This window comes from Cololabis saira, chromosome 13 (genome assembly GCF_033807715.1).
Source record: "Cololabis saira isolate AMF1-May2022 chromosome 13, fColSai1.1, whole genome shotgun sequence".
NCBI classification, from domain to species: domain Eukaryota; kingdom Metazoa; phylum Chordata; class Actinopteri; order Beloniformes; family Belonidae; genus Cololabis; species Cololabis saira.
Genome location: NC_084599.1, coordinates 31,930,359 through 31,995,525, shown reverse-complemented (window position 1 = coordinate 31,995,525; position 65,167 = coordinate 31,930,359). Strand labels below are relative to the sequence as shown.

At 38.4% G+C, this 65,167-nt stretch overlaps 3 protein-coding genes across 6 annotated transcripts; 1 reads left to right on the top strand and 2 right to left on the bottom strand.

Annotated features, from left to right (window-relative positions):
- Positions 1-4,739: 4,739 nt before the first annotated feature.
- Positions 4,740-17,402, top strand: mcoln3b (mucolipin TRP cation channel 3b). Its single transcript, XM_061738667.1, has 14 exons — positions 4,740-4,923; positions 5,557-5,771; positions 5,856-6,023; positions 7,747-7,900; positions 9,991-10,066; positions 10,153-10,249; positions 11,792-11,891; positions 11,993-12,105; positions 14,455-14,604; positions 14,685-14,786; positions 15,586-15,708; positions 15,834-16,040; positions 16,673-16,803; positions 16,983-17,402. The coding sequence occupies exons 2-14, from the start codon at positions 5,559-5,561 to the stop codon at positions 17,020-17,022; spliced, it is 1,674 nt and encodes a 557-aa protein (XP_061594651.1). The 5' UTR covers positions 4,740-4,923; positions 5,557-5,558; the 3' UTR covers positions 17,023-17,402.
- LOC133458599 (G-protein-signaling modulator 2-like) lies at positions 17,387-47,049 on the bottom strand. Of its 3 annotated transcripts, none has more exons than XM_061738665.1 (15): positions 46,892-47,049; positions 32,659-32,883; positions 32,342-32,477; positions 30,315-30,454; positions 26,072-26,195; positions 25,226-25,341; positions 24,725-24,880; positions 24,024-24,132; positions 23,627-23,783; positions 23,280-23,371; positions 22,775-22,957; positions 21,356-21,515; positions 19,987-20,172; positions 19,516-19,631; positions 17,387-18,228 (listed from the first exon to the last, which is right to left on the bottom strand). In XM_061738665.1, exons 2-15 carry the CDS (start codon positions 32,877-32,879, stop codon positions 18,061-18,063), a joined length of 2,064 nt encoding a protein of 687 aa, XP_061594649.1. In that variant the 5' UTR covers positions 32,880-32,883; positions 46,892-47,049; the 3' UTR covers positions 17,387-18,060. The 3 variants fall into 3 exon arrangements, with proteins under 3 accessions (XP_061594649.1, XP_061594650.1, XP_061594648.1); XM_061738666.1 differs by having other exon boundaries at positions 32,659-32,880; positions 46,892-47,048; XM_061738664.1 differs by lacking the exon at positions 46,892-47,049 and adding an exon at positions 38,234-38,452.
- A 3,435-nt stretch (positions 47,050-50,484) lies between these two features.
- si:ch211-262h13.5 (uncharacterized protein LOC571127 homolog) lies at positions 50,485-57,492 on the bottom strand. Of its 2 annotated transcripts, XM_061738663.1 has the most exons (8): positions 57,232-57,492; positions 56,502-56,612; positions 55,097-55,184; positions 54,339-54,505; positions 53,764-53,871; positions 53,033-53,119; positions 50,916-51,079; positions 50,485-50,831 (listed from the first exon to the last, which is right to left on the bottom strand). In XM_061738663.1, exons 1-8 carry the CDS (start codon positions 57,457-57,459, stop codon positions 50,573-50,575), a joined length of 1,212 nt encoding a protein of 403 aa, XP_061594647.1. In that variant the 5' UTR covers positions 57,460-57,492; the 3' UTR covers positions 50,485-50,572. The 2 variants fall into 2 exon arrangements, with proteins under 2 accessions (XP_061594647.1, XP_061594645.1); XM_061738661.1 differs by having other exon boundaries at positions 50,485-51,079.
- Between the last annotated feature and the right edge of the window lie 7,675 nt (positions 57,493-65,167).

The following is a 65,167-nucleotide window of genomic DNA, read 5'->3' as shown; positions in this document are numbered from 1 at the left end:
AACATTGCATTTTTCTTTTTAATTGAAGAACAAAAGGGAACCAACATTTACACATATTAAGCAATGTAGTGATATGACTGAACTTAAAATCTATACTGACCCAAAATAAGTAATTTTGCCTCAATATTTGTATTTCCAACACCACAAAACATCAAACATCAGTAGTGCCTTAACATTGACACAATGTTGCATCTTTTTTCACTAAAAATCTGTGGTTTATGCAGCATTAGAACATGGCGGCCAGTGGTTGGAGTTCACAGCTTTCAGTATCGCGTACGGCCTCTAAGTGCATCACGAAGAGCAACCCACCGCCGAGCATCGAGGTCACCAGGTTGTCAGTTGTGGCCTGTGGAATATTGTCCCATTCTTCCTGGAGCGCCACACGGAGATGGGGTACGCTTTCTGCAGTCAGAACGTCCCAAAGGTGTTGAATCGGCTGCCGGTCTCTCACACATTCAGTCATTCTGACACAGCTGTGACAGACATCCCTCCGCCGAGCATGCCGATAGCACGCTCTCTCATCACTTCTGTGGCATTGTGACTTGTGACACATTTTGGGTTGTCCTTTTATTGGCGGCATTGGTATACTCCTCACACCGACCTCCCACGATGCGGACTTGTGTATGCAGCATCTCACTGGAAGTAGTCATTTGGTGTCAACACTCAAATTTGAGAAAAACAGAGTTTTCAGAACACTACCAATTTCTATTTCTGGGTATATGTCATTCAGAGTAATTCTACGTTTATCTACGCGGTACGTGCGTTTGAATTTTCAGTCAGTCACCTAAAAGACATATATAAACAATTTTGGATTACAGTTTGACAAACATTAGAGGTCATGTACGGTATAAGAAGTGATAAAGAAAATATACAACTACAAATATATCAATAAGATATAAATAAAGGAATGAAGCAGATATGCAAGCAGGATAATTAGGATATGGAAAAGACTTAGAGAGGAGCTAAACTTGAGTCTATGACACTGATTCTTGGCCCTGCTTTTCTGATCAAACGTGCAACAAGCCCTCTGATCCTTCAGACGCCCCTCCCTACAGACGGACCGTCCTACAACATCACAGGATGAAACACAATATTAATGAAACACCATCCACAAAGTCCAGTGGTCCTTTAGGTAATACTGTAGCTTTTTACACGACTGCTGCAATATAAAAGCACACTATGAAGTTTTTTCTGTAAACACCTAAACAGCTTACATACACTCCACCAAATCTTTGTCCAGAACACACTACAGTAAACAAGGCTCCGGATAATGACAGATTTCATGCTCCTTGCGGCCTCTCGCTTCAAAGTCTTTCCACAAGGTTGCTGAGGGGACGCTTGGAATGCTCAAGTGCAGCTTAAGTAACCACTTCCCAGCTGGGTGTGTCAGCCTTATCCACTCACACCACTTACTGCTCACGCCAAATCATTGTAGTGGAAACTCACACCCTTCATTTCACAGAGTTATGTGTAAACTATGGCATTTGTATTCATGGGAAATATTTGCTTTGGAGACAGAGGAAGAATGATGCCCAGTGCTCCACATCCCTCAAGAATGCAATGAAATTGCAGTTGTCAGCAGCTCTGAGAAAATTCATTTTAATTTGTCAAAAGTCTTCCTTTGTGTTTATACTCAAAGGAGATTTTACTATACCACAGAAGATTTGTTTGCTGACTCTTTTGTCTTATATTTTGATGAATTTAAGCTTAAATACTTGGCCTTTGTTTGGTTATTCTCAATTTCTTAAAGCTATCTCTTAATGAGAGAACAAATCTACTTTTTCCTTAATGCAAGCAGGCCATCGTGTTATTGTTATGAAAGGGGCACCATCTTCCTTTTCAGGAACAAAAAATTGCTGCAAGGTTACCCGTTAGGTTTTAGGGTTCAGACATGACATGGGGGGTAGGAGCAGTATTAAAACTGAGCTAAGGTCAGGGTTAGTCCACGAGGAATGTCTGCAAGCCCAAAAAACAAATCTGTTTTGGATCATTTCTTGACTTAAACTTGCTGGAAGAGCATGAAGTCAACGAATAAATAAACAAGAAAGAGGAAATTTGAATGTTGAAACAATTACTTTTAAGTCCTAGAAGGACCCACTGCCAAATGCATAAAGAGATTAAGGACAAAAAGCAGAGCTGGTGCCCTCCATATTTGGTCAAAATTATGTTTTCAGGCTTGAATGTAAAGCCAATTTTGACCATGTGTGCAGATTATATAATAATGCACTCAAGAACACAGCAGGACAATGCTTTTTTTGTTCTGAATCTTGAAAGATATCACTGATTGTATGTTTTGGCAATTCTAGTAATCTCACTATTTCAAACAGTTGTTGATTATATCTGATCAAACATTGAAGTTAATTTGAAATAATTCCAACTAAATACATTAGTTTATCGATAGTTTATCATGCAAAAAAAATCCCATTGTATTCAGGAGCATTAATCATCGCTGTAAAATGCCACTATACCGCCATGCTAAAGATGCTATCCCCTTGGTAAGATTCAATAAAAGCCACTATCTTTACAACATATTTATCTACCACGTTGACATTTTCTGGAAAGGCTAAAATAAGACATTTTTAGGGAGTGCATTATGGGAATGAGACATATTTTAGCTGTAAAAATAAATGTTTGTGCTAATGATTAAAGGTTACTTTTCTGAAGTTTCAATCAACTCTTCTTGTCTGATTAGGAAATTCAGTTTGCTGTTATATGCTGTCTAACTTTATTGAACAATTTTTAAAAGACAAACAAGAATGAATCAAAATATATAAGTAATATATAAGCCCATATAAGTAATAAGACACTTACCTTTCCTCTTATGGCCTGCATAGGTGTCATCTGTGGTGTTTGGATGGAAAAAATCTCTTCAAACAATGGATATTTACATTTCTATATTAAACAAAGCAAAAATGACTTTCTTTTCATGTTTATTTTTCACAGACCAGAGTATTCAAACACAACTGAAATGTAGTTGTGTTGTAATAGTGCTGTTAACTTTATGAGCAGTGCATATGGCAACATCTTGTGGAGACTACGAGAACAGACGCTCATTTTTGCATGACAACAGAGAGATCAGTGGTTTCCAGAAGTGGTTCTCATGTCTTTATTTATGTATCGAAACCTCTGTGGAGATTAATCTGCAGGTTTGCCTGCACATACATGTTTATTATGGGAAAATCATGAATTGACGTGAGATTGGGGAGATGCCTCTTTATTAGCTTAACTATATTCCCTATGTATTATCTGTTACCTTATTTTGGTAGAAATTGCTTCCCATCGATATTGTGCAATCTAAGATGTATTAAAGACCATAAAAAAACATAGTTATAAAAAACCATAAAAAATCTTAGTTCGTGAGCAAATTTAATGAGCTTAAACAAATAAATAAATAGGAAAAAAAGTGAAATGAATATCAGGCGCAACCGAGTTTGGTGTAGTGGGCTTGTTGGATTTTTTATTGATTCATTTTAAACATAACAATAATTTTTATTTATTTACATAATTGTTTTCATCTATACAGCTTGTATTATCGCTCCTGCAGGAGGTTTATTAACGCTCAACACATTCATAACATCATTCACTTGTTACACACAATTAACTTCTTTTTTTGTTTGTTTGTTTCTTTATCTTGTTTTGTCTTTTTCCAAATTTGCAATTATTGCAAGTTATTAAAAAAAGGAAAAGAAGAATTATAATCGTACACGATTATAATTCTTCTTTTCCTTTTTTTGATAACTTGCACATTGATAATGTAAGTAAAGATTTACAACAATAGCAACTAAATTAGTTAAGTTATTACAGTCAGGGTAACTTATTGAATGAATGAATGAATGAATGAATGAATGAATGAATGAATGAATGAATGAATGAATGAATGAATTAATTAATTAATTAATTAATTAATTCATGAATTAATTAATTAATTCATGAAATGTATTCAATCATGACAACACAAAAACAACAACACCAAAAAACATTGTGCACAGCATTGACATTTCACACAAAACCAATAATCATGTGTTGAACAATGACAGAAAATGCATAGGCAGAAGTAAACTGCTTATAAAAGCATATCCTATATTATAAACTTTCTTTTTTTTGGCTACCAACCTCCAGAAAACCAAAGAGACAACAGAAAAGCAAAGAAACAACAAAAGGCAAAGAAACAACAGAAAAGCAAAGAAACTTAAGAAAATTAACAGATAGTCAATCACACTTATAAGCTTCAAAAAAAGCTTTACAAACCATTTTCTTAAAAACCAAAAGAGAATGACATGTTTTTAAATGTATGTTGGCATCATTCCAGAATTTAACTCCAGTAATGGAGACACATCTCTTTTTCATACCTTTTTTAGCTTTTTGTACAGTAAAATTGCAGACACCTCTAAGATACGGAGTCTCCTGAATTGAAAAAAAACCTCTGTATTGAGTCAGGGAGCATTTTTGATTTTGCTCTGAACATAATTTGCATGATTTTATAATAAAAAAAATCATAAAATGTAATAACATGAGAATTTAGAAAAAGTGGCTCTTTGTGTTATTAAAGACAAAGCTTGTTTTGAAAAATGAACTACAACCAAATATACACACTTTACTGTAAATGTTAAATTCTTGACTTTTCATTCAAATGAGTTTGAGTTCATTGTTACCTGAGTTGATTGAGTGGCGTTGCTGACAGCCAATCAAATGGCACTTACGCAGTGACGTACGGTGATAGTTAAAAAGTACCTAACAGTTCAGTGCGAGCTGGAATGTGTTGCTGCTCAGGTGTTTCGGAAGTAAAGTCGACTTTATCCTCGCAGTCACGTCCCTCGGAGCGAACAGCAACACTCGATGTCACCATGTTTTACTGAGACGAAGGCATTTTCATTTCACATGATAAACGACAGTAGAAGCGAAACCAGCTGCCTCGGGACTTTGGTGAGTAGACTTTCAGTCCAGCGAGTTTATGTTGACTTTCTACAGTGAAAGGAAATAAATCAAATAATTGATTGCTGAAACAGCGGTGAGGGCTATTCAGGTTTAAGAACGTGACTTTATGTAATATTTATCAGTGCTCAGAAACACCTGACACCTGTTTCCTGTTTCGGTTTTAGTTCATTTATTAATCCTTTTAAATGTATGTGAAAGTAGAAGTGCAGCATTCTCGAGCCTCCTGACAATCTTGTGACAACTATTGCTTTTATTTCCTTATTCTTGAAACTAAGTAAACCAATGAAGAATAACATTATAAGATATGCATGTATTCATTTTTGACCAAAACAAATTAAATCAATTAAAAAAAGCTGAGGTTAGACTATTATTTCTTATTTTTTATTATAAGATTTAGTATCTAAACATATTTGCTCTATTACATTGTACATGTGTCCCAAAAAAACAGGCTGACTTGTTTCCTTGTTTGTTTTCCACTGCCTTTATTTTTATGTCCAAACATAATCATGTAAAAATTTAAAAAAATAAAAGCGTGTTTGTTCATCTATTTCCTTTTTAAAAAGTAATACTAATTTTTCCCCAGTGTTGCTATGTAAATCACATCTTCCGTTATGATTGCAGAGATGGAGGAGTCCAGTGACGTGGTTGACACAGACCACCTGCCCTGCTGTGAAGACGACCAGGCCCACCGTCTGGACGATGCAGATGAGGTTGAATGTCTCAGAAGAAAGATCAAGTTCTACTTCATGAACCCCTGTGAGAAATACCACGCACGGGGACGAAAGCCGTGGAAGCTCATCCTGCAGCTCGTCAAAGTTGCCATTATTACCATCCAGGTAAAGCAAACTCGGGACACGACCAGAACACCTGCAACTCTTTGTCTCTTCACCTCCCTTACTTGAAATGTTCTCCCATCGCAGCTGGTGAGTTTTGGGCTCAGCAACCAAATGGTTGTCACGTTCAAGGAGGAAAATCTGATGACATTCAAACACCTCTTTTTGAAAGATTACACTGACGCAGGCATGGACAACTATGCTGTTTACAGACAGGCAGATGTTTACGACCACATCGAATACGTTATTGCACAGGTGAGAGGATTTTACAGTTTGTAAAGACATGATGACCCATTTTCTGACTTGCTTTTGTCACGTGCCATTGTGCATCTTTTGCCTCTGCGTTACTGTAAATTATTTTTACAGTTTAGCAGCTTGGTATGGCCAGACAGCCTGAGAGACTCTTGTCACGGGCTCGGACTTTGTTCGTATCCCATGAGTTAGCCGTTATTTATGGCTCTGTGGATCCGTCATAAAGCGGCTGTTGGGTTACCTCTGGACAATGTTCAAGTTTTTCACACGTGCCCATGTGACGAAGGCCCCAGAGGTGTCAAGTAACGAAGTACAAATACTTCATTACCTTACTTAAGTAGAAATTTTGGTTATCTATACTTCACTGGAGTAATTATTTTTCAGACGACTTTTTACTTTTACTCCTTACATTTTCACGCAATTATCTGTACTTTTTACTCCTTACATTTTAAAAACAGCCTCGTTACTCATTTCATTTCGGCCTTAAAAAAAAACTATCCAGTTAAATTGCTCCATCCGGATAGAGTGAATTTGGTTGTGGTTGTTTCAGATGTTCTTGTCCAGTTTTGTTCTTACATCCGTTCCCTCAGATTCCTGCAACTAAACTTGGATGTACATTCCAATAAAGGTTAGGATAAATGATAACATGCCTCTGAAGTTTGACTTTTTGCACCATTACAATACTTATAGGCAACTAGTCATCATATCTCCTGCTCTCTGAAACACATGTTAATGCTCAATAGTACACATATATGATTCTTTAATATATTTGCATTATACTAAGATGCATTCATTTTCAATGGCTTTTGTCCTTAATGGCTTTTTTCCCCCTTACATTACTTGTATACTTTAAGTAGTTTTGAAACCAGTACTTTCATACTTTCACTTGAGTAAAAAACTTGAGTTGATATTTCAACTTCTACAGGAGTATTTTTAAACTCTAGTATCTATACTTCTACCTGAGTAATGAATGTGAATACTTCAACACCTGGAAGGCCTGTCACGTAGGGCAGGCAGCAAATGGCATACTCAGTAACACACACTAAAAATGGTCCCTCATATTCTTTATTTCCCTTACATGCACGCATCACAATAAAACAACAATTGATCACCTACGGTCATATATATATGTATATATGTATATATGTATGTATACATACATACATATATATATATATATATATATATATATATATATATATATATATATATATATATATATATATATATATATATATATATATATATATAAGTTGTGGTATAATTTGGGGATTTATTTGATAGGAGGTAGTGGTATTGTTTTGTGGTTTGTAGAGAGCCTTTAATGTTTTTGATGTTTGCCTGTTGCCTTTGGTTTGTTACTTTTATTTTGATTTCCAACTAATTATGGTTTGGTCCTCAGGGAGGGGCTTGGCAGTTAAAGGCCTTTTTTGGGGGGGGTTGTTCAGTTCGGAGGTTGCTGCTGAACAGAGAGGACGTACATCAGTGTAGATATTTTTTTCCCTCCGTTTTTTTTTTCTTAGTTTCATTTGTTGGATGTCCACGTTTCTTGTTTTTCTTTTGTTTTTTTTTTTCATTATTTTTGTAAATAAAACACCTCAATTTGCTTTGGCGACTCCAGCCATTTTTCCTTGGACAGGTAACCCACAGTTTTTGTAGCAGCCAGAGTTGTTGCCAAACATATTTTTTACTGTATTATATCCGCTTTCTCACATTCATCCTCTAGTACGGCCTCCTACACAACAACACGGTGGGAAATCATGAATACGACAAGGATGGTGGCGTCTACACCCCACTGAGGCTGTGTCAGGAGTTCTACAGGAATGGGACCATCTTCCCTGGAAATGAAACCTTTGAGATCGATGCTCACGTGGAGACCGGTGAGCTTTATTATTCCCATATGTTTTATATGATAATCATCTAATTCAGGGTGATCCTGAGGTAGCAGTCGAAGGCTACAATACAGTTCACCTCCGTTTTCTTTCCTTTTCATTTTGTTTAACAGACCAAATTTGATGAAATTGCTTATGGCATTGTGGATTAAACAACACTGTCAGCCTTGACGAGAGCCTAATTAATATCTAAAGTCCCTATTAAATGCGTTTTTTGTTTGTTTTTAATGTCTTTAGAGCAGTTTTGCAACTTTGCCAGCTCCATGAAGTATTCAGCCTTGTTGTGTCTCCTGCTGTCAGTTGTAATGATATACAACAATGTTGTTACTGTACTTAGATACTACCCCTGATTAGTAGTATTAAATAGCATGTAAGCTAAAGAGAGAGTGGATTTAATATTACCGGAGACACTGATGCTGACAATTAAAAAACTCTCAGGAGCTGGTTGTCACAGGGACCCTTCTAGGAGAGGGAGTGGCCTCAAAGGTCACCGGGATCAGGATCTTATCTAGGTCCACACGGCTTTCTGCTGATTATTTGTCCACCTGACCAAGGTGTTGAGCCTGGTGGTGAAGAACCACCTTGGTGCAGTGTAGGGCTGGGCGATATGGACCAAAAGTCATATCTCGATATTTTCTAGCTGAATGGCGATACTCGATATATATCGATATTTTTTCTGTGCCTTAATTGGGTTTTCCCCCAAAGCATTATAGCATAGCATCTCTTTTAGCTTCATTTTTTTCTGAGACAAACCCTTAAAAAAACAGTCAGTTTTTATACAAAGCCTCGTGCCAAATGTCACACAGGTTCCTTTATTAACAGAGGTCTGCACAATATCAAAATGTATGAAATAAAAATAAACTGCCTGCATATAAAAATGTTTCTTGAATAAAATAAAACAAATATCCCTTTCCTGCATAACAATTCAATTAAAATACACTGTGCAATTAATACAATGTAGACAGTAACAGGCAGACTTTTCCACTGAGGTTGACATTTGTGCAAATAACAAAACATTTGTGCAAGTCTCAAATAAAACATTCAAGTCAATTTGTCACAAAATAAGCTATATCAAAATCATAAAAAAAATAAATAATAATTTTAATCGATATAAACGATATTGTCTGGTACCCTATCGCGTTTGAAAATATATCGATATATATTAAAATCTCGATATATCGCCCAGCCCTAGTGCAGTGCAATCGAGGGTAGCAGCCCTAGCAGCCCTAGTTCAGCGTTTTCTTTTCTTCTTTTTATCCAACATTTTCACTAGTTTTCAGTTTTAATCTCACCTTAGATACCTGCCTTTTAATTTTAACTCCTTGTTCTTTGTTTTGTGCTATATTTAGCCTTTTAAAGCTTTAGTCATTGGAATATAACACAGTTAATATCACATTAAATGTGCAGAGCTCATTCACCACACCGAGCAGCCAATCAGAGGGCTGGCTCTCTCTCACTGACAGACCTGACACCGATTCAACAAGCTCATCAGATGAATGAGTTTGGCGTACCGTGGCACTCAGACACATTTCAAAGCAACTGCTTGAGAGAGACTGTGTAAATCAGGCTCTCATAGATGAATCATAGTTTACCTCAGGAGACGCCGCCAAAACACACAGAACGCACAGAATGCAAGTAAAGCCGCAAACAGGAAAGTTCTTTCATTATGTTAATTTATGTGGCACCTTTCTGAGAAAGAGATCATTTAAAAGGGACAACATTTATGGACAAAAGAAGCATATAATAGATTGAAAGGAAATATTCATAGCATCATATATGTTGCCTGTAGCTTGTCTGAGTTAAAAAGATACGTTTTAAACTGATACTCTCTGACTAGAAGAAAGACTATGTGTTGGAAAAAGCTCCAGATTAATCTTGATTGTTGAATGAAGAGCTTTCAAAGCTGTTTTCAGTGCAAAAAGAGACTTGTCAGGAATTTAAAGTTATCTTCAAATTGAAGACAGAACCTGCGCTGATGTACAATGTAGCACACGGTGATCATGAAGAAAACTCCCTGAATGATTGATCGAGGTGGGTGGATATCTTATGTTTCTGTGTAATCTCTTGTTTCCTAACAGAATGCCTTGATGTTTATCCAATGTCTCACTTTTCACCGCACCAAGTCGTTCAAAACTTCAAAATTCATTTTAAAAGGTTTGTAAGTGACGTCCGGTAAGAGCTGCTGTATTATATAAATGTAAAGAAGCCTCGCCAGGTCATGCATCCGTTCTGTCTTGCAGGTTGCTCTCTGTCCAGATCACGTTTGTTCTCAAGGCCATAAATTTACAAACAGTGAGACATCGAGAGCTGCCGGACTGCTATGACTTCACCGTCATCGTACGTCATTTAACTTACCTTCACGGCTCAGGAAACTAAAGCGGATCACGTTAGACTTCCTTTATTACCAGGAAGGAGACGCAGCTGATCATTTCATTCCTAGTTGGGACTAATTTTTTTTGCACAACACACCAGTGTGGCGTTGGCTAGGAATGGGCGATATTTTACTGTTCACGATAAACCGTCAAAAAAATTCCCCACGGTAAGAATTTGTAATCTCGTGGTAAAAACGATAAATTCCCGTTGATGACGTTTTTGTGTAAAGCTGATTTATGGTTCTGCGTTAAATCCACGCAGAAGGAAGGAAGGAAGGAAGGAAGGAAGGAAGGAAGGAAGGAAGGAAGGAAGGAAGGAAGGAAGGAAGGAAGGAAGGAAGGAAGGAAGGAAGGAAGGAAGGAAGGAAGGAAGGAAGGAAGGAAGGAAGGAAGTAAATGAGCGAGAGAGAAAGAAAGAAAGAAAGAAATGAGCCTAAAAGAAAAGAAGGAAAGAAAGAAAGAAATGAGCCTAAAAGAAAAGAAGGAAAGAAAGAAAGAAATGAGCCTAAAAGAAGGAAAGAAAGAAAGAAATGAGCCTAAAAGAAAAGAAGGAAAGAAAGAAAGAAATGAGCCGAAAAGAAAAGAAGGAAAGAAAGAAAGAAATGAGCCTAAAAGGAAAGAAAGAAGGAAAGAAAGAAAGAAATGAGCCTAAAAGGAAAGAAAGAAAGAAAGAAAGAAAGAAAGAAAGAAAGAAAGAAAGAAAGAAAGAAAGAAAGAAAGAAAGAAAGAAAGAAAGAAAGAAAGAAAGAAAGAAAGAAATGAGCCTAAAAGAAAAGAAGGAAAGAAATAAAGAAATGAGCCTGAAAGAAAGAAAGAAAGAAAGAAAGAAAGAAAGAAAGAAAGAAAGAAAGAAAGAAAGAAAGAAAGAAAGAAAGAAAGAAAGAAAGAAAGAAAGAAAGAAAGAAAGAAAGAAAGAAAGAAAGAAAAGAGCCTAGAATTCCCGTTGATGACGTTTTTGTATTGGTATTTTTTTATCGTTATCGGGATAAATGCCAGAAATTATCGTGATACATTTTTTAGTCCATACCACCCATCCCTAGCGTTGGCTATATGTTCATTATTGAATGAAGTAAAACTATATATGCTCCACTTAAATATGTTTTCTTCCAAATGAAGAAGTCCCAGAAGTAGATCTGATCAGGATATTGAGCTCAGCAGCAAACAAAACTCATTAGTTCACACACAAAACATTTAGATTAGCAATTTAAGTTTGTTTTACTTGTAAACATTTTCACTCTATGGTAGCAAGAGTTTTATTTTCCAAGTCTAGGTTTCCTAGATGCAGTCATGTCTGTGGATATTTGCAGTCAAACATTAATAAGACAACTCTCCCAAACCTCCCACATTTCACGGATCTCACTAAATTTGACTAAAAGTGTTCTGGTGTTTGAAATTGAGTAGAATTGCTTACCCTACCTTTAAGGATTGGCAGGTGAGCCTTTGTTTAAGCTTGTGGTGCTTTTTATAGATGATCTGTGTTCCTGAACTACGGCTGTCTGGTTAACAGATCACGTTCAACAACCAAGCTCATAGCGGCAGGATAAAGGTGGAGCTGGAAAACGACGTGTTCATCAGCGAATGCAGAGACTGGAAAGTAACTGGAGCCTGTACGTTTGCCGAGGTGGTTCATCTGCATACGGACGATGATCGGCACGCTCTTTACACCCATGTTCAAGATGTTCTCATTTTCCCTTTTCTTTTCTCTCAGCTCCTAGAAACATATACCTGACCGTGCTGTTCGACTGCCTCATCATTGTAACCTGCGTCACCTCCTTCAGCCTCTGCACACGCTCAGTTTTCAAAGGGATCCTGCTGATGTTTGTGAGTAACATAGATTGACGTTGTATTTTGGCAGAGGTGGGTAGAGTAGCCAAAAATTGTACTCAAGTAAAAGTACTGTTACTTCAGAATAATATGACTCAAGTAGAAGTAAAAAGTAGTCATCCAAATAATTACTTGAGTAAAAGTAAAAAAGTACTTGGTGAAAAAACTACTCAAGTACTGAGTAACTGTTGACTGATGTCTGATTTATTTTTTAACACAACCATTCAAACAGAAAAAAAGTACAAAATAATCATCTTCAGGCAAATTAAATGAATAAAATAAAATTAATAAAAAATAGCTTAAATTAAAATAATCTTAAAGTAAATTCAAGTACTTTATAATACTAAAAATTATTACTAAAAATAATAAAAATAAAATAACAGAATAAATAAAAAAATAAATTAAGGCAAACAATGAAGACACTGCATACTGTTGCTGGTGTTTCCCACCGTTTTTAAAGTGAACATGCTTTTAATGTGAGGCCAAGGTTGTCCCTTTTCTTCTGTGTCTGCATTGTCTGCATTGCTGATGAGTGCCATTTTCGATTAATTTTATCTGTAGACAATCCTGTCCCGCCGACTGAGGTTCAATATGGTCACGTGACGAGACTACACGGCACAGCTACGTTTGATTGGTGAAACATAGTCACATGTGAGAGCCTGGCAGACCCCTCTCTCTCTCTGACTAAAGCCGGATTTATGGTTCCGCGTTAAATCGACGGCGTAGCCGCCGACATAGGGTACGCGGCAACGTGCAACGTACGGTGTGTGTCGCCGCGTACCCTACGCCGTAGGCTCTGCGTTGGTGTAACGCGGAAACATAAATCAGCCTTCAATAAATGCGCCCCTCTCTCTCTGAGAGAGAGAGATTGACGCGTACGCGGAGGGGATAAAAGAAAAGTAACAGCTCAATGTAGCTTAATGTAGCGGAGTAAGAGTAACAGTTTCTTCTTCACAAATCTACTCAAGTAAAAGTAAAATGTATAGTGATTCAAAACTACTCCTAAAAGTACAAAATTTCCCAAAACTTACTCAAGTAAATGTAACGGAGTAAATGTAACTCGTTACTACCCACCTCTGTATTTTGGTCATTCCATCTGGTGTATGTTTGTGTGTCTACAACACAAGCCCAAATAATCACTCCTCCATCGCTGTACCTGACAGTTGGTCTGGGTCTGTGCTGTCCATTACAATCAAACATCTCAATGTTTGTACTACCTGTCCAAAGGAGATGTTCCATAAATTTGGTGTTTTGCAGTCTGGACTTGGCACTAAGTTGCTGGGACATCCACTCCTGGGGAAACTGGCAACTGTCTTGAATGTTTTCCTGTGTGTGAATCAGCCTTGTCATTGTGGAGTGACGGAATTAAAATAGTTTAGATGTCATCTTTTCATCAAATCCTCATTTTAGAGACACCAACAATGTACACTCTTAGATCAGTGCTGATGTCTTTTCTTCTCAGTGTTGTGTTTACACACATCTGAATACTCCAGATGCTCAAACTGACAGAACATCTGTTACAAAACCTGTAAAGCCTGTTTCTTTTTTTTTTTTTTACAATAACTCATCCTCACCACCAGGTGACGATGAGTTATTCAGGCAGCAGCGTCTGGCTGCGACTTCACCTCTGAAGTCTCGTGGAGGCGGTGATGATGCACTTGGGTTTTCAAACTGCTTTAGCATTTTTACTTACACATATTACACTTTGTTACTGTTTAACAAAAACACAACCAAAAATGTCTTGCATTGTATTTATCGAGTTTAAAACATGTTAAGAACCAGGTGAGTCTTTTCTCTTTTAAACTATGTCCATTTATGTCAAACTCCACTTTCTTTTTCATGTGACTTGTGACTGTTGTGGTCATTATGTATCTAAGTGTTTGAAGTTGATATGAGAATACATTTTTATCCTCCCCAAAGTAAAAAGTGAAGCATGAACACGGGGCTTTGTATCGGCTTATAAAAAGAAAATGATGTATTCATGAGTGCAACAGTTAAGAGCATTCTGATGCCAGTATTTGTTTTTCGTGCAGGTGGGTATATTTTGTCTATACTTGTCTGAGACTCTAAAGGTAAACAGGATTATCCTGAGGCGTGCATGAGCCTATGCTGCTATCGTAACATGCAGCTCCTGTCAGGGAGTGGCCCGCTACTTCTTGATCTCCATAAACCTCTCACAGCTTTCTTAGTCATCTTGTGGTTGTAGTGTGGATTTATCACAACATCCTCTGGTCAAGGCACTTCTTTCTATGACACTTCTTTTTTTTTTTTAATAAGGGAAGGAAAATTACACTGTAAAATAAGATGAATTGACACAAATGTCAATTAAAATTGTGTTTTTAACAGCAATACAGTCAGCATTGCAGTAAACACAGCAGTAGAGGCGTGCCGTGGTCGGACAGGCTGGAGTTTCTGAGTGGCTGGTACATCCTCATCATCGTCAGCGACACGCTGACCATCATTGGATCTATTCTCAAGATAGAAATCCAGACTAAGGTGAAGAAGATTTGTTCAGAGGTTGATTTACTGTATTGGTGATGAATATTTCACCTGTTTTATTTGTAACGTTCCTGTAGATCCTCACGAGCTACGACGTGTGCAGCATCTTCCTCGGCACCGGCACCATGTTCGTCTGGATTGGCGTCATCCGCTACATGGGCTACTTCAAGAAGTATAATGTAAGACATACTTTTTTAAATTAGGGGGGGAAAAAGAAGTGATCAGCGGATTTTGAGTGTTGCACAAAATGTAATAGATCAATAATACTTTGTGAGGTGCTTTCTGGCGCTCACAATTGAAACTGAATCCAGTCTGGATACGTTCCAGCCAGATTACATACACAGTAACTTATTCTACTGTACATACATACTGCCACGTGATAGGCTTCAAACTTTATCACTTTATCTTTTTGAAGTACGGTTTGTTTCCAGTCTGTGTTCTAAAATTCTGCACAAACAGTCCTCCTAATGCACGCTCTGTACAGTTGCAAGTTAAAATTACTATGTTTGATAAAAACTATCTACACTTCTTCAGTGGAATGACATTTATGTGGGTTGTCAGAAGCTTGGAAACTAATAATTTTGACGTAGGTCGATTGTCCCGAAGGGGTTACATTAATTTCAGTTCTAAAAAGATGATGTCATCTGATCTTTTAATGGTGTTGCCAGTTCTGCTGGACTTTAAACGAGCAAATCTGTAAAATGTGTTTTAAAGAAGTGCTTCAACACATATTGGAGCAACACAGAATGCTTTATTGTCCGTTTAACATTGAAATAAAAGAGCATTACAGTATAGTCGTTATTATGGTATAACACGGTATAAAACAGGGAATATTGAAATTATGATTTTCAGATGTGAACTAAGTATTCGGTTAATGTTTTTAGAGCAGTATATCCTGTCTTGTCCTGAATGTGAGCAAAGTGATAATTATGTGATAATTATGTGATCTTTTTATCATGTTTTTTTAATCATTTCTAGATTCTCATCTTAACTCTCAGGGCAGCGTTCCCAAACGTCATCCGTTTCATCTGCTGCGCTGGAATCATTTACCTGGGCTATTGTTTCTGTGGCTGGGTCGTTCTCGGCCCATACCACGAGAAGGTATCAGAAAACGGTGCAAAAAAAAACCCCAAAACACTCTGGGGCAGTAGCTGAATGTGTTTTAAGTTTTAACGTTAGTCTGTGAAATGATTGATCTGTTTGTGTCATCTGATCCGATGCGGTAGTTCCGGACCTTGAACACCGTGTCCGAGTGTCTGTTCTCGCTGATCAACGGAGACGACATGTTCCCCACCTTCAAGGACATGAAGCAGCAGAGAAGCCTGGTGTGGGTTTTCAGCAGGATCTACCTCTACACCTTTGTGTCCCTCTTCATTTACATGATACTCAGCCTTTTCATCACGCTCATCACAGACACATACTACACAATCAAGGTAAACTTAACGAGAAGTTTACGCCTGTACCGTATTGGCCCGAATATAAGACGGGGTTTTTTGCATTGAAATCAGACTGAAAAAGTGGGGGTCGTCTTACATTCGGGGTCTAGGCGTTATACCCATTCACACCGCTAGATGGCGCCAGATATCTTTAAAGCGAATGCTGGATTTAACTCCCCAGGCCAAAGTGAACCCCTGTCACGAAGAAGAAAAATAAAAAATAGCGGTAAGAAAGAAAAGAGAAGAAAATAAGAGAAGAGATAACATAAAATGGAGAAACGTAGCGACAATCTGGAGAAAAGTGGGTCGAAGAAGTTATGACGCAAACTTCAAGATCATGATTTGAATGAGTCAAAATAACATGCTTTTTCTCTCAAATATATTGTTATAATCATTTGTTTCAGATGTACTGAAATTATTTTCTGTAAAAAAATGTAATTTGCTGTTAAAAAAGTCTTTTTTCAAACTTGAGTCTTGAAAAAGAGGGGGTCGTCTTACAATCAGGGTCGTCTTATATTCGGGGCAATACGGTAACTCACTTTGATGCTGTATTCAAGGTGTTTTAGTCCTAGATTAACTCAGTCTAATTGCTTCTGAAGTAATATGACCCTCTGATTTTCATTAATTAGGAACAGCAGGAGAGCGGAGACCCGACGTCAGAACTGCAGAAATTCCTATCGGTGTGTAAAGATTTGCCGAAGTCTGGAGTGTTTAGACTTGACAACACCAACAGCTGCTTCATCAACTGCTGCATCAACAGGTAATATCAAGGCATCATTTTCTCCAGACAGGATTGATACATTCATCCTTTTGATGCAGTACAATTACACCTTTTCTAAATGCTCCCAGGTTAGACCATGTTGCAAAAGCACTTGAAGAATTGTAGTTGCTCATCACAGCATGTGTAGCAGAAACTAAGCGGGGCATTTCTCCTTCCAGGCACGAGGAGCAGGAAGAGAGGCTCACCTCAGAGGCCTAACTCGTCAACCTTTCAATCGTGAGATATTGAGAGTCTGTACCGTGTGTATATTATAACCTTTTAACTACTGAGCACTTTATATTGTTTATGTTTGGTGGAAGTGAGTTTAGAGAGTCTGGAAAAGCGTCTTTCCCTCTTTTAAATAAAGGATGCCCAAGTTTAATCAAGTACATAATGTTCCTTGTTGATCATATGATGGTGGACAGTGATGAATGCGCTTTGTAAATCCTAGTTTTATTTTTGCAGATGTAAAATGTTTTTGTTGCAGGTTTTAAATTATTTTTACTAAGCTTTTCACACATCCATGTTGTGCAATAATGAATCATGATTCAATAAAAAAACAAATATAAATTAAATGAGATTTTTATTTCTCCTTTAACAAGAGAAGACATCAGTATAAAAGCAATAAAGACTTCTTTTTTTCCCAAACACTAGTTAATCATTTGTGAAATGTTGTTACACTTCTGAAAAACAATAAAAATCACATTTCAGTTCATTATCTTAAAACAATTTTAAACACTTTCTCTCCAGAAACAACATCTCCAAGCCGATGCTGTAAATATTTGTGTCTGAAGACATTTTCTTTTCCCAGATTTTGTCATTTGAAAGTCTCTGATCCGCTCTGAGGTCAATTCAAATTAAAACATCCCACTCTTAAGACCAACTTAATTAACGTGCAGGACAGGCTCTGCACTCATCCAGTTTGTTTTACTGCCAGTTGATGATAAAATACATTACAACTCTTAGTTTTTTGTTTGAAATGGTGGAAAACAAACTGATCAGGTTCAACATGAACCACCACAACCTAGAGTTTGTGCGAGTGATTTGATCCCTCCAGAGTCGGCAGAGGTGACCGGCACAGAGGTTGCTCCTGTTTCTGTGATCCCGAAGCCTTGTAGAATCCCACGACAGCCGTGTTGTGGTTAAAAAAAAAAAACAGAATTTTGAATTGGAAAAAACAAAAATAAAATCAAAATAAAATGAGGTTGGCGTCTTCATTCAACATCCTGAGATACGACAACAAATCTCTGGGTGAAGTCAGCCTGGTTTGGACTGAGGGATGTTGGGGGGAGGGGGGACCCGCTGCTCCTCCATCCTGTTGGATTGGGAACGCAGGATGAGACTGAAAAAATCCTCAGTTGGAACCGTGTGTCCCTTTGATGCAGAAGGTGGAGCGGCGCACCTCTGGTCGTTCAGTCTGGAGCCCTAAAACAGCAGCGGCAGGAGAAACAGAATCAGAATCAGCTGGTGGATAATAACAGAGCTGGAAAAAAACCTGAATCAGTCACAGATATACCAGTTAAAAATGTTCACACCCAATACTGATAAATGAGTTTTACAGATTGATTGATTGCAGATTGATACTGATCAGATCCCATCGTTGAATTAATGGAACTAAAGGCATCAGGCTTGATTAATTATTACATAATTTTGGTTCAATTTGGGTCAGTTTCCTGATAACCGGTTCCCATATTTTTTCAATATTGGGATCAATATTTGATCCTTATGTCAGAATACAGAATAATAATGTTTAATAATTTGTAAGATTTGATCAAGTATTGCTTAAAGATGCTTGCTGCTGTCCCACATAGCTCCACTAGCTTCCTGGTATTGGTCCAGATCCGTTTGTTCACCTCTTTGACGCGGTTCTTCAAGGGAACTGGGAGCTCCATCAGGAGCACCTGCTTTACAGTGACTGATATCAGCACCACGTCGGACCTCCAGAAGGTTTTTGCAACGTTGTCTGCAACTTAAGGTCTCTCCCCCTGATCTGGAGAGACATCTCCCAGGCTGACACTAATGTGAGCAGCACAGCTGCAGGTTTGGGCGGGAAGTGGAGCTGCTCACCTGCCCTGATTAAAAACTAAGAGCCCTCTGAGAGCCGGCATGTTGCGTAAAACTCCCCAGATTCTCTGGTTTCTGCATGTGAATTGAAATATCTTGGATCAATGTGGAGTATACAGGACTGTCTCAGAAAATTTGAATATTGTGATAAAGTTCTTTATTTTCTGTAATGCAATTAAAAAAAAAACAAAAATGTCATACATTCTGGATTCATTACAAATCAACTGAAATATTGCAAGCCTTTTATTATTTTTATATTGCTGATTATGGCTTACAGTTTAAGATTAAGATTCCCAGAATATTCAAATTTTTTGAGATAGGATATTTGAGTTTTCTTAAGCTGTAAGCCATGATCAGCAATATTAAAATAATAAAAGGCTTGCAATATTTCAGTTGATTTGTAATGAATCCAGAATGTATGACATTTTTGCATTAGAGAAAATAAAGGACTTTATCACAATATTCTAATTTTCTGAGACAGTCCTGTATAATGTTTTAAAATTCTCACCAAATAGAGATAAAAGCATGAAATACACAGATTATTATATCAGAAATAGTTGTGGGTTTTTGAAAGGTACCAACAAATCTGCCCACGCCTGTTTGCATGCACTAAAAGTTAATAACCACAGATATTTCTTTCTTTCTGACCTGGCACTTGACCAGCATGTCGAAGAAGACATCGTCCCCTTCGGGCTGCTCAGCACTGGCCTCCAGGCAGCTGTAGAGGGAGGGTGTGTCGTTGCTGTCCGCACTGGATGTTAGTGCTGGGAAGAAAAACAAGAGCTTTTTCAGCAATAATAGAGGAGGCGAGTGTGGCAAAAATGCACTGTGCCTGATATCCCGTCACCATTGTGACGGGATTGTAACTCTCACACGCTCATCTCAAAGCAAAGTCAAGAGCCACCACTGTGCTGTAGAATTATTTGTCATATTTCTCTAAAGTTGACACAAAATTGAACATTGTGTCACCATGGTGGGCAAGATAAGCTTTATGCTTCAAGCCCAGACCTTTTCGGTCAAATAATCACAACGTTGACCAGGGAAAAACCTGTGTTATCTTGTTTGTTGATTTTTGTTTTTGATTTTGATGCGGAAATAAATATCAACTAACTAACTAACCATTTGATGGCGTCTGGTCTGTGCTGGAGGTGGAGGGTAAACGAGGCGGGTTGGAGGTGTTGAGACGTAAGCCAGGAAACTGGTTGAGGCTGACTCTCTGGTCGTCCAGACGACGGGCCTGGGAGCTGGCCAGCAGCTCCAGGAAATGTCCAGGATCCTGTGATGGTGTTTCGTGCTCTGAAATACCTGCAAAAAGACAATTATCGTTGGCAAGTAATGAACAGCTGGCTATATTCATTTACACAATACTTTTTCGGATTGTTTAGGTATTTATGGGAAAAGAAGGGACAAATTACGCCTTTTTTTATTTTAAAGTGGCCATGCTATGCTCTTCCATGTTAATTGACTTATCTGCAGTGTTTTGATGATTTATCTTGGAGGCAACTCAAAGCTCAAACAGGGGTAAACATCTGTTTTCATATTCCTATGCAAAAAAAACTCCACTTCCAGGGTGCTGAGGACTGAAGACGTTCCTTTATCTTAAGTTTTCTCTAAAAATCAGCCTTTTATGATGTCAGACGGCAGAGTTTCTTTGCAGGCTCATATTCTCCGACAGTCTGGATCCAGAAAAGGCTTCAGCTGTCATTTTAAAAAGGAAAAGGTTCTAACTTCTCAGCCAGGATCCATCCTGGTGCATCTGTTAGTCCTATCAGCATTTCCTTCTCAAGACGACTCTAAAGAAAGAGGCTTTAAACTCCGCCCATCAGCAAGCCTCCTGAAACTTGAGCAATCAGACAACACTTTCTATATGTGCTCATTTTCATGAAGAGTCTCTCTTTGTAACTGTCATTCAGGATTTGGAAGTTATGCTGGGCCCGAATCTACTTTAGAAATACCAGAATAAAATTTATATGGCTGAAAATAAAGCATAAAATGGCCACTTTAAATGAATTTGAAAGTAGTATTTCACCCAAAATCAGTAGAAAATTCAGTCTCATCTTTATGGAGTATGACGGCTCTTGTTTGGATCAATGATTGTTAAAAAGAACCCAACGAGAATAAATCTACAAGATCCAGAAATGCAACTCTGTTGGCTAAACAATGAAACCAAAACTAGGAGATTCTGGGTGGAATATCAAGCGACACAAACAAAACAAAGAATTAACAACACTGAACAAACACGACACAGATTTGTCGACAAATTGCTTTCACACCATATATGGGCAGGAGGATGTTGTGCCCGTGCTCAAGTAGAAACTATTCCCAAAGATTCTTTCCTGTGTTTAATGAAGGTTGAATGTGAAGCTAAATGAGGAAAAGACACTCAATAAGTCAGGTTTCTTTTAGTACTCAACCCTGACAGAGGATTTAAAAATCCAGAGCTGTCACATATGGTGCCAACGCTGCTGAAAACACAGTACCGACTCACATTGGCCTTCAGCTACAGGTAAGTTGGAGGAGGGAGAGGGATGGGCAGGAGGAGGGCTCTGGCCATCCAGTGTGCACCTTTGGTCGTCCATTCTGTTGCCCTGGAAACGAGAGAGGAGGTCGAAAAAGCTATCCTCTCCAATAGTGTCCCGGTTATTTTTCTACAGGGAAACAAAGAAGAGTCATTAATAACGGAAAGAAGAAGCTTCACATCAGTTGATAAGCTTTCAACAAAAGGATAAATAAAAGGATGACCGTCGTGAGACAAGTTAGTTTTACCCTATTGATGATGTGTTGTTGCGATAGTAGTAGGACAGAAAGGACAAACAGCAATAACATTTAGCCATTATTCTTACTATCAGAGTGCTTTAAGGAGGAAGGAACTGGATTTCCTGGTTTGAACGTCTGATTTTTATCTCTAAGTATTTATTGTCCGCTGAAACGACTGGTTGATTTGTCAGTCGTCTAAACCTTTGGTATATTGGAAAAAATCTGATTGGAGATCAAATGAGTAAGTGATTCAGTAGTTGCATCAATAATCTGCATTTTCTGATTAAAATAGGGCTTAAACAGATGATGTAAGTTTTCAAATAAAGGTTTAACATAAACATTTGGTGTCACTGATAGAAGCTATAGGATGCTGCAGCTTTTAACTACTTTTATGTGGTTGTTTAAAACTTCACAAAATTACAAGAACTGTTTATTTTGTATACAGGACTGTCTCAGAAAATTAGAATATTGTGATAAAGTTCTTTATTTTCTGTAATGCAATTAAAAAAACAAAAATGTCATACATTCTGGATTCATTACAAATCAACTGAAATATTGCAAGCCTTTTATTATTTTAATATTGCTGATTATGGTTTACAGTTTAAGATTGAGATTCACAGAATATTCTAATTTTTTGAAATAGGATATTTGAGTTTTCTTAAGCTGTAAGCCATGATCAGCAATATTAAAATAATAAAAGGCTTGCAATATTTCAGTTGATTTGTAATGAATCCAGAATGTATGACATTTTTGTTTTTGTAATTGCATTACAGAAAATCACAATATTCTAATTTTCTGAGACAGTCCTGTATGTATGCGTACATTGGTGAAGTTGCTTTTTGAAAGAATACTGGAAGAAGAAACAACTTGAGTCCATTATAGTTTTTAAATCAAAAAGAAAAGGATTAACTGGACTTAGAATCCTTAAAAGCTTGGGAGTTTGTTTTTGAGTTAAAGTCTTAAATTATAAGCGTACTACTACTACAACTACTACCACTATCATTTAGCAGACCTTAAATGCACCCTCTGCATGAGGGTGAACATCCCTGATAGTGAGTCTTTCTTACAGGATCGATGCTTCACATTGAACTATTAAGGTCAATTATCATTATGGGGATGTCGTGTTTTACAATCAGCTACTGTAACTCACCTTAGAGGACACAGGTGAGTCCTCCTCAGAGGTCGCATGTTCCGCGTGGTTTTCCTCCTGGTCTTTAGAAGACTTGCTGTCCTTCTGCTTCTTGATTCTCAGCCGGTGGAAGAGGAAGAGTTTAGTAGATGCCATGATTGTGTTGTTTTTTGATGGATCCGGGAATAAGTCCACTTCTTTATCCTGAACAAACAAGGTCCACAGATTAAGTAAACTTTACTCATAATACGCAGATTCAGGTTTTTTTTTTCTATATTTGACTCACTAAAGCTTTAATAAAAAAGGTTACTAGGGTTCTCATGTTTTTTCTTAAGCAAATGAGATACTGTACATTTGAAATGATGTTCACTTGGGAAATAGCTTTAAAATATCATGCATTAATACAAAGAAAGGATGAGGAGGTTCTCTGGACTTCAGAGGGATTCACAGGGTTGCAGTTTCAGTTTCAATCAGCACTAAAAAGACAAAAAAGTAAAGTTCCCGCTGTGACTAATATCATACGTACTAGGTGAATTTGCAAATCGCGGCTCTGATTTTTATCAGCACTTTGATTCAGGTTTTCCGCACTGCCTCTCATCCTGAACGAAGACTTCACCCCTGAAACAAACAGAAAATTCAACATTATGATAAAGACGAACCAGGATTACAAGTGGGCAGCAATGATTTGGTAAAGCATCGTGTGAAACCAGAACTTTCTCGAAACTGAAGTTTAACTTTGAGGGCTCTAAAACACTGAAACATCATAGTTTTCTAACACACATTGTTTAATTAAAGCATGTGGACTCATTCAGGTATGTAAAAACAGACTGATTGGTTAGTTGGTGCAGCGCTGAGGAGAAGGCATTTATTTACCTGGTAGGTTGATGTAACACTGCTGGCCTTCTGGGAGAGCAGGGCTGTCGGTGTTACCGAAGATTTTCTGCGCGTTAGAGCTGGACTTGAGGCCCACGACCAGCCGTAGGTCGGACAAGTTCATCCTGGCTGTCACTTCACTACTTTTATCTCCAGTCTGCACCATTGACAATATTCAGTTTAGTGTCAACTTATTCCCCACAAATATCAACAATAAGAACAGCATAGAGTTCATATAAGCTGGCTGTATAACATACACATAACTGAGTTTATACGTCCATATTAAGTGAGCAATGAGGTTTTCCCTGCAGTTCATTAAACCACCACTAGATGGAGACTGTGGCTCAAAGAAAACGGCTGAGTAGACTCGGATGGGAGATGGACTATAAACAAACACCTCTTTGGCAATTTCCAGATGTTTCTCAGCGAAGAACATGGCCTGCTCATGATTCCCCAGGGCAGTGTGGGCATTTCCTAAGCTCCAGTAGGCTCTTCCTTCTCCGACTCTGCAGACAGACAGGGAAACAGGCTGAGCAACTTTAACTGACATTGAGCAAGAATGGGTAGGGCATTCATCAAACTGACAGAGCGCAACAGTAACCGCCGGATCCAAAGCCTAAACTTGTGCCCAGGTCTCAATTACAGCTGGTGCTCAACAAGTCAGCGGTTATCGTAGCCGCTAAATAACAACCTCACATCTGCATGTACTTGACTGTACGTAATTTTGTGTATAAATATTACTACGGGTATTTAAAAATATGTGTATGAGTAAACATAAATGATTCAGAACACTTGCAGAAACATGTAGAGAAGAAGCCTGAATGTTCGTATAAGCTTATGACTTAACTATTTACTAAAAAAAAAAACTGTGATTGCATATTTACTCTCAAATGGACGTACTTGCACCTTTGTGATCAGTATTGTTAGATTATCAAGATAAATTACAGTGAATTACACATTAAATTCTCCATCTTTGTAAACCCTACCTAGTTTGTTTTTTTTTTATATAATTTTTACAGATCAGTTTCCATTCGCTACACACTCCCACAGACAATCATTTGGGAGAAAAGCTGGCAACAAACGGCCTCTGTGGTATACCGGTCACTGAGGTCCTGAGCAATGACCAGATGTTTGAGGTGATAGTCGATGGCTCTCTCGTAGTCCTGCAGTAGTGTGTAGGTGTTGCCCAGGCTGTAACAGGCCTGAGCCTCCACCGCTCTGTCTTTCAAAAGCCGGGCCAGCTGCAGAGTCCTCCTGGGGGCAGACGAGAAGGGGAAGAGGAAGGTCAAAGAATGTGTAGGGTGGGTGCAGGAAAGGTTTACTTATCCTTTCTTTTCCCGCTTTACTCTCACTTTAAAAGCAGTTCTGTCTGAAAAATGTTAAGGGAAGAAGAAATCATGCTGCTTAGAACTGCTTATAGGTATAAATAAGGTAGACCTGGTGTTGGTGTTAATCATTTAAGTTTGATCTTGTCGTTCTCTTTTTCTCCTGATGTCATTAGAACTTTTATAGTACAGAGAGGCTCATAGGAAGAAGTAAACACACACACATGATGTCCATTACAGGGAGAGAAAGGTGTTGAGTCTGAGATTTACTCACTTGTAGTGATCAGCTGCGATTTCAAACTGCCCGAGGAATATGAAAGCATTACCCAGGTTGCAGTGGGCCCGCCGCTCTGCAGACTTATCCCCAAATTCTTTAGCAATGAGGAGCCGCTGTCCAGGGGGACACAAAGTAGGGTGTATGTTACTGATGGCGAGACAAGGTTTTTTAGACGTTATAGAAGTACATAATGTACAGAGGTGTCAAAAGTATTCACATTCATTACTCAGGTAGAAGTATAGATACTAGAGTTTAAAAATACTCCTGTAGAAGTTGAAGTATCAACTCAAGTTTTTTACTCAAGTAAAAGTATAAAAGTACTGGTTTCAAAACTACTTAAAGTATAAAAGTAAAAGTAATGTAAGGGGGAAAAAGCCATTAAGGACAAATGTCATTGAAAATGAATGCATCTTAGTATAATGCAAATATATTAAAGAACCATATATGTGTACTATTGAGCATTAACATGCGTTTCAGAGAGCAGACGCGTACGAACCAATAGGGTGTCGGAATGGTATTATGTTTTTACTTCTCATTCAACCACAACCAAATTCACTCAAGCCGGATGGAGCAATTTAACTGGATAGTTTTTTTTTTAAAGGCCGAAATGAAATAGAGTAACGAGGCTGTTTTTAAAATGAAACGAGTAAAAAGTACAGATAATTGCGTGAAAATGTAAGGAGTAAAAGTAAAAAGTCGTCTGAAAAATAATTACTCCAGTGAAGTATAGATAACCAAAATTTCTACTTAAGTAAGGTAACAAAGTATTTGTACTTTGTTACTTGACACCTCTGGTAATGTATATGTATAAGTTTTTACTAGTTTAAGTCGTTTGCTACTTACCTTCTGATGTGCAGCGGCTGCGGTTTCAAAGTTCCCCAGCAGATAGTACGCGTTCCCCAGGTTCCCGTAGGTGCGGCCCTGAGCTGCATGATCACCCAACTCCTTCGCCAGGCACAAGTTTGCTCTTTATTAATAAAATAAAAACAAACAAAACAAAAGATGACAATGTACCCGTCTTTCTACTTTAAATCTAAACCTAAAAAGTTCACAGAATAAAACTGATGTGATCTGTTTTCAAAAATGCTTTTGTGATGACTTCTGAGAAAAACAACCCCTCCCTTTGGTTCCTGTGTGATGGTTGAACCCAGCTAAACATTGGAAGATATTTACAGCCAGTTTAGGTGTGATGAAGGACAGAGATGGGATCAGGGTTATTGTTGTTACACCTTTAAAACTGGCACCAGATGCCGTCGCAGAGCAACACCGGGGCAGGGTTACGTCTGCTCTGTTACATTCAGAAAGGAAGTGAAGGCAGGGCGGTGAAGGGTTCTTTTGTTTTCACTTTATATCTAAACTTTTCACTTGACCTTGTTTTTCATGTGATCGACGCTGATACCACTTCACGATACCGCAGCCCGACTTTCAGGTGGGAACAGAGAGAGGACTGGCTTTCTCAACGTGTCAAAATAATACTTCAGTCTTGAAACCTCTCTCAGTTTAGAAGGTGAATAGATGGCAAACAATAACAGCCATTGGTTTAATCCAGTGCTTTCTATGTGGCTCAATATCAGTGGAGAAAAATCAGGAAGCAGATTCATTTAGACGCAGTAAAGGGTTTGAATAAATATGCAGCTCTGCTCACACCAACAGTCTAGATTAGATTCAACTTTATTGCCATTACCCATGTACAGGTGCAGAGCAATGACATGCAGTTTAGCATCCAACCAGAAGTACAGTCAGCAGTAAGTGTAGGATTTACGGCATACGGACAGGATTTATATATATATATATATATATATATATATATATATACATACATACATACATACATACATACATACATACATACATACATACATACATACATACATACATACATACATACATACATACATACATTTAAAACACAAACACACTAGGAATGGGCGATATTTTACCGTACACGATATACCGTCCAAAAAAATTCCTCACGGTAAATCGACGCACAACGTACGTGTGAGGGAAGGAAGGAAGGAAGGAAGGAAGGAAGGAAGGAAGGAAATGAGCCAGAAAGAAAGAAAGAAAGAAAAAGAAAGAAAGAAATGAGCCAGAAAGAAAGAAAGAAAGAAGGAAATGAGCCAGAAAGAAAGAAAGAAAGAAAGAAAGAAAGAAGGAAATGAGCCAGAAAGAAAGAAAGAAAGAAGGAAATGAGCCAGAAAGAAAGAAAGAAAGAAAGAAAGAAGGAAATGAGCCAGAAAGAAAGAAAGAAAGAAAGAAAGAAAGAAGGAAATGAGCCAGAAAGAAGGAAAGAAAGAAAGAAGGAAATGAGCCAGAAAGAAAGAAAGAAAGAAAGAAGGAAATGAGCCAGAAAGAAAGAAAGAAAGAAAGAAAGGAAATGAGCCAGAAAGAAAGAAAGAAAGAAAGAAAGAAGGAAATGAGCCAGAAAGAAAGAAAGAAAGAAAGAAAGAAGGAAATGAGCCAGAAAGAAGGAAAGAAAGAAAGAAGGAAATGAGCCAGAAAGAAAGAAAGAAAGAAAGAAAATTGATGAAGTTTAGTAGTATTTAGTATTCTTTTAGAGCAGTGTTTTGGGGGCTCCAAAGACTGAATGTGGTGATAGATTTATAGTTACAAAGGTGGAGTTGAATTGGTATTTTTTTATCGTCATTTTTATCGTTATCGGGATAAATGCCAGAAATTATCGTGATACATTTTTTTAGTCCATACTGCCCATCCCTAATACACACACATATTCCCCCTTTGTATAATCGTTTCCACCACCCGTGCTGTGTGGATGACCGACAGGCGTAACCGCATAACATCTCGTTCTGCGGCTGTTACACCTCCTTCCGCCTTGGGAAGTATCACAGCGGAGTAACAGGGTGAAACAAGTGCTGTGTGAATTCTCATTGCAGAAAGGTGTGAAAAGGGTGCAAGGATGGCTGCAAACTCCACACAGAAGATGGTATCAGTCTGTCACGGGGATGCCGAGAGACCCGACAGCAGCGTTCAGGCCTGCCGTCAGACTGCCTGGGCAATTTACAAGCAAGCTAAAGACCCGCTGGGAAAGAAAAGGAATATACTAACAAGTTTTCAACCGCAGCGATCAGAGAGGCAGAGGTCGATTGGACTGGAATCATTACAACATTTGTACCTCGACATTGAAGCACTGCCTACTGGTCGAGCGCTGTTTAGGGCTGGGCGATATATTGAGATTTTAATATATATCGATATATTTTCAAACGCGATATGGTACGAGACAATATCGTTTATATCGATTTAAATTTTTTTTTTTTTTTTTTTAATTTTGATATAGCTTATTTTGTGACAAATTGACTTGAATGTTTTATTTGATATTTGCACAAATGTTTTGTTATTTGCACAACTGTCAACCTCAGTGGAAAAGTCTGCCTGTTACTGTCTACATTGTATTAATTGCACTGTGTATTTTAATGTAATTGTTATGCAGGAAAGGGATATTTGTTTTATTTTATTCAAGAAGCATTTTTATTCTATATATGCAGGCAGTTTATTTTTATTTCATTTGTTTTATACATGTTGATATTGTGCAGACCTCTGTTAATAAAGGTACCTGTGTGATATTTGGCACGTGGCTTTGTATTAAAACTGACTGTTTTTTTAAGGGTTTGGCTCAGAAAAAAATGAAGCTAACAGAGATGCTATGCTATAATGCTTTGGGGGAAACCCCAATTAAGGCACAGAAAAAATATCGATATATATCGAGTATCGCCATTCAGCTAGAAAATATCGAGATATGACTTTTGGTCCATATCGCCCAGCCCTAGCGCTGTTGTCGTGCTCAATAACGTAAAAGGCTGAAACCAGCTGATGATTTCCTCCTGCAGCCATGGAAATATCCCACGGCTGCAGGGAAATATCCCGGGGCTGCAGGGAGCTATACCGTGTGTGGTTCGAAGGAACAACCAGGTTGTTAACTCAGCACTGTGTTTTATTCAGCGTTGTCCAAATAAAGCAGCCAGCGACCGGAGACATTAGGACCTTTGTGCAACAAAACCATGAATTAGAGGAAACGGACCGCCTTCATGTTGCAGAATGTTGTAATACTTTGTGGGAACACACACTGGAATGGGAATATTACGCCTTTGTGGCTTCACTGTGAATGCGCAGCTGGACCGTGGAGGCGTAATGGAGAAAGTATTTTTAAGTTCTTTTTACAATATTCATTTGTTTCCATTCTATTCTTTGTTTAATATACTTTTGTAGATTTTCAACTGAGCTTTTCTCGGAAACCCAGACATTTAATGCATTTTACCACTCCGGTTTGGATGCTGTATTGCTTTAGATACTTCTGGCTGTTTTGAACATCTGTTAAGATGAGTAACCAACTGGAAACGTGTTTGTATGTGGGAGTAACTGACTGAGCTTTCCAAAGCCTCGAGCGATGCCTGGAATCAAAGCTGAAATCAAGACACGCTGAAGAGGGGATGTGGAGGATAGAGGGCAGGGGCGAAAGGGAAGAGAAGGTGAAGGAAGTTTAAGTAGTCCCTGATTGTCAGGCTGTGATAATCGGCCAAACGATTTATCAGCCAACTGATTAAGAGGTCTCTCTCTGATGGTGCTGCTGTATGTTCTGGTCTTGAAAAGAGACTGGAAAATAAAAAAGGATGGGTATTAAAACTGTAATAAAAAGAGCAAAAACAGGGCTTCTTTAAACTGTTGATTTATTACTTGAACTTTTTCAGAAATGTAGTTTGTATGAAAAAAGATCTGACGCTGTTATTTTGAGGATCATGATTTAGGTGGCAAGTGTTGAGCAAGTGTTAACTAAAACGTTTCACTGTGGAGAACCGGCGTCATCTTGGAGTAAAATTCAAAATAAAAGAGTGTGCAGAACAAAAACACCCCCGCTAATGTATGTTAAGACTCTTACCCAGAGCGTTTGGCTAACACTCAGTTTAAGCATCTTAAGCAAAGATTATTTGAGGTCAGCATGCGGATCTAACGTCCGACTTTCAGCTCAGGCTCCGGACAGCTTCCCCAGCAGAGTCTCTGAGTGACTGCTCGAGGCTTCAGAGGTAAAGCCAAAACAATCGATACGTAGAAGTAAGCAGAGACACCAACTCACTCGTAGTACTGTGCAGCTTTCCTCAGGGCGACCCGGGCCTCCTCTGGAAACTCGCCTGGCTCCGCTCCACTCCAGCAGATGCTTTTGCCTTTGGCGTGGTAAACGTTTCCGAAATTATACAGCGCTCGAGCCTGCCCAACCTACAGCACGCACAGCAGTTTTTCACAGAATTAAACCAGAGTGACCACCGCTGTAATTACATACTTAAAATACATTGACATCAGGCTCTCTCTTTTTTGCATGCAAACTGACAAACTTCTAGAGACTGGCGAACTGACTCTACGCAGTTGTCATGCAGACCCAAAACAAAGAGCATGTTATGTGGTGTTTTTTTTTGAAAATTTGAATCCGCTCACTTGATCAAAGTCAATAAAACTCTCAGCTGAACTTTTCTCTAACAAATGGCTGAACTCAAGTTAATCTTTATTTCGTTTACAAAAAGAAAGCCAATGGTTTTCTTTTATTTGGATCTAATCCTCTATTGTAATACAAAAAAAAAATAACTTAAAAAGGTTTCACACTCCTGCTCCAAATGTAATTGATTTTGATTAGTTTAAAAAAACGGACACATGAAGAAGTCGGAAAAAGAAACGTACACATGTAACTATCTTGCTTAGATCCCGGAGAGGTACGTACATGTTTTCTAACTTCCTGCAGAGTTTTTACATATCTGTAAAACCAACAGTGACACAGCTGACTAGGGCTGGGGATCGATTCAAATATCAAGAATCGATTCGATTCCGATTCTTAAGATTCAGAATCGATTATCACGATCCGATTCGATCCGATTCGATATTGATTTGGGTTACTGTTAATAAAACTGTTTTTTCAGCTGTTGCATGAATTATATGACTGTGTAGTTATGCAACATATTAATGCTAGTATTATATTGAGATTCAACAGCAAGTATTGGCAGCTAATGATGCTGTAAGGACCAATCACTTCCCAGAATGCTGATAGAACTGCTTTCAGAAACATCGTGTGGGTCAGAATTATCAAACAGATCCAGGGCAGCAAACAGAGATAGATGAAATCGGTTTTATTTTTTCCCCATTGATGAGAATTTGGTTTTTAACATTTATGCAAATGTACCCCAAGACAGTATATAAAGCAAAGAAATATAGACAATTTATGCAATTATAACTGAAAACTTTAATGTTTTCATACCTTTAAACATATTTAAAGGCAAAAAAATGGCACCAGTTATTCTCGTGTCCAACAAAATATTCCTTTTTTGGGCATAAACAAAAAAGTACCAAAAGTTGTAATGTAATGATGAAAAAAAAAAAATGTTATTTATTTTTAATTTTTTAAATCGATCTTTAGACATATGAATCGATTTGTAGGAATTAATATGAGAATCGATTTAAAATCGGAGAATCGATTTTTTCAAAACAGGCCTACAGACAGACAGACAGACTGACAGAGTTTTAAGTTGGACTGCCAGCCCTGCCGCGTGTGGAACGTTCCGCGGGCCGAGACAGAGACCCGTCTTTGCCCAGACAGAAACGGTGCCGCTGCATACAGACGGTATTATTCATTTAAGGGAAGTGTTGCAGTGAGAGTGTGTTTGTGTGAATGGCTGCAGGAGAAAAACACTGTTAAATACTTTGTAGAACTGCAGCTGCTGCAAAAAAGTCCTATATAACCATTTACTGTAAGACTTGTATATGTTTTGTTTTTTTTACGTGTTTTTTGGGTTCACAGTGGCTACCCTTTATTTAAAATGTTTTATAGGCTTTTTTTTTCTCCCTAATAGCAGAATGCAAGGATCTAATTACTATCAGATGTGAGATTGAGGTGTGGCCCACATAACATACCAGAACCACCGTCTCATGAGCACTGATCCTGCAAGAGCTGCCAGAGCCAAAACAAAGATCAGAGCAATAAATTGAAACTCATATGGAGCCGAAGTGTGAAACACTTGCACGTTTTCTATCACAAATTGGATTCAGCTGATCAGCACCTCAACATTTCCCTTGTTGCGTTATACTTTTCTAAAAATGCAATTTAACAATATGACCCACCTTATCATAAATGGCTTTTGTAATGTCCAGATGTCTTTGGCAACAAACCACTGCTTCATCATACCGCCCTAGAAGCTTCAACGTGTTCCCGAGGTTACCGCTGGCTTTGGCTTCACCGAGTTCATCTCCAATTGTTCTGGAATTGCAATAGAGGTGGGAAAAAATGAAATAATTAGATTAGATTATCTCACCAGACAGCAGCTGGGATAGACTCCAGCATCCCCATGACCCCTAACAGGACGACGCACAGATGCTGGATAATTAGAAATCATTTCCTACGTTTAGTAGGGTATTTCACTCATGGAGGAATGATTCACCTGGTCAGTGTGAGGTCGTGCCGATGGTACTCCAGGGCTTTATTATACTCTTGAAGGTGAAAGTAGGCATTTCCCAGCTGGCTGTAGATGGCGCTGAGGATTTGGAGGTCCTCCGTCCCAACTTGTATGGCAGACTCAAAGAAGGAGACCCCGGTGCGATAGTCGCCGGCCTTGCAGAGACGCTCACCTTCCAGAGCCAGATCCAGACATGACGATTCCATCCTGCTAAAAGAAGCACGACCTCTGTGAGAAGTGATGCTGAGCCCAACAGTGATGCCAATATGCTTCACTGCTAGGGCTGGGCGATATAGGGATTTTACTATATATCCATATATTTTCAAACGCAATATGGTACGAGACAATATCGTTTATATCGATTTAAAAAGTAGTTTTTTTTTTATGATTTTGATATAGCTTATTTTGTGACAAATTTACTTTAATGTTTTATTTGAGATTTGCACAAATGTTTTGTTATTTGCACAACTGTCAACCTCAGTGGAAAAGTCTGCCTGTTACTGTCTACATTGTATTAATTGCACAGTGTATTTTAATTTAATTGTTATGCAGGAAAGGGATATTTGTTTTATTTTATTCAAGAAGCATTTTTATTCTGTATATGCAGGCAGTTTATTTTTATTTCATTTGTTTTATACATTTTGATAATGTGCAGATAATGTGCAGACCCTGTGTGACATTTGGCACGAGGCTTTGTATTAAAACTGACTGTTTTTTTAAGGGTTTGCCTCAGAAAAAATGAAGCTAGCAGAGATGCTATGCTATAATGCTTTGGGGGAAACCTCAATTATGGCACAGAAAAAATATCAATATATATCGAGTATGGCCATTCAGCTGGAAAATATCGAGATATGACTTTTGGTCCATATTATCCCCGGTCCTAGGTTCAAGGTACTTTTGTTGTCATACAACGTGTTAAAAAATACCACAGAGTGAAAAGCTGTTTCCTGAGGCCAGGGCTTCAAATAGATAATAAGTAAATAAATGAATAACCAAAGCCGTAGTTAGAATTGTAACATTTACTGCTCTGCTTCTGCTCACGTAAGTGTTCTCTAAAGAACAGAGGCTGCTGTTTTGAGCAGAATCCACCACTCGTTGCCGCGCCTTCATGTCAGCCCCAGAGCAGCTGCTGCACCAGACAGTTACTCTCCACCATGTACGCACCAACGCACGCTCACACACGAGTGGTAAAAGGCCAACCTACTTCAGAATTCTCATGAAAATTACTGAAACAGATTGCAACACAATCTGGCGGACGTTCAAAATCAAAGATAACATTTTTCTTTCTAAGATTTCTCATTTCGCTACTCTGTGAGAACAGTGAAAAAAAAACTAAAGCACCATGGAGTTATGGAAAACTGTCAGAAACGGTCCATTCATCTTCCCAGATGAATCATTAAAAATATCATGCTCCTTATCAGAATTTGTAGACAGGTGAAAGGAAGTTTCCACGTCAAGAATCAACAATATCAACATAAAATATGAAGTGAAATCAAGAACATTTCTGTAGTAATACCATATAAACAGTAGGGAAGCAAATTGTTACCTCAGAAACAGAGAAAATAAACTAAATAGAGCCCTCTTAAATCACCATTAAAACAAAAAGATAAACAGCAAGGTCAAGTGATTAACATCTGAATTGATTAATGTTACTTGGTTAAATTTTGTTAGTCTCATTTGTCTCAGTGGGGTCGTGTTATCAGCAGGTGACCTCCATCTCACCTGAGAACTGGGATAAGCTCCAGATAACCCGCCCCTCCTCGTGCTGGTGGCAGCGGGGAATGGGGATGGAAAATAAAAGGATCTTTTCAAAAAAAGTTAGAGTTTATACAAGTATTCGTGACGACAACTCTGTGAATATACCACCAGTTCTTGAGTTCTGATGTGGTCTCCTCTGTTTGACATCATTTCTCATAGCAGAACACAGAGAGAACACAAATGTTCCTCTGAACTGAGAAAAAAAACAGGACTTTTGAAACCAGTCACAACAACTATAAATCCAAAATAGAATGAAGCACTTCCTGCTCGTCACAAACACCAAGCCCCCCCAAAAAAAGAACATCCCAGGAATGAAAATATGCACCTTTCAATATACCACAAACACAAAGTACACTCAGATGTGTCTCACCCAGAGCTCTCACTTTGTGGGAAACGCTGCCATTCACGACCTCCATCTTCCCTTTTTGTAGGTTTGAAACTGCCAGTGATGTAAAACCAGAGACCATCATGCTTTGAGATCACACAACCCATGATGCCTTCTACCATGTGATAGACTGGGTTTAACGTTAAAACTCTACAAACTTCAAAACACCTTTTTTTAAAAGTCAAATATTTTCCCAGTGAGTTTATAGTCTTAATCACTTGTTTTATGTCATTTTAATAGAGTTTGATGTCATTCTTTCCTTCTGTCACTGGTCTCATTTAAAGTAAAACATGTGATCAACCAGGGCAGGCTTTTAAGGACCTGCATAGATCAAGTCCTGCCCAGGACATATTGGCATGTGATGGGACTTTTACCCAGTGATCTCCACTTTTTTACAAAAATGTACTTTGTTAATACAAAGATTGTCTTTAATATTTGCAAGTACAACACCAAAACTTTGCAATTAGTCCTCAGTACATCAGTGGCAGATCAGGTAAAAAAAAAAAAAAAAAAAAAAAACACTTCTGCAAGACTGTGTGTAAATCAGTTTGGGCAGCTTTTGTATGAATTCAGATAAAGCACAGCTTGCATTGTTTCTTGCTCTGCAGCTCTGCAGCCTTGCAGCTCTGGCCTGGCCGTCTGACACACAGACCTGCAGCTCTGACGTGGATTAATCTGCCTAATCATAGCCGGCCTTTATGGTGCAGACACAGGGATCCATGAAGGAGAACAAGACTTCATGGGCTTTTTCTCTGGTTGTAATCACAATGAAGATAGGAACATTGAGAAAATGACCAGCCAGTGATGAAACATAAAAAAAAAAAAAAAAAAAAAATTATATATATATATATATATATATATATATATATATATACCGTACTTTCTGGACTATAAGCCGCACCTGTATATAAGCCGCATACGCTCTATTTAAAAAAAAAAAACAATAAAAAAAAGATATACAAGCTGCACCTGTATATAAGCCGCATCCGCTCTATTTAAAAAAAAAGATATGCAAGCCGCAGATATTTATGTTGTTAGATTAGATATTTACTACATGTACAGAAGGATTTTGAACTGTAAATGATGTACATGTTTGTACCTAAATAGATCCTTTCCTAACAGTGTCTTTTAACACGGCAGCAACTTTGCTGATTAAAACGGGACAGAACCAAGAGAAAATAACCGGTATTTATTTATCTATTTATCTGTTTGAAATCTGCTTCTACCTACTTCTATCTGCTAAAGAAGAAGTAGTGTATTCTTCTTTGCATTTATTTTGTCTTAGTTTTGATTCTAATTCCGGTTACAGCGCCCCGACCGAAAAATCCACAGAATAGCCGCACCTTTGTATAAGCTGCATGGTTCAAAACCTATGAAAAATGTAGCGGCTTATAGTCCAGAAAATACGGTATATATATATACACATATATACATATACACACACATACATCCCATGATTCCTCCACTCTCAACTGTCTCAATAAATCCGGAGCTACCCTGTTGCTCCATTCCTCTGCGTTTTGTTTTAATGGGGCTAATATTAAGAACTGCTGTTTATGTGGTTGTCTCCATACCGAGATTTACAATGCGCCCCCCCCTTTTTTTTCTTTACACCAATGTCATGAGGATGAATTACAGTTGCATCACATTGTTTCCTGCTCTGAAGCTCAAAGAGACCATATGAAAGCATGGCTATGAACTAAAAATGGCCACAGCGGCTGTGGTGTGGACACAAAAAAAGGAGGGGAACTACTGCAAATAGTGATGCCATCTATGGAAAAACTTTTATGTCTGAAAGTACCTACAGACAACCACCAGCCAGGGGAAAAAACAACTGGTTAGCTGAAGGGAGGGGGAAAAAATCCCAGAAATTAAAACTATTGAGTTACTTTGGTCTTAAGGTGGCTCAAGAGGATGCTGCCTCTCATTTCATAAGGCGGCTTTAAGAGGGATCACTACAACAGTTTAAAAGGATAAAAGTCAGTGGTAAAACTGAAATATTTTTGTCAGCAGGGCTGCATTACTGTTAAATTTAACCCAGAATACAATTTCCCAAGTCTCAGAATGCCACCTTAATCTAGATTTTGCTCTACAACCATTTCATAAAAATTTCTCTGGACACTATTATCCATAAGTCTGTTGCAAGTGATTAGAAAAGAACCCAGTAGTCATGCTTAAAGTTCTCCCTTACCTCTGATCTCACTGCAGTTTGTGCAGAGAAAGACAGATTTCTGCCTAAAAAACTGTACGTGTGTCAGTTTCCCCTCTACAGATATTTATACATGCAAACATGCATGCGCTTGCACACACACACACCGACACGCACACACACACCGACACGCACACACACACACAGACACAATGAAAACACACCAGCCGTGACAGCAGAGCTGACAGGAAAAGACGAGCAAATTTACAGGACCGTCTTGCATCACTGAAGCTAACAAGGATCATCACCGTTTACTGTATTAGACAGACGGAGTTAAAACGGCCAAAAATGTATATTTCACATGCCAAATGTTTTATACTGTTGAGTAACACCATGTTAACACTATTACTTCACTGTATTTAGACTTGGGAAGTGATTGTACATGTTTCATATTATTTCCTTTCCAATTGTGTTGCAGTCTACAGACTGAATTAAACATCTTTAAAAAAAAAAAACAACAAAAAAAAATACTGGGCATTTGTTTTTGTTAGTATATAGCTGCTCCCTGAAGCAAAGTACAACTCCTTCTTAGTTTACCTTTGACCAAAGAGGCATAGAAGGCAAAAGACGTTAAATCAATGTTGAATTATTGTCAAAAAGGTTGATTTTTGGTTAAAGTCGACGATTGATGGTGGATCAACCATCAATCAATCATCCAATTCGAAAAACAACGTGTAATCAATGTCTAATCAACGTATTCTTTTTGTTGCCGACCAGGATTCAACATGGATTTAGTGTTTCTGCCTAACCGTATTTCAACGTTGATCATCTTACAGAGAATTTAGGCTTCCAGACAAAAGGCATTTCTTCTAAGTATGTTTCCTGGTTCACAATCTCTGATGATGCTTAAGGAAATGGATGGTTACGGTTGAGGTTATGTTGGTTTCAGCAAGAAAAGCAGGTTTGCTGTGAGACATTTCCATTTATACGCCTGTCCATTTCATGATTTCAAAAAACTTACCATAGTTTAGATTTACTTATATAGAAAACAAAACTAAATATTTTATTTTCTCTTTCTAATTTATAGTTTCCCCAAATTAGAAGCTCCCACATTTATGTTTCAGTTGCATTTTGCATGAAACTATAACATGTACAAACTAAGTTTAGTGTGTAATGAATACATAGCTTTCAAAAATGTGAACTCACTTTGAACAAAAATGAACTGCAGTCAATCTGAGGTCAGAGATAACATACACGGGTTCACATACCTGTTGCCTCCTTCCAGCCTGATGCACTCCAGGCAGGCTGACACGACAGACATTTCAAGCTTCTCGATTACTCTCTGCAGCAAACACCACTCTTTCTGCATAACATCCTTTTCCCTCTCTTCCTTCATGTACATACACATAACGTCCCCGGCCCTTAAAAATAAAAAAAAAACTCCCCTTGGACCTGCTGCCCTTTCTGTCAGCACCCTGCTAACTGGTTGTAACGGCAAAACAAAGGACTTAATCCTCTCAGAGTTTACATCAACCTTAAACAGCAGGTGCCAGAGGGGGGGGTGGACCTTTTGTTGAGGTGAAAACGGATTAAAAGCAGGTTGCCACTGAGAGGAAATGATTTAAAGTGAGAGTAGTCAGCTGGGTTGCCATGTTTAGAGGATTGCTGTATTCCCGAGACAAGTAACCATCGGTAACCTGCATGTATAAGCCACCTGATGGTGGGTGTCACGTCCAATTAGTTCAGACTTCAGTGTTAATCATAGCCATGTTAAGTGGCCCCAGTCAATCTTAAGGCTATTTGTTCAACAACTACTATGGAAATGGAATTATGTTTGTTATATTTGAACAAAGACAATAAAACAAGCTGCATGCTCTCAGACTCTAAAATGAAAAGAAATGGCATTTTCTTTTTTCTAGTATTATATTTTACTGTTGACTAGGGCTGGGCGATATGGACCAAAAGTCATATCTCGATATTTTCTAGCTAAATGGCAATACTCGATATATATCTCGATATTTTTTCTGTGCCTTAATTGGGGTTTCCCCCAAAGCATTATAGCATAGCATCTCTGTTAGCTTCATTTTTTTCTGAGGCAAACCCTTAAAAAAACAGTCAGTTTTAATACAAAGCCTCGTGCCAAATGTCACACAGGTTCCTTTATTAACAGAGGTCTGCACAATATCAAAATGTATAAAACAAATGAAATAAAAATAAACTGCCTGCATATATAGAATAAAAATGCTTCTTGAATAAAATAAAACAAATATCCCTTTCCTGCATAACAATTAAATTAAAATACACTGTGCAATTAATACAATGTAGACAGTAACAGGCAGACTTTACTGAGGTTGACAGTTGTGCAAATAACAAAACATTTGTGCAAATCTCAAATAAAACATTCAAGTCAATTTGTCACAAAATAAGTTATATCAAAATCATAAAAAAAAAATATATATATTATTATTTTTTTTTTAAATCGATATAAACGATATTGTCTCGTACCATATCGTGTTTGAAAATATATCGATATATATTAAAATCTCGATATATCGCCCAGCCCTACTGTTGACCAAGATAAGTGTTTCTGCTAAATACATTTTGACTATATGAATGAAAGAAATAAAGACACGGCGTCTAATAAAAAACATATGAAAAGTAGAAAGTTGGTTGGATTTGGAGGAATCAATATGTGCAGAATCAATTTATCTTCAGATAACCGTAGCAATTAGTAACTTAAAGTGGACGGCCATTAGTAGGTACTTTTATCAAGGGTAATTTTTCATGAGCCCATCACCCATCACACCTCTAAACAGTTTTGAAATCACTTTAGAGAAAATAAAGGAAAATATTACAGGAAAAACAACTTCCTGAAAAACAACATGAAATAGTTTTTAAGTGTTTTCTGACTGATCCGATGTCTCGGGGCTCAAGTTTCTTCTGATTGGTGGAATTTGTGCAAACTTTCTGTGGGGGTCGGAGCTACCTCGTGAACTTTCACAACCCCTGCAGCTAGTCATGGTGGGAACGCAAAGCTTCAGACCAAACTATGATTAACAAACGTTTGAAATGTTAATAGCATTTTAAACAATAAGTTCAGAAACCCACTCACACACGTTTGGGCCGGAGTATAAAAGTTTTCAAAGGGAAGAACCCCAACAATAAAGATTACATGCCTCTGTGTTTAGATAGCTGTAAAGCAGCCACTGGTTTATTAGGCTGTATATAAGTTTTAAGATGTTGTTTTATTGTGTTGTTGGGTGCCAGAATCATAGAAATATAACCAATGGCTCTAAATTAAGGTTCTACTGTATACCAGCCGCAACACCACCAACAAAAGAGACAACTTTGGTTAAAGTTGATATGGCGAAAAGACTGGAGAGAAGCAATTATGAAAAATGCTTGTGTCTGCAGCACACACTTCATATCAGGTGAGTAAAAAAAAAAGAGAAAAAAAAGAAGGTATTTATTGTCATGTGTATGACAGCATGTGCAATCAGAAGTTGGAGCAGTAGTAAGGGTAATGATTAAATAATTTTTCCATGATAGCATCTGCATTGGCTAGTCTGGGTCGCATTCGGTTAATTTTTTAAAGGGGACCTATTATGGCATCTAATACCTATTTTAAACAGGCCTTGAATGTCTTAAAAACAAGCTTTTGATTGTTTTTGCTAAATAAATTAGAAATTCAGCCTCTGAGACATGTCTTTATCATCTCATTCTCTAACCTAATTATCTATGTGGGATTCTGAGTGGGCGGGGCTATGATAATGAGGCACTGTGCTGATTGGCTGCCTGAATGACCCGATACACCGCTACGAAAAAATGGCGGAAGCTCCGGCCGGCGGAGTTAGTTGTGGGCGTGGTTTCACGCATTAGAGGCCAACCGATGTAAATCGCGCCCGTCGTTACGTAACGACGGGAGCAGAATCTGAACGGCTCGTAGAAGCCACATCACACTGGACGGCTCATCCGGGCGGCTGTACAGACACTGCAGAATTTGGTTGCTTTCCTCCTTCTCTGAGTTGGCAGGCTGAGGGGAGACCACTTTATATATGTTAAAGCAAGAAAAAAAAACAACTTGTTTTTCATAATAGGTCCCCTTTAAGTAACACTTGTGGTCCCGGTGATAAACTGAATTTATGTAATTAGGGTACTGCTCCGCGTTTTAGTATTATTTGCCTCCATAACTTTCAAAGGTAGTGGTAGTTTTGAAATATACGACAAAGCAATTCCCACCTAATGACGTAGCTCATTAAAGATCCAAAGATTTAGATATGCCGTGTTTATTCTACAGAGCATCTCTCTTTTGAACGTACACAATGATGCTTAAGGTAAGAATTCACTGTTGCAACACTTGAGTTGAGTCCAAAAAATATGGAAAAGCCTGCCACCTCCACGTCCCATATTGGAAAAAAGAAAATGTAATTTCTTTTCATTTTAGAGTCTGAGAGTATACAGCTAGTTTTATTGTCTTTGTTCAAATATAACAAACGTAATTCCATTTCTAGCTTGCAAAAGGAACTGGCATTAAATATAGGTCAGCAAAATCTTTGTTGCGGGATTTTGTCGGTAACTCAGAGGTACAATCAGCTGCTTGTATTTTAATAGAGAATGGAATTCATCCAGAGTAAAATAGGCTGCAGGAGCGCTGACTTGAAGGGGCTTGTACGCAGTGCTCAAGATGACAGTGTGATGATGCAATTTGTTATTCTGTCCTCCAGGTTCTGCAATAAATATGCCACATTTGCAAACAATTTAGCCATAAGTCTTCTAGATATGATACTAAGTGTGGTTATAAAATCCCCACCAGCTCAAATATCAAAGATATCTATAAATCAGAAGAAAAAACAAAATCAATCACAAGTGCTTTTTCTTACAAGGGTTTCAGTCCTTCAATTAAATATTAACACTGAGGTTCTGAGAAGACCTCCTGCAGGGAAGCCAGAGTCAATCATCTGTAAAACAGTGAGGCATTGTGTTACTGACTTGTCCAAATTAACAACGAGCTTAGTCCTATAATTTAACAGACTCACAACGGATGCAAGTGTGGCTAATTTTCGAAAAACAAACTGTACACTACTATTACTCTGGAGTCACTTCTTTCTTCATCAGAATTCAGGCTTTTGTCTACTAGCGAGACGCTTGATCTTACTCAAGTGGAAATCTCCAACTCCTCCTTCGCACACAGTATGGATAAGAGAAGTCCTTAATTTTGACTAGAAAAGATTAGATGCGTTTTGAGGGGCTCCCTTGGAAAATTTTACAAGACGTGGGACCCGTTTTTTGTGTATGTTTGAGAGCTGGACTTCCCAGCGATTCCCGAGTGACCCATTACATATTTCAGTGATATAGTTGAGACATGACAGATCCCGAACTGACCAGCAGCTATTACTTTATTTTCTAGTATTTTGTGTTGTTATTCATATACTGCATTTATATATTTTTACGTTATTAAGCTATTTTTTGTCTTTAGTCTTCGTCTTGAGTTTTGTTCTTTAGTTTGTAGTGTTTGTCCTTTCTTGGTTTATTCAGTCATGTCATGTCATCATTCTTGGTTTATTTTTGGTCTTATTCTGTTTTTATCTTGCCTGCTTCTTGCATTGTTGCATTATTACTCCATTGACCAATGTTATTGTAATGTTGTTGTTTTATTTGAAAATTCCAATAAACAGATTGTGGAAAAAAAAAAAAAGAATTCGGGCTTTTGTAACTACATGCTAGGAATGGGCGATATTTTACTGTTCACGATAAACCGTCAAATAAATTCCCCACAATAAGAATTTTTCATCTCACGGTAAAAACGATAAATTCCCGTTGATGACGTTTTTGTGTAAAGCTGATTTATGGTTCTGTGTTAAATCCACGCACAACATACGTACGTGCGTACGTACAGAAAGAAAGAAAGAAAGAAAGAAAGAAAGAAAGAAAGAAAGAAAGAAAGAAAGAAAGAAAGAAAGAAAGAAAGAAAGAAAGAAAGAAAGAAAGAAACATGGCGGATCTGAGTCATTCCAGTTTTGCAGTACAGGTGTAACTCATTTAATTGGTTTTTATCAATTTAATTGGTGTAGTTTAGTAGCATTTAGTATTCTTTTAGAGCAGTGTTTTGGGGGCTCCAAAGACTGAATGGTGATAAATTTATAGTTACAAAGGTGGAGTTGAATTGGTATTTCTTTTATCGTCATTATTATCGTTATCGGGATAAATGCCAGAAATTATCGTGATACATTTTTTAGTCCATACCGCCCATCCCTACTACATGCTGCTTGATAATGCACCATATTGGTCTATTTATCAAAGATATTTAAAAGAAAATGCGAGTTATTTCCAGAGCATAGCCCGGAACCCATGCATCCCACCTCTGACGGATGTGATTAAATGCTCCCTGTCCTGTGTAGGCTGCAGGCAAACGCTGCCGTACATGACAATCAACCCAACAGTCCCAACAGCAGCCTGGGTGAACACAGCCGGAGGACGACCCAGATACCGTCAACTACTGAGCTCAGAGCGAAACAAACATTTTCTAAACAATCTTTAAGCTCACAGATAAGAAATCTACACAGAACAATGTGTGACATTTGTCAGGGAAGACTGAACACTAATACACCTGGATTGAGCTGTCACACTATCCCGCTGCCACATCTCTGGAAACTGAAGCTGAGGTGAGAGACACGAGCTTTCACGTGTATGTGATGGTAAAAATCACGGGCAAACCACGAGCAAAAAGAAAGGGGAACCTTAATATGGGAACGCACCCAAATCAGCATTTATGTACACTTGAATTATCTTTAAAACTGTATGTGTTGACATCAGTGCTGTTATTAACAATACCATTGATATTCTTCATCTTCCACTAGGTTTTACTAGATATACAAAAATGTATGTCAGTAATTAAGACATTAATTTTGCACTGGGTTGCAGTGCTCTGTCACATGCTCTGAAGTTTTAATTTGAGGCTAAGCAGACTGGAACACAAACACTTGTGGGCGTCTCTGTTTTCTATCAACATTTACCTGCCGTGCAGAGAAGAATGCGCCAAGAAAATTTCACACCACCCTCCCCTCATCAACTCGTGACTGGAAGACAACAGTTTAACGCTATGCGTGCCAAATTGCAACCCTGAGATCGAAAAACCTGTTTTAAACTTCTGCGGAAATTCCCACTTTTCACTCTGAGACTGTGTGAACGTCATGTTTTTACATTTAATCTATTGTACACATAATGTTGCAGTGACGTGCACTTATTTAGCCTTTTGTGCTATTCTGAAAGAGTTTATTAGTCACTACATGGTCATTGGCCAATGACTAGATTTGCTGACTTCCTCTGCTTTCCTGATGGGAAATCAATGCACAGATGCAGAGGAAACTCCGTCTGGACATCATTTGATAGACATACAACCAAATCAGAAATATGAAGCATGCAATGTCAATAAAATACATCCAAAATAATATGCAGGGGAGAAGGAGCACATGAACAACTGCCGTCGGTTTTCCAGTAAAAACATAATGATCAAACGTGTTATTAGCAATTTTTCAGCCATCCTGATTGTTTTTAATAGTCACTCCTACACATACACAATACTTAAAATGGTCAAACCAAGATTGCACTTTTTGGCATTTTTTTATGTTTTTTAATGTTACACAAATCAATAATTATGTTTACTTGATCTTTTACCATCCAAGAGACTATTTTAATCCTCGTTTGACTGTGAAGTGTTGTGGTTTCCCACTGGGACGTGGTCTGGAGAGGTCTAACTGACAATAATGTAGGAAAATGCCGCTTTTTTGCTTTTTCACAAATGGAATGAGGCTTTCACAGATCTCAAACTGTGTTTCATATAGCTGTTATTACTTATGAGATACTGTAATTGAATCCGGTACTGAACAGTTTAAGTATTACGCTTTCTAAATGGGACACAATCAAGGCTGGTCTAGCTGCCAGAAAACACAGGAAAATAGCTCTTATTTTGCAGGATAAGGGTCTTACAAATCACAAAGTGTGTAATTATAGTCTGCGCCAAGAGAGAATGTAATACAAGTCTAACCCGTCTATGTATTGTGTTTTGTCAGGGCCTGGTCTGAGGTGGCTGCAATTTTTTGTTTGTTTTATTTTCTTCTTCCTTGATTTTATTGTTTTATTTTTTGTTCAATGCATTACGTAGTGCCTAAAGGGTGGCTTTAAATCTCAAGCCAACTTATTCAAACAATCTTTCTGGTTAAATATGGACAAGTCTCATCAAGTAGAAGTAAGCAAGAAATAGTAAAGAAACTTAAACAGGAACTTTCTACACAATGCAATAATGAAACTACTTACTTCAAGTAAATCCCTCTGGTTTTACTTTTGCTTGTACCTATAGATTTTAATTCAAATTACATCATTTCATTTCAAATATTTGATCAAAAGAAATGCATTCTTTAGGAGCAGAACTGTTGGGGGGACAAATACTCAAGAAAAACAACTCCTCTGCTCACAAAGACACTGAACGTCATTAGACACATACTCATAATAAAAGGCTTAATACTGCACAATTAACCCTAACTAGTTCAACATGAATACACCCAACCAATCCCTCTTCAATTAGATTATGCTCTCTGAGGTGATAATCATTTTTCCTTTTGCAGAAAGCTTATGAGAAACCATCATTAAAGAGTTTAAACTCAGCCCCAAAGCAAAATTTGACTGAAAAACTGAACTAGGACAGTGTATGACACATGTGTGCTGACTGCTAAATGAGGGCATTTAACCCCCCCAAAAAACATTAACTACAGTATGTGGTAGATTTATCTGAAAAAAAAGTGTCAAATTGTGTCTATTGTGTGCATGCAGGTATGAGAGGAAGGTTTTTTGGCTCATTATTCCTGACCAGTCTCCTGACATTGACTTTGCAGTGATGATGACTGTTTGGTCATCATCACTGTTTTTTTTTTTTTACTGTTTTCAATAAAAAAAAAAACAATTTCAAAGAAAAAAAGTGTTTGAATGCAAAAAAATATTTGAGACTCAAAAAAATGCATTTGAACAACTTTTTTGATTGAAGTAATGCAATTTTTTGGGTCTCAAATATTTTTTTGCATTCAAACACTTTTTCTTTGATTGAAAAAGTTTTTCTTTTTGAAGCAACTTCTTTTTTGATAAAGACACAAATGTCCTATCCATAATATGGCCCAAACACAAAAAAATACTACTTCAATCAAAAAAGTTGCTTCAAACAAAAAAAACTTCACTTCTATCAAAGAAAACATTTCCAATCAAAGAAAAAGAGTGTTCAAATGCATTTTTAGTCTCAAATATTTGTTTGCATTTAAACACTTTTTTTTCTTTGATTTATTGATTGAAGTGAATTTTTTTTTTTAATTTTTTTTTTGATTGAAGCAATCTTTTTTTTGATTGAATAATTAAGACACAAATCTACCTCCATAGAACAATAGAAGTAAGGCAAGTTGTAGAAAAATCTAAGAACCTTAAAAAATCCACATGGAACCTTTCCTGACAGTCTCATGACAGTGACTTTGCAGTGATGATGACTGTTTGGGAAGTCACATCTTAAACCTCAATTATGGTTTTGCGTTAAATCGACGCAGAGCCATCGCCGTAGCCTACGGCGTAGGTACGCGGAGACGCGCAACGTACCATGCGTATCGCCGCGTACCCTACGCCGTAGGCTCTGCGTTGGTGTAACGCAGAACCATAAATCAGCCTTTAGACAGCTGGAAATGACTCAGTTGAGCGCATACATGCCGTGACACGCTGCCTGTCTGACTTCACGGTCGATACCGACGTGAGGACATGTTTTTTTTATCTCCTGAGAGGAAAAGTTGAGAGAGCAAAATAAATATGGGGTCTCTCTCTTGAGTAAGCGAGCATGAGGACGAAACTGGGGTAAAGTAAACACGCGAGAAAAGTTGTAGAGAACTCATTTCACCTACCTCAAAGTGAAGAGCGCGAATGCGCCACAAACATTTCTCTCTCGAAAGTCAAAATATTTTCGCAAAAATCCACTAGTCTCCACTCGTTGTTTACTGTAGTGTTACTACACAGTCGCCCATCTGGAAGGAAAACGACCAGTGAAGTGTCGGGAAGCAGAAATTGAAGCCCCTCCTAGTCTAAAACTAACTCCAATTAGGATACTGCTGCTGCTGCCTTCACGGGCTGCTCGTAATCTTGGGCTTCTCCTATGCAGTGAACAAACTGTAGGCTTTAAATGTCTCGTTTACAGAAGGGGAGGAGGCAAGTTAAAAGTTAAAAAGCCAGATGAGTCATGATGTATGCGGCAATGTTTGGCACACTGCAACTGCAAACTACTGGTAATAGTTACATTTGGAGAGCTCTTATGCCCTCTGCCGCTCAAAGTTTTTAGGTAGGCCTACTGAATGTCTAAAAGTATGCACGCAATAATATTACAAATAAATGAATAATAAATGAAAATAAATTCAAATGCCTAAATAGTTTTTTTTTTTACTTATCTGGAATAAACTACTTCTACTCTACTTTAAATTAACTGCAAATTATCGACGACAGCTATGACAAACGTAAAAGCCTGCAAACCTTTTCACAATAAAAGCATTGAAAATATTTCAATTTCTGGCAAGAACAATATGGAGGTAGATTTGTGTCTTAATTATTCAATCAAAAAAAAGATTGCTTCAATCAAAAAATATATTTTCAATTAAAAACAAATTCACTTCAATCAAAAAAACGATTTCAATCAAAGAAAAGAAGGGTTTGAATGCAAAAAAATATTTGAGACTCAAAAAAATGCAACAACTTTTTTGATTGAAGTAATGCAATTTTTTTCTTTTTGAAGCAACTTCTTTTTTGATTAAATGATAAAGACACAAATGTCCTATCCATAATATTGCCCAAAAGTTGCTTCAAACAAAAAAACTTCACTTCTATCAAAGAAAACATTTCCAATCAAAGAAAAACAGTGTTCAAATGCATTTTTTGAGTCCCAAATATTTGTTTGCATTTAAACACTTTTTTCTTTGATTGATTGATTGATTTTTTTTGATTGAAGTTAATTACTTTTTTTTATATATATTTTTTGATTGAAGCAATCTTTTTTTTGATTGAATAATGAATCCACAAATCTACCTCCATAGAACAATAGAAGTAAGGCAAGTTGTAGAAAAATCTAAAAACCTTAAAAAATCCACATTGAACCTTGTGGCGAAATTCTTTCTAAATCTCAAAAAAACATGTATTGCTGTGCTGAGAGTCGAATTCTCAACAGTATTCAGTGGCCCTTCTGGTGAAACCTGGCAGTGTGAATGCCCTGACAGCAGACTAATCTCGGTACAATCAGGATACAACTACTGTGAGTGTTGGATCATTAACAGGGACAATTTGCATGAAACAGGAGTCACTTCAAGCAAGGAAGGGGAGATCAGTGGTTCTTTCACATGCAACGTCCCTCCTGTGGCTTTGGGAATTTGTCAGCAGATCACAAAAGATAACAGAGAAATAACAAAGGTCACAAAGACTGACTCCCTCCAGCTAACATGGGAGGAAGTCACCCTTCTTAAGTCTGTTAATTTTTGCCCCCCCCCCCCCCCCCCCCCCCCCAAACACAGGAAACCACATTCCTACCACATGTTCATGTCTTTCCCATGAGTCTGAATGGCACACAAAGTGTCAGGACTTTTTTTTTTCTTTTTCCCAGTGGTTATTTCATCACCTGTCCTCGCTAAATATGAGCTTCGTCGTCCTTATATACTACCTTGTCTCTTAAATGAAGACATATTGTTTGAATCACCGCCGCTGGCATTCCTTTGTCTCAGCTGTATCTCATGTCTCAGCTCTCTCTCAATTTGTCATTGCTTTTATTTTTGTTTAATTGAGGGATTTCTCAGTGGGTCCAAACGTCTGACTTCTTAAATTTGAACTGCGTAGAGATCCTGATTATCAAAGAGCCTCCTGAGTATTTCTCAGCCAAGTTCAACATGCCTTTTTACATTTCCTTTTCCTTTCTCCTCTGTGCCACAGTGCTCCTAATAGTGCATGCTTTGTTGAAAGAGGGCCACTTTAGCGAGCTGCGAGCTTACTAATGCAATGTTTTCACTTCCCTTTTGTCTTTAGTGTCATTTTGCAGAGACTAGAAGATAGTCTGAGAAGGGATGCCATACCCTTTGTTATCAAATTAACCAAACCCCTTGATATTAAGATAACCAGACTACATTTTTATTCCAATCTTACTTAAAACTGCTTTTTTCATGCAATTTTGGTCCCTAATAAAAGTTTACACTTTTCACCTTTTAAAGGAGCTTGAGGCTGGATTGAGGCAGGATTTATAAAAAAAATTCGTATACGTTTTTAAGTTTTCTAGTAATAATGTCAGATGAAGCGTTCCAAACCCAAAAGAATGAGCCCTCTAGTGTGTCTCTCCATTGCCTTGAACAGGCTGTGTGCTGCAAAATGTGCTGCAATTCCGGGCCGGAATTTCCCGCGCTGGGCTGCGGATGTGACGTCACATGACGGCGCATGCGGGTTCTCCCCGTTCTCCCGTGCCGGCTTCACTGTTGGCTGCAGTACCCCCGACGGCCGTCGTGGCGAAGGGTGGCGCTAGAGAGTCTCATTTCTTAAAAGGAGCCTCATGCTCCTTTAATAATAAACCTCGGGTGGTTTCAACTCCTGAATGTTTGTTTAAGATCTGACTGACAGGAACTTGAATACGCAGTATCTGGTGGCTCCTTAGCATCTTTATTTGTGTGGAAGCAATAAATACGTATTTCACTCACCGTTTCTGCATTTTGGCTATTTTAGATTCATTGACTAATGACACATGTTAATATGCCATGTGTTTTTGTTCGTCTAAAGCTGTATTTAGGAGATTTTAAAACCTGACAAGAACCATCTTTTTTTAATGTCTTGAAACATGAAACCATTGAACTGAAAGAGGATGTACATTCTTTCTCACATGTATTTTGTGTTTTAAGGAACATATGCCTTTATGAACCTTAATGAGGCTCTACATAGACATATGAGTTCTTTAAATACTTATACCATAAAAATAGCTGCAAATTAATTTTTGATTCACTCAAATAATGGTAAATAAACATGAAAATTCCAGATTTTTATAATTGTTCAATATTCATATACGTACCTATATATATATATATATATATATATATATATATATATATATATATATACACACACAGTTTAGGAAAATGAAAACATGATCTCCATTAGACCTTCCTCTTCTGGGTTCTGATGTACAGAAGATTATTTCCTCTCAGAAAGGCATCCCCGTACTTGTTCTTGCGCTGTCCATTGAAATATATGTAATCACACACACACACACACACACACACACACACACACACACACACACACACACACACACACCCAACTTACTTTCTGTAAGTAGTTCAGAGGATTTATTGAATTTTTTTCAATATTCAGAGTACATGTCTGAGCTGCTTTGGGAGAACAGGTACTGCATAGCTCACAGGTTGCTTCGGGGCTAGAGAAAGAGCCAGCATTCCTCTCATTAACACAAATTATTACGAGCCTCTAGTGACAGGGAATGGAGAAGTTTATTGGTCCAAGTTCTCACTGGGTAAATCATACACGAGCAAAGGGGTTTCTGATCCGAGCCACACTCCTCACGCTGTGGCATATCGAGCAGGACCAGGACAGGATCGGAAAGGAGAGGGTCCACTGGGGAAATCCGTCAAGAATACTGGGTGGTGAGAAGGTGACATCTCCTTCAAGGCTTGTCGTTTTTTGCGGTCGCGCCTCTGGTAGCGGAAGTTAAACGGCGGACGCAGAGCCACGGGTCCTCCGACTTCTTCAGAGGAGGAATCGAAAGGCCTTGTGATACCTCGGTGGTTTTTCCTTCTTACTAGATCTTCATCTGACTCACTGGAAGAAGAGGCGAAAGTCATGGGAGGGTAAACCACAACTGGGGGGTCTGAGGGTAAAGATGGTGCAATTGTTTGGTCATACGGTGCAGGCTGAGTAGCGACGGGCAATGGCAGGTCAGAAGGAACGGGATGAAGCTCTTTATCTGGGCGTTCAGACGGGGGTGACGGGGGTGACAGGGTTGTCATCTCAGGGGGCTGAGGGAGGTCGTGAACCTGCGGCTTCAACGGTTGGATGACATCCACATTCTGCAGACAGAGACAACATCAATCCACAGGCTTTATGTGACAGTCCCTGTCACACAATATCCCAGTGCAACAAACTGTCTGCAAAAGGACATCATAGTATACAGGACTGTTTCAGAAAATTAGAATATTGTGATAAAGTTATTTATTTTCTGTAATGCAATTTAAAAAAACAAAAATGTCATACATTCTGGATTCATTACAAATCAACTGAAATATTGCAAGCCTTTTATTATTTTAATATTGCTGATTATGGCTTACAGTTTAAGATTAAGATTCCCAGAATATTCTAATTTTTTGAGATAGGATATTTGAGTTTTCTTAAACTGTAAGCCATGATCAGCAATATTAAAATAATAAAAGGCTTTCAATATTTCAGTTGATTTGTAATGAATCCAGAATGTATGACATTTTTGTTTTTGTAATTGCATTACAGAAAATCACAATATTCACATTTTCTGAGACAGTCCTGTAGAAGTAGATTTCTTAAAAGTCCCACGTGTTTAAAAGCATGAGCAGAACTTACATTTGTAGATATAAGCACAACATGGCATCATTAAAAGTTAAATCATTCTACACATTACTTTAGTAAAAAAAAAAAAAAAAATATATATATATATATATATTTATATATATATATATATTACATTATATTGCCAACATACAGCCCTGCAGTGTAAAATGTTAAGGTCTTGTTTTGTGCTCACTTCCGTATATACATGCATTATTGTAGATTAATGATTTTTAAAAGCAACACAAGGGAGATTTTTTTCATATTAAAATATATTTTTCAGCTTCATTATTTTCTTTTAGAAAATGCTCATATGGGTCCCGTTGACACATCCAGTTTATTCTGACCCTGTAGCATCTTGATATTGCCCTGCTGCGCTGTGTTAATGGCACAGAGAGGCAGTCTGGCAGTCCACCTGAACATGCTTGAACAAAAAAAAATAAAAAAAATTAATTAACTTTTGAACCACAGTGGTCAGAGATACCAGCTGGTCTGGCTGCATTTTCAACTTAGTCATTTGACTTTGGGGCACGAGCTATTTGACAAACCCAGTTGCTGTGGTCATCACCCCCGTCCCCCTCCAAACGCCAGCAGCCATGACCAAACTGAAGCCAGGACCGCTGTGTGCGATGGGAACAACCAGGTAGAAACGTCACTTTTTTTACTGGTTTTTATTCATCACATCATTCATCGCTTTTATTCGTGGGACGGCCTCCAGATTGCGCAAGACGGTAATACTTTCTGAAAGCACATATCAGGAACGCAAGATTGCACTTTAGTGGGATCACTGGGAATGTACAGCCAGAGGTGAAACAGAGAGAAGATCACCAGCGTGTCTTTATTATTATCGTTATCTTTATGAGAAAGTGGTGATGGTCTTCTGTGTCTACTGTTGCCAAAATACATCCAAAGTAACTTTGGACTCCTGTCTCAATCGTCTCTTACATCAACTGTGTATCCTGTTATGGCACTACATCATTCATCAAAAGGGATGAAACTGGCTCATGGGGGTATCAGTGGACATCACGGTAGAGGAAAATACGAGATTTAAACTAACGATGAAACAAGAGAGTGACTACGCAAGAGTAACTCAGGGACAGAGTTATAAAAGCGATGTAACCTCCATGCCTTATGGGGGGCCTTTGAGCTGTAAAACTGCCTTTGTGCAGCTTCACATTTCTGCTGCTGCTTTTAAAGTATTGCTAGGGTGCACTGATAGAGACAGAGGACAATAACAGTTTCACATGTAAACAGTTTTATGTAGTCCTAAATTATTACCATTATAAAGGGGGTCTAAATGTTGAAGCATTCAGCAACTTTATAGATATTTTTTATTCCTGTATTTTATTTTCAGTTTGTTTTCTCTGTTTGTTGATTATAAACATATTTTATTTTATTTTTTTTTTGTGTTACAGTGATAAGTACTTCTGAACAGCATCCTGTACCTGTACTTTAAACATCTCGCAGGACACCTGAACATCAGGATGGTGGTTCATGTCCCCGTGCACAGATCCTGTACAGAAACCTGCAGTCTGACAGAAGAAGATCAAACATTTTGTCATTCACTAAAGAATTTCTAATCATCAATAACAGCAACAACAACAAGAGGGCACAGAGTCAAATTAAAACAAAAATCTCAGATTCTTTTTAGTTGCATCAGTTTTAAAATGAGATAATGGGTCATGAACTTCCAGGGAAAAAACTCCAGTGACAGTAGATTAGATGCAGGTAGGACATTTTTATCAGAGTTTTTGCAACATCATTCATTTTATGTTGCATTGTCAGCCTGTTTTTAACTGTTTTACACCAATTAAATCTTTACAAACCCTCAACGGAGATGCCATTGAATGCTCCGTACAATCCACGGAGATCTACCGACAATATAACTTTGTGAAAGTTCATGATGTTACATTTCTTGCTGTTTCAGCTCTTGTATCATCGCAATTTTAATCATATCATGCCTTTTTGGAACTATATTGCGAGGTTTCTAAATCCTTGTCGTGATTTGTATGGCAAATACTTGAGGAAGACAGAACACTAAAGCATTTTTTTTAAAACATTGTTTCCTATAAAACAACAAAAAAAACCAAACACTTGATTGCATTAAGCTGTACAATTGCAGCTAATAGCCACTAAATGCATTATCAATATGTAGAGTCAATTTGTGCCTGAGTACCTGTGTGTCGGACTCGAGCGTCAGCCGCTGGCAGGTCCCTCTCTCCGTAATTCCCTCTGGACACTCTTGGACTGTGTACTCCACAAAGAAGGCTTTTACTGGCACCTCCTGTAACATAAAAATTATATGGCAAATTGCACTTATTTGGCCACAACACAAGCAGCAGCAGCAGTTCTGTGCTGTAATGTCCTTTATTGGGCTCTAATCTTGTTTTTTTCCCCTTTATACGCCCAAAGCTGCACTGTCATTTGCAAAAGACGTCATTATATATCAAGCTTTGAACCAACATATTTAGTTTCTCTTTCGCTGCCTCACCACAGGTCGAATCAGACAGTAAGGTCTGAATTATCTTCAGTAATCCTTTTAAATCTTGCAGCACCTATCGCTGAGCAATAACAGTTCTCATTTGGCGCCCAAAAGTGCCAACATGCACACATGCCGCCGTGTCCTCATGTGCTCCCAGAGATTAATCTGGAGTGCAATATCCACATAAAAACAACATTCCACGCATTGTTGAGCAATGAAATTGGCCACAGAGCCTTGTTTCCTGCATCAGTGTTGACCACGGTTGTCACCTGTGCTGCAGCCCTGGTGATCTTTTTCACTCCAAAGCCAGCTGCCAGAGTAGACTGCATTTTAAAGGATGCTAGAGTGATCTGAGCTGCAATCATGGCCTCTGGGTTGTCGGCGTTGAGCAGGAGAGGGCAGGTGGGACAGGTCTGCTGGAGCTTCTCTGGTCGATCTGAGAGACACAGGGAGGAGACGCAGTGAACTTAAGGTTTAGGATAATGTCTGAATCCACCCACTGATGAACTACTGGCAGCCATTGCACTCTAATCAGAATGCAGTCAATGAAATTTAACACAAAACCATTACAGGCATCTTTCTGGATTTGCATGATGCAGAGATAAGTGCTGGCTGAGAATTTTGTTAAAAACATGTTTTGACATCAGAATGAAACTTGTAGCTTAATTCTGGCTTGCCACAGTGGGGAAACAAACAGGTGTAAGTAATTACATATTAATTAAGGCTCAACATTTAGCTGTTTCAGTGATCCGTAGTTAATGTTATTAGTTACACCTGCGTGTGGAGACTGAAGTGCTTGTTCTCTTGCAACCAGAGGCAATTGCTTTGTCTTCCGTTTTTTTCCTGAAAACTTAAGTTTTACTTGAATGAATCCCATGCAACAACTTCAACTAAATAGTTTAATCTCTGCAAACAGCTGCCATGTCATGTACATTTGTCAAAGTAAGTCAGGACAGTGGGGGGAAATATGAAAACATTGACACGGTCCTGGAGTAGTGTTGAATAATACAGAGTAAAGTGACATTACCTGGCACCAGACCGCAGTCGTAGCTGTACAGGTAGGAGAATCCCTCTGGCGTGTGCAGGATGGTGGTGTTGCAGTTTCCAGAAATTTGCTGAGAGTGACCAAGACCAGATAATTACCAGTTATAAATATCAATGCCTTGAACAGCTGACAACCAGGTGCCACCGTCTGACGTCACTACCCAGAATGCATTGCGGTGTAAACAAAAATTTTCCATTACAGACCTACGAGTTAAATTATATTTTCAAATTTTATAAAAACGAAGACATCAAAAAGGTTTTTTATATCACATTGTTATAATTGATACCAACATTTATCTTTTAAGACCTACATGTCTTAATAGCCAGGGTTCCCTTTAAGAAAATTCAGGTCCAGAAGTCTGCAGAGCCTGCAGAGAATGGACCAAATAGGCTTAAGCCCTTAAAAATTTAAGTATTTTAAATCTCATTCCTAAAAACATAGATGCCGTATTAATTTTGTTCCCCTCTCTATTTTCCAAATGGGTTGCAGTGGTGCGGAAAGGCATAATCTAAAAGCATTTGTCATTGTCTTTGCCATTGACTTCTGGACTCCGACCTCACGTTTTCTACTCAAGAGCGCCCTCTACTGGCTCTGGCGATTTGTTGCGAAAGTCTACACAAAGCTATTTTCTTCTACGCTTTTAAGCTTTGCCCGCTTGTTTGTGAGGCTACATGGGCCTTGCGCTTCCACTGTGAGTGAAATGCAAGTAGCATTGACGTGACTCTCCTCTCGTGCAACAAATCTGACCTGCTCTCAAGGATTTTTGGAAGAAGTCAATGATATCAGCCAAGTTACAGTTTCTGATCATTCAGATATAGGCCTACTGTAACAACTACCATTTTTGCAGAACCTCATGGTCATGGAAAAACCAATAGAGAGTCTGCCTTTGTAAGTATCATTTAAAAAACAAACACAAATATAAATGTGGAATGGAGTAAACACTTAACCCTTATTGCAATTATGAGTGAATCAACGTTAAAATATGGTTAGGCAGAAACATTGAATCCATGTTGAAGTCGTGTGGAAGCCTGGTCTGCGACAAACAGAATACATTGATTCATCATTGGCATTAAAATTGGATGATTGATTGATGTTGATCCACCATCAATCGTCAACCTTAACCAAAAATGTACCTTTTTGACCATAATTCAACATTGCTTTAATATCTTTTGCTATCTGAGAAGCCATATAAATGGACTTTTTACAACTCAATTAACATATAAAATCAGTAAAATTAGCAAAAAAGCTTGAATGTTTTTTTTTTAAATTCCCTTTGTGTGCGTGAAGCATGCATTTCAAGTAAGGATCCTTGCAGTAATAGTACCAGTACAAACACGTGTTTTAGTTTGCGTGCATGCATGCATGTGCGTGTGCATGTGTGTCCTACTGTTTCCATGAATGGTCTGACATCACAGCGCTTCCAGGGTTTGGGGCTGAGTGTGTGACACTTGGTTTCCAGGACATCCAGGTCCAGGTAGTACACGTTGCCTGCAGGCCCCTGACATTCACAAAGCAAACACGTGACAAGCAGAGGAAGTTTGAACAGAGCTGCCAGTAGCTGAATAGAAAACCGAGGATTAAGTTTGATGGAAATGTCGTGAGAATTGTTATTCAGAAAATAAGAGCTTCTCTAACTCCATATAACACCTTATAAAATATTGGAGCCTCCTGTCAAGCCACTTGGAGCTCATAGATTTGGAGTGTCCCACCTGCGCTGCACTGAAATGACCCGGACTTTATTAACAGTCACTTCACTCCTAAAGGCCTTCTTTCATGAGGCGTGAAACTGGATGGATTCTCATTTCACAACATAAAATTATTACTGTGATTTGAGTGTCAGCACATTGTAACAATGTGAGAAGATCCTTCGAGATTAAAAGGTTTTAACTGTGCACATTCATTTTTTTAACAGTAGGGCATAAATCTTATCACTTATGGGAAGGCTGGTGAAGCTGTACTTTTCTTTTTTTCTTCCTTTGCGCGCTGTTAAACAACAAAAGCACAAAACACTGGCTGCTCACCCCAGTTACGTGCGAACAAATAACCCGTTCCAAAAACAGACTACAAAGCTTGGGCTACTTTTCCCACAAAGCATTACTTTTTTTCTCTGCACTGACCTGAGCATGCAGGTGGACATTAGTGATGCGGTTGAGGGCAAACTTGTAGCCCTCGGCTCGATCCTCGTTGATGTAAGTGACGGCCAGACGAGACAGCTTCTCCACAGCCTTGTCATTACAGGGGATAGGAGACAGTTCAATGGGCATCAGAACCAAATCCCCACCAAACACTTGCAGAGTGTGTAGGGATAAAAGAGGTATCAGCAGTCTGACTGTGCAAATGTCCATGTTGGCGAAGTTATGGATAAGCACTGACCGACAGAGCTGCTTTAAAGGGACGTTTGGTCACGTATGTTTGCTTTAAAATCAGGCAGTGACTTTTGGAATCAAAACAAGACAGGGATGTTGAAATAATGCCAAGGACAAAGTTTACTTAGAGGCTGATATTGTCAATGGAAGTGTCACGAGTTCAGTCACTCCCATGAACACTGCTCATGGTTTGATGCTGGAGCATTCGCACTGATTCATTGTGAGCGTGGGAGATCAGGATCTGTGGGATATATTGGGTTTTCAAGCGTATTAGAGACTTCAGCACTCTTCAGTCAATACTGGAGATGGTTCAAACAGTTGATCCAGCTTTTGTGGCTGTAATGCAATTTTTCAACAGTAGGAGTCACTGTGCATCTGGTGTGCCGGACTGAGCAGAAGGCTGTTGATCCATCTGGCAGAACTGGGTTAATGATTCACTGGTGCCCAGTTAATAACTCAGAGAATGAGTTCTGCTCATGTCTTAACTGGTTGTGACACCAAGCTCCTGTTTTTTCTGTAAAACTGAGACAGAAAACACCTCAGTAGGCCTTCATTTGACTGAATTTAAATCAGCATGTAAATGAGCAACAGTATTTATTTTTTTCCTTCAGCAGGGTTCTTTGATTTAGCTCGGTTTAATTTTGAATGTGGTGTAGGGTATGCATCGCTCTTATTGCTATCACTGCTTTGGGTTTGAGGGACTGACCAGCGAGCCAGGCCGCGGGGGTTCACACTTTTAGAGCAGTCAGATTGGTTCCACTGGTCATGACAAAATTGATTAATGTCGTTAACTGCATTTCCGTGCATAATGGCAAACGCACACACACACACACACATACATATGCACGCACACCCGCTGTCTTGGTCTGTACAGAAGCACATCGCAGTATAACTTCAGTTTTTCCTGTTGAAATAATGAACATTAGGCGATTTGACTTGGAGTCTGTTACCCTGGCTGATCCACGAACACCCCCTCCCCCTCACACCTCCACCTTTTTTCTTTTTTAAACTAAAAAGACCTTGTACAGCGATTGTGCAGTGACTCAACATGTATGTATCTGCTGTGCATGCACTTTTGCATTGTATGGAGCCATCGCTGCTGCTGAAACATCTTGAGATTACTTTTACTACTATGGAAACTGCAGCTTTAGAAAAGATGCATAATCAGGGATTGGATGCACTATATATATAAAAATACAAAATGCAGTCACAGAATGTTCACTTGAACGATTCGGCTCGGTGGATTACACATTCGTGTGCAAAACAGTAAGATGTGAGAATTAATTTGATGTTAACTAGCAGTAATGTAAACATATATGGTGGTGGAGGTATATGTTGAGGGCTGGTGTCAGCTCTGAGCCTGGAAGAACCCCTCCTGTGGAAAAGAGGTAAAAAAGAGATAGTAAAAGAGAGAGAGGAATGATGGTTAGAGCTTGGAAAGGATGAACCCAGGGAAAGGGGGGCAGGGAAAGGGGGAGTATGTAAGGTTCAGTTCTGCTGCTCAGTTATTTTCTGCCTTAAATTTAGAGCAAGCACACGATTTTAAATGGCTTCAGATGTGCAAATAAACCTTAAAAAAAAAAAAAAACGAACCTGGAAAAAAACAACAACCTGATTTTATATTACAGCTACAGTACCGACAAATATAAATGCAAAGTCTAAATGAATCATTCTTATTGGCCCTCATATGATAAACTGAAAATTTGTTCCTCAAACAAAATTAAAAACAAATTGGACTCTCTGCTCTGCTGAATTCGCTGTTTACTGGACCTTGACTAGTCAATGTATTGTGTATGTGTACGTATAAAAGATACTGATTGTTTTATATTTGGATAAGGTAATCTGACTAAGAATAATAATGATAATGCTCAAGGCCAAAGACAATTAAACCTTGTTTTACCAGTTTCTTCTGTTATCAGGAATGTTCAAACCTTTTTAATAGCAGGTGCAAAAAAGTTAGAGTTGGATTGTGGAAAAGAGAACCACCAAATCTTATTAGCAATTTCTAATCAAAAACATTTTTGTCACATTCTGCAAATATATTCAACCATCTGTTTTTTAGATGGATGAGATGGGAGAAGATAGTTCTGTGTTTGGATATTTTGTGTCCAATACCAACAGCAATGATTTACCCTTCCTTTAATGGCCTCAAACTGAATTGGTATAATCTGAACAGAAGCTACAGCCATGTAATGGCACGTGTTGCACATGGAACCAACAAATATCTGAGCAAATTCAAAGGCTGAGACTTTCTGGTGTATTCTATAGACATAAGAAACCAAAGTCGCATTCTTTTGTGAAAGTAGTGCATCACTTTATAGGATAATAATACCTACAGAAAAACAAGGTGGAGGTTCAATCATACTGGGGGATTATTTTACTGCTTCTAGTGTACACACCACAAGATTCAAAAGATAAGAGTGACATATGATACCAAGAGGTGAAATTATACATTTCTTTTTGCATTTTCAACCCGTGGGACTCACACTACTAAACTGAAGAATCCAGCAGAGCAAAAACTGTTTTAAAGTGATCAGTAATGGAGTTCTGAACTGAATCTCAGAAACTTTTTGGGAGAGAGGTGACTCTGACATTGCAGAAAGGACTCCTCAAAAGAAAGCAAAAATGCATAGGGAAGAAGGAGTGGCAGAAAATAGCAGCATTAAAATGTAAAGTAGCTTCTAGATAGCTACAAGAAACAGCGAGAGCCAGAAACTGTCTCTCAGAAGTCTGCAGCCAAATATCTGTGAGTAAGTACAGGGAAATATCAGGGAACATTTTGAATTTGTATTCTTTATATCAACTGAAAAGCTTTTCTGTTGCTTTTGTATTAAATATCTGTGGGTTATATTGTGGATATACAAAAACACATGACTATACAACTTAAGGTCATTTGTGTTTCTTGCATAATTTACCCATAATTCGAACCAGCACTGTAAACACATTGTCATGGCACTTTCTTTTTTTTTTAACTCTTTGTTTTGGCTGCACAAGGACTCATGTTTGGAGCCTTTGTGCTAAGCCAGCGTAGCTCTGCCCACACTGCTATCACTTACAGTACAGGCAGATGAATGTTTACAAACCACTCTGCAGCAATAAAATATATATTTCAACCCAGTCCTTCAAGTGGTTTTCTGTAGCCTTATGTCTTTTCAGATAATTATTGGTAAAACATATTTACTTGTTTCATGTCAGTGATTTTTACTGATGGATATTTAAAAATAAAATTGACATCATATTCAAACGTATTGAGTTCCCTTTGCATGCATCTGTCCTGGGATAATCACGTAATCCGTTTAAAATGTTTACTGAACCAGGTTTAGCTCTTTGCAGAGGTTGACGGGGAGAGGAAGGAGACTCAATCGGCAGAAAGAAATTCTCCTAATATCAGACAAAAAAAAAAGAAAAGACAAAAAAAGCCCTCTCAGTGTTTTGTGTGTCTTTGCTGGTGCCCGTATGTGAACTGGTGTTTGTCTGTGTGCACATTTGACCGTGCAGAGCCATGCATTCATGCGCCTGTGTTACTGGGAGCTAATTGTGTTGCAGCAGAAAGCAGGGAGAGTCTGTGGGGGAGAGATAAGAACGGCAAGGCGGCTCTGAGGACCCGCTCCACCAGCACAATGCTAGACCCAAGTTAGACAAACCTCCTTTGATGTGAGCACGAAGTAATCTCCTCTTCTGTTCGCTGCGGAGAGATGCAATGTTGCATTGATGCGCAGGCCCAGATACGAGGGGGCTGCCGCTGTTCACTTTGTACAGTGATTGGCCTGGGGTTGCATAAGAGAGGAGAGACGGAGCAGGGAAGAGAGACGTGGAAGGGGATTCATTGGGGTTTTCTCTTACATTGACTGAAAATGCTGCTGCCAAGAACCCCCGAGTTCTATCTTTAATGGATTTTGCTCTACTTGGGTCTGAAATCTCATAGTGGAGGCATTCTAGGAACACTTCACTTCCAAGAATACATGGGTTGGTTTCTGGTTTCAAGTGTTTTCTTTAAAAAAAAAAAAAAAAGGTTACATACAGTGGGGCAAAAAAGTATTTAGTTAGCCACCAATTGTGCAAGTTCTCCCACTTAAAACATGAGAGAGGCCTGTCATTTTTAATTAATTGATTGGTAAATTCCTTGGTAAAATAAGTATTTGGTCACCTACAAACAAGCAAGATTTCTGCCTGTAACTTCTTCTGTAAGAGGCTCCTCTGTCCTCCACTTGTTACCTGTATTAATGGCACCTGTTTTAACTGGTTATCAGTATAAAAGACACCTGTCCACAACCTCAAACAGTCTCACTCCAAACTCCACTATGACCAAGACCAAAGAGCTGTCAAAGGATGTGAGAAACAAAATTGTAGACCTGCACCAGGCTGGGAAGACTGAATCTGCAATAGCTAAGCAGCTTGGTGGGAAGAAATCAACTGTGGGAGCAATTATTAGAAAATGGAAGACATACAAGACACTGATAATCTCCCTCCATCTGGGGCTCCATGCAAGATCTCACCCCTTGGGGTAAAAATTATCACAAGAACGGTGAGTAAAGATCCAAGAACCACACGGGGGACGTAGTGAATGACCTGCAGAGAGCTGGGACCAAAGTAACAAACTCTACCATCAGTAACACACTACGCCACCAGGGACTCAGATCCTGCAGCACCAGACGTTCCCCCTGCTGAAGCCGGTACATGTCCAGGCCCGTCTGAAGTTTGCTAGAGAGCATTTGGATGATGCAGAAGAGGATTCGGAGAATGTTATATGGTCAGATGAAAATAAAATAGAACTTTTTGGTAGAAACACAACTTGTCGTGTTTGGAGGAGAAAGAAAGCTGAGTTGCATCCGAAGAACACCAAACCTACTGCGAAGCAGGGGGGTGGAAACATCATGCTTTGGGGATGTTTTTTTGCAAAAGGACCAGGACGACTGATCCGTGTAAGGGAAATAATGAATGGGGCCTTGTATCGTGAGATTTTGAGTGAAAACCTTCCATCAGCAAGGGCATTGAAGATGAAACGTGTCTGGGACTTTCAGCATCACAATGATCCCAAACACACCGCCCGGGCAACAAAGGAGTGGCTTCGTAAGAAACATTTCAAGGTCCTGGAGTGGCCTAGCCAGTCTCCAGATCTCAACCCCATAGAAAATCTTTGGAGGGAGTTGAAGGTCTGTGTTGCCCAGCGACAGCCCCCAAAGCATCACTGCTCTAGAGGAGATCTGCATGGAGGAACGGGCCAAAATAACTTTGAAAACCTTGTGAAGACTTACAGAAAACGTTTGACCACTGTCATTGCCAACAAAGGGTATATAACAAAGTATTGATGTGAACTTTTGTTATTGACCAAATACTTATTTTCCACTATAATTTGCAAATACATTCTTTAAAAATCAGACAATGTGATTTTCTGGATTTTTTTGATTTTGTCTCTCATAGTTGAGATATACCTGTGATGAAAATTACAGGCCTCTTATCTTTTTAAGTGGGAGAACTTGCACAACTGGTGTCTGATTAAATACTTTTTGCCCCACTGTAAATTAAGAAAAATGTTCCATTTTACGATTTCAGTGGCGTGAATTGTTTATAGCTCGTCACAGAGCAAAGGCATCCTTCAAGGCGCATGCAGTAGAGAGTGGTATAGTGACATCCCTCCTATCCCTGGTGCAAGCAGATAGCAAACTCAGAAAAGGCAGCTTTAGAGTACATGACTTTCAGCATCAGTACGTCGCTGTTTTGTGTCTTGAAGCCGCCGCAGTGTTCACATTACATGACTGATGGGTCACAGGGGGCAGAACGCAGTAAACACTCGATTGTTATGAGCGGACTACTCCAAACGATAGACATAATTGGATCAGTGCACACACACGAAGTGAAGCGGCAAAACCGTGTGTGAAACAGCTTTTGTTTATTTGAAAATAGACCTATAGGGAGAAAACAAGCTCAATGTTGCACAGTGTTTTTCCAGTTTGCTGCTTCTCTGCTGTTGTTTCTTCGTTGAATTTTGCACAGCATTTCCTGCTTGCTTTGTGGATTTCCCTTCCTCACAGCAACCCCACTCTGTGCCTCCTACCTTAGATGTGGAGTCAAACAGCTTACTAGATATCTGTCTGGCAACAGTGATGGGCAATGTGTCGGTGGGCCTCATGGATGCGTTTTTTTACTAGATCACACACATAATGATCAAGTGTTGACTGGATTCTGGTGGGTGCTGCACTCCGTTATTGAACCCATTAATTTCAATGTTCATCTCAGTGAAAGCATATATCTGCAGAAGATGCTCAACTTCTGCATACATTCTTCACAGTGATTACAGTTTATTCATTTGACTTTTGGCTGTTTGGGAGTGTAGAGCAATAATAATCAATGCATTGAAAAGCTAATGATTTGCAACAGTCATTGCTTTTTCTTCTAAACAACATGCAAAATTGGACTTCTTTCTTAAACAGTCAAGGTTATGTGGGTGTGATTTCATACGACCATGCATGAGATGGTCAAAGCACAAATTATTCTCCACCGTCCAACTGTAAGCTGGAAAAAAAACATATATATATATATATATAATTTAACAGAATCCAGACATGCTACAGTCTGGCTGCCTTAGTCAGTGCAACTGGTTCCTTCAGTACAAAAAACAACCTTCCAACAGATTTACTGCTCAGATTCCCCCAAACATTTGACATTTTAGAACAGGAATTGCAAAACTGTGGTAGATCCTTACATAAAATTCTTCATTTTTGAAATATCACCTGGAATTATACATCTAAAAAAAATATTTTAACTTTCATTACATTTACCAGAGCTACAGGGAATAATAGAACAGAAATACAGCCAACTCATGTTTGTAGAAAATCATCCTCTTTGTCGCAATCCCATATGCTTTCATAGTACATGCTCACTATTTTGCATTTTATCTCCTGTTCTTTCTTCACTGGTTTGCTCTTTTACATGGTGCTGCTAGTTTTTCTTATCTTATTTGTCTCAGTCTGACCTGAGAAGTGAAGACATTTGGAAGGAAACAGAAAAGAAAGAGGGAGGAATCCCTCCTCTGATTGGTTTCAAAGTTTTCCACTTGTGGAGGACGTGACTCAAACATTGTTTGCGGCCAAAACCTGGGCTTTAACGCATTAAGTCGCAACTCAAGTTAGCAAAGCTGTCACAGCTGAATGCCAGTCTCAATGACGGTGATCACAAATCCCAGTCATGTCATTCAGATAAAGAAGTCGGCTCTGGATTCTTAATTTCTTTTGTCATGCATTCAGCTTCTCTCTTTGCAGTAAATGGGGGAACCTACTAGCACAGCATATTGTTTGAGTAACTCTCTCAGTGCCTGCAGTTAGCAGAAGAAAAGGAAGAATATTGTCATTGAACACTTTAATCTGCCTTTTACTGTTAGTTAATAGCCTTTTTGCTATTTTAGACTCAGGAAATCTGATTATTTTTGCTCGGTGGGCTTATCAAAGCTCACCTTACTCAGTCTTACTCAACATTTCCTTCAAGGATGAACTCTTTCAAGTTTATTAATGCAGTCTATTATTCTTGATATAATAAAGTTACTATTTGAGTTCCCCCCTTTTTTGTGTAGCTAAAAAAATATTACAATGGGTCATAATTGGATCATAAGTTATGTATTTGTGCCATAGGGTCCAGAAAATGTACTTCAATATTTGTTGAGGTTTTGGTGCATTTTGATACAGTTTCTGCA

What these genes read in the sequence shown, in the direction of transcription:
- si:ch211-262h13.5 (XM_061738661.1), bottom strand. Translation starts at nt 57,459, where the DNA reads ATGGACATTTGCACAGTCAGACTGCTGATACCTCTTTTATCCCTACAC. An exon ending in CGCTCGAGTCCGACACACAG is followed by an intron (nt 53,120 to 53,763) that starts GTACTCAGGCAC and finishes TTCTTCTGTCAG; the next exon opens with ACTGCAGGTTTCTGTACAGG. An exon ending in GCGAGATGTTTAAAGTACAG is followed by an intron (nt 51,080 to 53,032) that starts GTACAGGATGCT and finishes CTCTGTCTGCAG; the next exon opens with AATGTGGATGTCATCCAACC.
- LOC133458599 (XM_061738664.1), bottom strand. Translation starts at nt 38,373, where the DNA reads ATGTGTATGTACATGAAGGAAGAGAGGGAAAAGGATGTTATGCAGAAA. An exon ending in AAAGCTGCACAGTACTACGA is followed by an intron (nt 26,196 to 30,314) that starts GTGAGTTGGTGT and finishes TTATTAATAAAG; the next exon opens with AGCAAACTTGTGCCTGGCGA. An exon ending in ACCTGTAGCTGAAGGCCAAT is followed by an intron (nt 20,173 to 21,355) that starts GTGAGTCGGTAC and finishes GTCTTTTTGCAG; the next exon opens with GTATTTCAGAGCACGAAACA.
- mcoln3b (XM_061738667.1), top strand. Translation starts at nt 5,559, where the DNA reads ATGGAGGAGTCCAGTGACGTGGTTGACACAGACCACCTGCCCTGCTGT. An exon ending in CTGGAAAGTAACTGGAGCCT is followed by an intron (nt 11,892 to 11,992) that starts GTACGTTTGCCG and finishes CTTTTCTCTCAG; the next exon opens with CTCCTAGAAACATATACCTG. An exon ending in AGATAGAAATCCAGACTAAG is followed by an intron (nt 14,605 to 14,684) that starts GTGAAGAAGATT and finishes ACGTTCCTGTAG; the next exon opens with ATCCTCACGAGCTACGACGT.